At 40.6% G+C, this 71,505-nt stretch overlaps 6 protein-coding genes across 8 annotated transcripts in view; 2 read left to right on the top strand and 4 right to left on the bottom strand.

Moving 5' to 3' along the window:
- nhsl1b (NHS-like 1b) overlaps nt 1-31,625 on the bottom strand; it is a 103,664-nt gene extending 72,039 nt beyond the window's left edge. For both annotated transcript variants that reach the window (XM_051410019.1, XM_051410022.1), the window contains exon 1: nt 31,087-31,625. In XM_051410019.1, the coding sequence (XP_051265979.1) occupies nt 31,087-31,408 (322 nt within the window). In that variant the 5' untranslated portion in view covers nt 31,409-31,625. The remainder of the gene's footprint in view (nt 1-31,086) is intronic.
- Nucleotides 31,626-33,741: 2,116 nt separating this feature from the next.
- On the bottom strand, nt 33,742-43,097 carry acbd3 (acyl-Coenzyme A binding domain containing 3). 2 transcript variants are annotated; one of them, XM_051408540.1, is made up of 8 exons: nt 42,794-43,097; nt 41,064-41,205; nt 40,605-40,745; nt 40,241-40,399; nt 39,790-39,964; nt 39,024-39,273; nt 38,072-38,356; nt 33,742-36,260 (listed from the first exon to the last, which is right to left on the bottom strand). In XM_051408540.1, exons 1-8 carry the CDS (start codon nt 43,059-43,061, stop codon nt 36,046-36,048), a joined length of 1,635 nt encoding a protein of 544 aa, XP_051264500.1. In that variant the 5' UTR covers nt 43,062-43,097; the 3' UTR covers nt 33,742-36,045. The 2 variants fall into 2 exon arrangements, with proteins under 2 accessions (XP_051264500.1, XP_051264499.1); XM_051408539.1 differs by having other exon boundaries at nt 38,072-38,359; nt 42,794-43,096.
- A 3,047-nt stretch (nt 43,098-46,144) lies between these two features.
- On the top strand, nt 46,145-48,187 carry mixl1 (Mix paired-like homeobox). The gene is made up of 4 exons (XM_051408541.1): nt 46,145-46,679; nt 46,791-47,011; nt 47,125-47,251; nt 47,526-48,187. The coding sequence occupies exons 1-4, from the start codon at nt 46,583-46,585 to the stop codon at nt 48,101-48,103; spliced, it is 1,023 nt and encodes a 340-aa protein (XP_051264501.1). The 5' UTR covers nt 46,145-46,582; the 3' UTR covers nt 48,104-48,187.
- Nucleotides 48,188-48,294: 107 nt separating this feature from the next.
- lin9 (lin-9 DREAM MuvB core complex component) lies at nt 48,295-58,357 on the bottom strand. Its single transcript, XM_051408538.1, has 15 exons — nt 58,280-58,357; nt 57,246-57,278; nt 56,616-56,707; nt 55,007-55,120; nt 53,043-53,173; nt 52,660-52,785; nt 52,326-52,483; nt 51,753-51,886; nt 51,419-51,547; nt 50,858-50,959; nt 50,464-50,544; nt 50,238-50,363; nt 49,861-50,043; nt 49,503-49,600; nt 48,295-49,314 (listed from the first exon to the last, which is right to left on the bottom strand). Exons 1-15 carry the CDS (start codon nt 58,308-58,310, stop codon nt 49,209-49,211), a joined length of 1,644 nt encoding a protein of 547 aa, XP_051264498.1. The 5' UTR covers nt 58,311-58,357; the 3' UTR covers nt 48,295-49,208.
- A 727-nt stretch (nt 58,358-59,084) lies between these two features.
- Nucleotides 59,085-70,776, bottom strand: parp1 (poly (ADP-ribose) polymerase 1). Its single transcript, XM_051408295.1, has 23 exons — nt 70,528-70,776; nt 69,062-69,224; nt 68,576-68,691; nt 68,260-68,474; nt 66,261-66,351; nt 66,039-66,155; nt 65,595-65,771; nt 65,207-65,369; nt 64,963-65,103; nt 64,585-64,824; nt 64,356-64,421; nt 64,128-64,260; nt 63,158-63,353; nt 62,934-63,062; nt 62,592-62,675; nt 62,230-62,352; nt 62,014-62,142; nt 61,787-61,885; nt 61,487-61,639; nt 61,215-61,342; nt 61,064-61,125; nt 60,455-60,569; nt 59,085-59,918 (listed from the first exon to the last, which is right to left on the bottom strand). Exons 1-23 carry the CDS (start codon nt 70,648-70,650, stop codon nt 59,837-59,839), a joined length of 3,045 nt encoding a protein of 1,014 aa, XP_051264255.1. The 5' UTR covers nt 70,651-70,776; the 3' UTR covers nt 59,085-59,836.
- On the top strand, nt 66,866-68,265 carry LOC127367973 (adenosine receptor A1-like). Its single transcript, XM_051408299.1, has 2 exons — nt 66,866-66,964; nt 67,054-68,265. Exon 2 carries the CDS (start codon nt 67,061-67,063, stop codon nt 68,165-68,167), a length of 1,107 nt encoding a protein of 368 aa, XP_051264259.1. The 5' UTR covers nt 66,866-66,964; nt 67,054-67,060; the 3' UTR covers nt 68,168-68,265.
- Nucleotides 70,777-71,505: the final 729 nt, after the last annotated feature.

The raw sequence follows: 71,505 nt of genomic DNA, 5'->3' as shown, positions 1-71,505 counted from the left end.
TCCTTGTGCTTGTTTGTTGATCTCAAATCTCACTGAAACATGCCAGAAATCACTGTTTCAACATTTCCCCGTTTTTTCCCCCCTTTTTCTGGACCTCTCTCCTCCTCGTCTAATCTGTCTTTTCTCAAACACAGCCCGTCTTTGTGTCTCTGCATTGAGGGGGTGAAACACAAACTTTCAGCCCACCTCGGACTCTAAGCCAAAGGCCACTGGTCGTGGCCACCCACCCACGGCGCACCAACACAGTAGGGACTTTCCTGCAATGTGTGTGTGTGTGTGTGTGTGTGTGTGTGTGTGTGTGTGTGTGTGTGTTTTTTATATATATCCGGTCTTCATGCCTGTCTGTCTGCATGCATATGTCTGTGAGGCTGCTCACAGGTGTGTGTCTATGTCTGTGAACAGGCGTCCATGTGTCTGGGTGTGCATGTCATTCTGGGATTTCTGTTTGAATTTACTTGTCCTTGGTTGTATGTACTTATTCTAGCCTGTGTGTCCCTCTGTGCACACTTTAAATCCAGTCAAGTGACCGACTCCTGTAGCTGGAAGACAACGAAGGACTACCAGACGATCTGATCTGTGAACTCACCCTCTGGTGCTCGATCTGCACATCTGACACCCATCATAACATCACACATGTATTCAGTTACTAGCCAAGAAGCATATTGTTTTTTTCAACAAAGAAAAATGAAAACATGAAATGCTGCCGCAACCGACACAGGTATTGTGTATTTTTCATTGTATCTCAAGTTTCACTAGTACCTTCTCCTCCTCCAGGGCCTCTAACTGTGTTCAAAACAGCTTAGATTTCTGAGGTACTTGGGAAGAAAACCTCCAATATAGCTGGACTCGAAGGCTACGCACAAACAACTTAAATCACAGTATTTTACACAATTCTTTCTCAGTCTGTTGTCTGCAGGACATTAGCATTAGCATTTTAACAACTGGAGGTTATGCTGAAGTTACTGTGCTGATCATACAGCAAATGCTAGCATAATTATAAAGGCTGATGTACACACTCACTGTCGGTTCACTGTTTATGCATTTAATGTTCTCTTTCTAGATGCTGAACACACTATCATATATTTTCTTATTTAAGTGGCAGATATTTAGATTTAGCAGAGTTAAATCGAATTTTTTTTTCAGGATTTTTTGTCCCTAATATAGGTCAAGCCCCAGAAACACTGGGCACTAAACCTATAATGCAACTCAGTGGTGCCTTTGTTCCAACTTCTCTGCCTGGTAAATACCCCCTGTTTCAAACCCCACCAGAGCTATAAGACATTATAAAAATTACAAACAAATTAAAACAATATACAAAGCAGTTACCAATATGTTGGAGAACAGAGACAAAACAACAGGAGATATGTAACTGTCCAAACAGCTATGAACTGTACTGTAAACGCATTACGGATTAAGCAATTAAGCGGTTTTGAGACTTCACTAGCCTAATCTCGTGAAAAATCCACCACCCCAAGGTTATAGTTCAGGCTCTCTGAAAGCCAGGGAAAACCCTTCAGTATTAAGTCCTGGCTACATGTGACACACTGGTGACTGCCAAAAACAACTTGGAGAGGAGAGGATGAACCACGGGTCCAATCTGGGAAGCACAGAGAAATGAATGTATCTACTGCCAACACGTGGAAACAACAGCAGACAAACCAAAATCCCTCAAAGCTGCTGATAAAAAGATTTCTAGAGCTGCAACAATTAGTCAGTAGGGGATTAATAAAGTATATCTTCTTCTTCTAATCGATTAGTTCACTTGTTGTTCACTTGTAGATCAAAATTCTCTGATTTCAGCATCTCAAATCCAAATATTTTCTGCTTTCTTTAGTCCTTTATGAAGAATATTAACTTCCTAATAGGGAAATTCTTTTCTCACTCAATTCTTTACACACACATAGGTCTGAAATACAACCACATGCAGGGCATATAGACATTCAAATGTACAGAGACGGGAGTGATGGACTGCCACTAGCGGCGCCCCAGGAGCAGTTGGTGGTTCAGGGCCTTGCTCAAGGGCACAGCTACCAGTAAACACTCCATACTGTGGTCCATGCTGGACTTAAACCAGTGACCTTCCGGTTCCCAAGCGGACTGAGCTACTGCTGCCCCTGTGACAGTAAACTAAATATCTTTGGGTTGTGGACAAAACAAGACATTTGAGGACGTAAGCTTGGGCTTTAGAAAACATTGATCAACATTTTTCAGTATTTTCTGACATTTTATGGACAGAACAACTGATCAATTAATCGAGAAATTGATCGACAGATTAATTAATTACATTTGATGCTTGTAAATGTTTTACTGCTGTTTGATTCGATTATTTAGTCACTTCTGTTTCTTTCTTATGTTCTTGTTTGTCCCCTCCACTCCCCTTTGTACAAGGGTCATTGTAAACAAGAACCATTCTTAATGTCTTATAAAATAAAAGGGAAAATAAAAAATAAAACTTGATAATGAAAATAATCGTTAGTTGCAGCTCTAGTTATAACAAGAAATGGATAAGAAGAAGGTATTATTTGGCAAGTTGTTCAGTATTTTTTTCAAGCAAGACTGTGAGACAACTGATGTTTTAACATCTCCTGTGTATTACAGCACCCAGTAGCCTCCACAGTCTCCAGACCCTTAATAAAAGTCCAGTCATAAAGTCAGTAGACCATACTCTAACACTGACTCACCACCAAGTGAAGGGTACGGCCTCCGTTCAGCCAAAACTGTAAATATAGTTATTTGTGGGTGACATGCTCTCTGTCACTATGTTTCTAGGAGCAATATGTCCACCTCCCACTCGTCTAGACAACAGTCACTCCATCATTAAAGCACCAGCCCATAGCTGCAGATTTCCACAGATGAAAGACTGTTGTATTACAACTGGCTTAGCTTCACTGTCAAATAATTGTATGGATTAATTAATTCAGTGCCATACTGTATCACTGGCCCTTTGATAATACTGACTCTTAGACAGTCAGGTTGACTTTGATGCATAAGCGGTTTAGAGGTAACAAAACAGTGTCAAAAGCCCTGAAAACCTATATGAACACACAACTTTATGCTAAAGGTAGAACAATTTGTATGTTTTCGGTGTATGCCCTCCTCACTAGTTTAAAGTGGGCATTTAAAAAAAGGGGTGTCACATGCTTCCAACCACCAATCAGGAGTGAGCACAATTTGAAATTAAAAACTCATGACAGATGGTTGTTTCTTGTCAGGGCATTGTCAATCACAATATGATCAAACCAAACTAATCCAGTCCTAAACTATAGATAAACACTTAGGGCAGGGGTATCACTTCAACGTTAAAGTACTACAAGAAGATGCAATATTCTGAAAATATTTCCATTACTAACATCATACTTATATCATCATTTCATCATCACTTTTTTAAACAGAATTGTGTTTGAAGGGGTACTTTAAATTTATATGAAACAACCAGAAAAAATAGGATCTTGCTGGCTGAATTTTAATATATTTATGACATAATGTTGCGGGTCAGAGGGAGGGTGATGGAGGGCAAGAAACTCCCCCGGAGCAGCAGTTTGAGGCCCCTGATTTAGGGACTTCTGGAATAATTGGTTTCCATTGTGTGGTGTGATGATAACTAAAGATACAACAAGGTATTCTTGTGTTCCACAGTCAAACACTTTATATTCCAACAAGAAAGGAAAGAACGAAGGAGAGAGATCAAATTCTTGCCCAAAGGCTCACATAATGAGTTGAGAATAGGAGAGTTAATAACCTGTAGAGACACAGATGAGTCTGAATGTAGCCTACAGCACTACAGTACACACACATGAACACACAGGCGTACACACACACACACACACACACACACACACACACACTTAACCTCATTTCAGAGGAAAAAAGCCCAGGAGAGCCTGTACAGTCCTTCACAGAGACACACACCTGAATACACACATCCCAATATGCACACACAGATATACAACAGATATAAATTTACGATGATATCCGCCTTCTCCATTGGAAAAAAAGGGGAGAAATATTTGTCACCCGGGCGGGTTTTTAACTGTTTTCTTTCCCATTAGTCATTCAAAATGATTGCTTATTGATCAAGCCAAGCAAACTGAACTGAAATGGAGTGAACAATTTTAAATTGAGCAGAACAGAACAGTGGTGACTTGTCAAACACTTGAAACAGTACGCAATTTCTCTTCCCTCGATTGAAAACTAATCTTACCCCATTGCCAACAGTTTTAACAGCAACCACACAAAAATACAAGTCCTACTTTACTTTTCTGGGTTTCTAAAAAACATTTACACTGATCTTTAAAACCAATTTTCCAATGTGATACAGTATATGATACTTTCTGGCTAACCCCATCCATACTATTACGTGGCTAAAGTTGTTGTTTTAATGGCTAATTCAACATCTGGCCAAGGAACACTTAATCATGTGTCTTTTGGCTAACAATGGCACATTTACAGTGATGTTGCTCAATGGGCATTGTCCCTGTAAACCATAAACTGCATTAAAATAGACTGCGTAAAAACATTTTAGCAGGCATTTTATAAAGTGGAGGTTATGCTGAAACTACTGTGCTACAGCAAATGGTGGCACAATTATGAAGGCTGACGTGATGACATTTATTGTTGGTTTATTGTTCATGCATTTAATGTTTCTTTCTAGATTCTGGAGACACTATTTTACGTTTTCTTATTAGGGCAGATAAATAGATTTGGCATTGGACTTTCATTAAGTCAAAATCAAAGCAGAGGCAGAAAAATCATGACTTTTAGTCCCTAACATAGGTCAAGCTCCAAAAACACCTTTCTGACCTTCTGTGCACTTCCCAGACCCTTGAAAGTCCCAGAAGTGGAGGTTCCCCTTCCTTACAAAAACATTTTTTTTCCTGTTCAAATAATAAAAACGGCCCTGTAAATCTTGGGACCTAAGTGGTCGGTTAGACTGGTTGGACAGTTCAGCTGTAGCTGCAGGGCGCTGGCAAGAGAGAAAGAGTACCAGTGTGAAGAGAGGTGATATGGGTCATAGGGGTGTGAGAGCGGGTCAGCGCACTACAGTGAAAAAACACTTTATGGCTGAGCTGAAGGAACTGGAGTCTCTGTGGGTGGGTACCAAAGGTGAGTGCGTATGACTGTAGAGAGAGAGTGTGTATGTGTGTGTGTGTGTGTGTGTGTGTGTGTGTGTGTGTTAGTTATACAAAGACAGAGGGAGGAAAACAGAATGGCGCCTGTGGGCTCTGCATGATATAGCATTGACAAAACACTGAGGTTAATGATCTCACACGTACACCAGGCACTATTTCACAGGAGGACAACCCTTGGGCCATTTCCACTACCTGAGAAACACACTTTTGCACACCCAATGTACCTACTCCAAACACACAACACAGTTGTTTTAGCCACGTTCCTTAAGATAAGATACATCCTCCAGCATCATAGGAATCATCATCAAACAAATCTATGTATCACATACTGTAACAGCCTATGGGGAGTGTAAATTGTATACACTAGGTAGTCAAAGATAAAGGTGATTAAGAAAAAAGTAGAGAGCAGGTGTATGACTATATTACAATAACATCTGAACCCTGGGAGAAAACTGTGCTCTTGATCAGTGGGAAAAAAGTTTGTCAAACGCTGAGTGTGACAAATAAAAGCACTTACCTGTTGAGTTGTGCAGGCACAGTCATAAAGGGGTCAGATTGAAGTCAGGTAGAGGTGAGGACAACATGGAGAGGAGAGAAGAGAAACATGACATTAGTTTCATTTGGCAGACGAGAGACTTATAATGAATGCCCTCAAACTTGAAACAAATCAAACAAACAATTAAAAGCGTGTTCAGTGCTACAGTATACAGTAGGTGCTGTCAGATATAAGTGCTAGCATAGGGGTTTGACGTATAGTCTGAAAAAGGAGGTTTTCAGACTGTAGTGGAAGACTGTGACTGTGCTTTCCTGACATCAGTGGTCACTTAGTTCCACCACTGCTTGGTCAGAGTACAGAAGAGTGCCCACAAGGTCCTCAATGGTATGGCTCCCAGAGTTTCTGTTATCTGGTACTTTTTCTGTTTTTTTATCGGGAAAATCTGCTGAAGTCAGACATATCTCTTCTGTCTTAAAGTCCGGTGAAAAGACACGCTATCACTGCGATGACGTCACTACGCTGGTCGAAAAGCTCCACAGCACAACACCAACCACATCAGCGATTTTGGTGAAAATGTTTTCTGGTTTTCCCTCAGATATCAACACCAATTCTTGAATACTGTTACTTAAAGCTCAGTAAACACATAATATTTGACCAGAATTTTTTCCATTCACACCAAACTGATGGCTGCACCGGAGAGACAATATCTTCAATATATTAAATTTATAATCTTCAGCCTCTCTTTACACTGGAATCAAACTGAAATTTGTCATTTTTCAATGAGAAACAGATTTTAGATTTTACAAAATAGCGACACTCCCTTCAATTATATAAGCTGACTGCAGATATGTCAGTATCGGCTGTAATAAATTGCAGTACAAACATGCCAGAATATGTTTGGAGGTAATTCAGAAACCATTATATAGTTTGTCCACCAAGCCTAGATATCATCTGAAGACATCATCATGATCTATATATCTTGTCACCCCACTTACAAGATAATTTTGTGGACACATACCTAAAAGTACCTCAAAGATATTTAAAATATTTGTATTTATTAGGAATTGACTGATCACAGTGACATAGCAGTAATAGTTATTTGCTCTGATCAGGAGACAAGCAGCTCTGATGTTTGTATCACATGTTGTGCAATAATTAAATCCTCTGAGAGAACATTAAGATCAAGACCATAATAAGCAATATTACCCCTGGGAGAGTTTTGTTTGTGTGCCATGTTACAATATGTCTGCTTATCCTACTGTTTAATAACAACCTTGTATGAATCAGTCATCAGATGTATGACACAAGCTTATCAAGAACTGTCAAGAGATTGTGAAATAAAGAAGTGACAGCAATTAAATATCCTGTGAATAATGTCTGTGGAGAAAGAGGAAATGTTCGTTTACTGGCAGTAAGACTCAAGATGTCTCTTTGCCACAGTAGATGCTCTGTGTGTGTGTTGCTGCTCATGTTTAAACACTCGAATGTGGTCTTTAAAATGTGTAATGATACAGACTCTTCTCAAAAAGCAACATCCAAAATGTTTAATTTTGAGGATGAAGGAAATGAAGGCAAATTCAACACCTCACCTTTACTCAAGCAAAAAATATAAAGAACAAGAGAGAAAAGGAAGAAGTATTGTGCATTTCTGACAAAAAAAACACCCTTCACGACTGCAGTATATGAGTCAGTGCTCAGCAAGGCCATTAAGACTGAGGAGGAGGAACAGAGAGAGGCTGAGGGAGACATTCAGACATAAGATGACTGATAAGGATGTATAACAGACACTATGTTACTAAACACAAATTAATTTGACTCTAATTTAAAAAAAAGGCATTAATTTTCTTTTCTGAATTCAGAACGAGGTAAGAGATCCAACTTCTTTTGAGGGAAACCAAACAAATATTCAATGCAGTAACAATGGAGAGTTAAAGAGTACTTAATAATGATAATTTTCACATTATTCATAGAAACAATCAGGTCAATCAATCAAACTTACACCTGCAGACACAGACTCATACCAGTTTTTAGGTTCATATTTTTCAACAGGCTACTAAGAAGCAGAGGATAATCTAGAACAAAGAGCAAGAAAGAGAGAACTGACCAAATGAGATAATGGAAGGTAGTTAAAAGGAACTGCATATAAAAAAGGTTAAAAAAGGGATTCTGAAACATCATGCAGGGATACAATAAAATCACTCTGTGGGAAAGGGTAAAAGTAATACATGCATAGCAACTGAAATGTGGGTTAAAATAGTGGGGAGCGTGATGTGGGAGAGAAATGTGTTGATGAATACTACTGCAGCACTGCTAATAAGCAAAGTCACGCCTTGGATTTTGTGGGTAGAAGAGTGGTGTGGAATCAGTGTTTGGTGTGTGTCTGTGTGTGTGTGTTTATTAGGCACACTTTGTTAAATCTAATCCAATACAAAAGCCCTGAAATAAGAAATTCTTTTAGTCTTATCACTCTGTTTAAGTTGTAGGTAGACAAATGATTAGAAACCTTTCAATATAAAGCGATACATTTCAACAGCATCCCAAATTACACGTGTTTATTGCTGTAATGAATGGCTTTAGGTTTAGCAAGATGTACTTAAACTGCTGTTTAGTCAAAATCCATCCAGATCAACACAAGTTGTGTGCTTCCACTTTTTACTGTTGCAGGAAGGTGTAGTGTGTCATGTGTTTCCAAATATGAAACCCCTAATTAATAATACAATAATACAGGCTTAATTATTTAAATGGTGCATGGTAGACAGTCACAGTGTGTTACTGTAATAATAATAATAATAATAATAATCATAATAATATCATCCTGCGGTACTACTCCTCTCCAGACTGGACTAAATGCGACACCGACTGTGAAAGTGGAACAAGAAACAACACACCAGCTGGTTGTTGCATCCCTCAATAAACAGAAGAGTCTATGAACATTCTAGCTCCAATTATCAACACCGCTTATAAAACAATGCATACTCATCTTACAATTCAAAAATTACAAACAGCCAGCTAGACCAGTTTTTAATAATTAAGTAGTCAGCTATAAATAATAGTTTAGCTGAGAAGGAGAAATGCCATTGTACCTGTTACCACAAACACTCCATTACCTACCAACACAGGTACAATATAATCAGAGAGAGAGAAAAAAAAGTCACCTGCAGTGACAAGTCCGTCAATCTCTCCATTAATTTCCATTTACTCTTCTTTCCAACATTCAACTAAGTCCCAGAATCCAGGCTCCTGCTGCTCTTTAGCAGATCATCCCAGTAAACCAACAGCCTGAACAAAGCAAGCTCACAGTCTACACACTGCACTATCTGATGATTAACACAAGCTTTATATCTCTAGCTCTCCCTCCTCTTCTTTTCCAATTCACACTGTTCACACATTTCGATTTCTATTTTAACTCGTCTCACCCTCAGCTGTTTTATTCTTCCAGTGAATTAACACTAACATGTGAGGGTGTACGAATAATTTTCCTAGACACATGTTCCCATTAAGAAAACTGACTCAGACAAGGAAACACACGGACAAACACAAACATGCCTACCTGTGTAGGGGTTCCTCCTTTGCTTCCGGCTCCAAATCCAAATCCCTTTAACAGGCATGATGGTATGTGAGCATTACACTGTTAAAATCATAGTGCAAAGTTTGGCCCCCAAAAGTACCATGGCACTCCTAACAACACTTTAAAGACTATACACACTGACGCACACACACCCACTCACAATCACACTGGGCAACCTCTGTACCGCCTGGCTGCACGCGTGCAGAGCCCACACACATGTTGGCCAATCACAAACCTGTCACAAAGAAAGAGGGGTGTGTGTGAAGAGGGAGTGGTGCATTCAAGGGGGCCCCTAACCAGTAACCTCCCAACCCCGAGGTTGCTACGGTGATGTGGATGCTATCTGCCAATGGCAGTTGTTGCCGGGCGATGCAGCATGGCCCGTAGTCTCTTCTAACGGGTCCTCAGGCCCCTTTCAGTTATCAAGTTGGGGGTCACCGGCACATACACAGGCAAGCACACACTCACACACACTTCTGAAATAGGTCCTTTGTAGGGCTTAGCTGCTGAGCAATCAAGCCTAAAGAATGGTCAGGTTTAATTTGATTCGAGTCAGTTGGTCAAGGAAAATGTTGCCAGCACAGGGCTTTAGTTGCAAGCACAAAAATGAAATTTTGTCTTCAGGTGGATTCATGTGTGGCTCTAACAGTCCTGTGCTTGGAGCCCTGAAACTCCACCTCAACACTTCAAATGCAAATGTCTTCACCTCCTCAACATATTGTCTTTACATCTACTCTTGTGTCTCTGCACCATCCTTTCATCATCTTCTTTCTGTGTCTTGGCTTTTTTCCAGCCCTCTTTAGCTTTCCTCCATATCCTTGGTCACCAGTTTTTTCTTCTCTCCACTCCTCAAGCAGACAAAGAGCTTTCCTCATCTGATGTGATTATGGAGGGCTTTCACAAATATTACACTCATAAAGCAACTCAACCAGAGAAGATTGGAGAAACAGACTTTATCAGTAAGATGGACTAAAATCACACATGTCTTCTGCACGTCATTTAAAGTTAGGCTGAATAAAATCAACTCTGACCTACAGTATGTTTAAAGGCAGTGAAAAAGGTAATTATGTGTGTGAACAACTCAAAGAACTGTGCTTACATTGTTTGCCTTAATCATAACTTGCAAAGCATCCGGAAACCTTTTTGACTACCCCTTTCCGCAGGCCAATTCATCACTGCCGTTCTACTTTTCCAATTCAGCAGGAAACAGCGGTGAGAGACGTGTCACATCCTGTGCCTGCTGACGCTACCCTGGACAAGGGAACAATCAGAGGGAACAATCTGAGGGAGCTGACTGGATGAGACAGCTGTCCGATTAAGAGCATTTTTCCTCTGAGGTTTTAGTGTATGGTCAAGGGTCTGTGGTGTAGGGACGATGGCGACAGGAAATGGAACAGGATATAGTTGACAGCACCATCTCCCACAGGATGCTGGGAAATGCATCTCTGACAAAGGGTTAGTTTATGGTTAAATGTGGACAGGGAGAGAAGGTTAACTTGAATACCAAGACAAGGTACCAGTGAGAGAGGAAGGGAAATAAAGTGAACTGGATGGCCTTAAAAAGAACAGAGTACAGTAACGATTTACATCAACATGCTCCCTTTCTAACTAACTATTTTAGCCTTTTCTGCATAATAGGTCAAACCTAAGTGTTTTAAAAATTTTTGGCACCACTACCACGTTGACACCTGGGAAAATCCCAGTACAAGCTCCATTCATCTTTGAATGTCTCATACTCCCTTTCTCACATCGTTGAGACTTTTTTCTGTCTGCCAGAGTGTACATGTCAAAAGTCTGTTACGTGCAAAAAATCACAGAGCGGTAGCCACAACTGTGGCACCAGCATTCAGAATTCACACACCCACAGAGACACACCGAAAGGCACATACACAAATTTCCACAAAGTAAAGATTTCCTAATTTTTCATTCTTTGCGCAGTTCCTCTCCTCCTTCCTCACTTTGTTTCCCATGTCTCGTCATTTACCCCTACCTAAAAAACCCTGGTAAAAAACAACAATAGTATTGAGACACAAAAACACCAAAAGAGAAAACACACACAACAAAAATGAAAAAGAATAGAGTCAAAGAGTAAACAACACAAAAACCCCAAAACCCCTCTAACAATGCTGAAAAAGCCAACTACCATTAAGGATGTGTTTTGAATATGAACAAGTACACGCTAACATGCCAACACATACACACATACACAGAGTGAAGCTGTGCTGCTGTGGCTGAATGGGTTTGGTCTGAACTGACACGCCGGAGTGAAAACACTGCCACATGGGCTGCTTTGCATTTTAACTTTGCCTTCACACTGAGAGTGTATGAGACCAAACCTTTTCTCACACTCGTCAGCATTTGATGCCAAATTCACACTCATTAGCAGCATGAGAAAAGTCGAAAAGGCCTTCAATCAGGCACACATAAACACTATTAGGGATACAGAGGTGCCCACACAGATCTGCATAGAGCAACAAACACACACACACACACACACACACACACACACACACACACACACACACACACACACACACACACACACACACACACACACTTAAAAAGAGGACATGCTTGGCTGTCTGGCACCAGTGAGACCACAGAATGAAGCAATGAACATTTTTTTGATTGAGCTTAGAGAGATTTGATCATGCATGTAAACTTCCTGAAGGAAACAAAGGGATTAACAAAGGAATGGACACAGACAGAAAAATGAAGACATGCAATGAAAACAACCCATTTGTGTAATATCAGGGCTGCAACAGAGAGAAGACAGCAAGAGAGTGCTATCAGTAAATGTCACCACCAAACAGTAGCAGGGCACGCTGACCACACATATAAAAACAGCAGTAAGTGTGTCTGTGTCGTCTCACTGGGGTTCAGCTCTTGTCCAATGCTACATGCAAGTCTTGGAAACACAACAAGCATGGGGAAAGACAGTGTATGTGTGTATGTGTCCATGAGGGAATTCATTACATTTCTTTTAGAATGCTGTTGATAATAGAGATGTCCCGGAGCCGATCCTGAGGTTCCGTATCGTGGCCAATCCAGACATAATTTGGCAGATTCATATCAGCTAAAGTTGATCAAAATTCGATCCTTTCTTTACCGTACTCTATTGTGATTTGTTCACTTCATCCTGCTGGTATTGCTGTGTCAGCTCTACAGTGCGAGCATTTAGCCACATAGCAAAGCAAAAATATGTGTGAGTAATCAGACAAGATCAGAATCGTGTTTATTGCCAAGAACGTAACAATAAACAAAGTGTGTGAAGGCGAAAAAATAATTTGGGCGCAGCTTGAGTGACCCTGAGATTGGCAAAATACATGGATTTGTTAAATTCCAACGCGAATTACTGTTTGCAAAGAGCAGTGTACAAAACATAACTTGACGACAATTTCAATTTGTCTGATGTCTGGTTAAAGTGCTCTCTGCAGCCGGTGTCTGTACTCAGCCAAAGATCTTTTTTTAAGGGAAGAAGCTCCACTGAGAGTGGACTGAGTGTCTCTGTCGCTCCAATGAATCCAAGAAAGTTATACGCCTATATCAATAGACTTGGTCTAACTCAAAACGCCCACAATGCATTTTGTTGAGTAACACTGAATGTAAACATAACTTTTGTTTGTTCACAAGAAAACTCCACAGGCCACTTTTGATTGTAGTGTTTACTTATGAAGAAAATGTGGTGAAAAGGAGTGATTGCATCACAGCAAGGGTATTGTCAAAGAGTTTCTCAAAACAAAGACTATGTTTCTTGTAAGCTGCATCAGTTTTGTGAAAAGGGGGGATATTGCTCCATCAACTCCCACGAGTCAAGGTTAGTTCCTGGTTTTTCCTTTCACTTTGCTCAAGATGACAAAAAGTTTAGGAGTCATTATTCCAGCAGGCTTTAATTTACTTGCCATGCCATCATTCTTTGCGAGAAACTTTACGTAAGCTGTGCTAGAGGAACAATACTTTTCCTGTTTGGTGCCATAAAGCAATCGATCACACAGAATACATAATTACTGCAAGCATAACTAATATAAAACACTGCCAGTCTCCTCAGTGATTTATTGTTACTAATCACCTCCATACAGTGCCTTTACAATGTTCACACAACATGCAAACAATGCAATGAAATAATTAAATGGGCTACCCATAAAACTTGGACTAATGAGAGTTTCTTAATGTTGACCACAATATCGAGCTCTTCTCTGTCATTATGAGGGTCATCTTTGCCATAACTATCAACAAGAGACCAAACAAATTAAAGAGGAGGGACTGAAGGAAGTGAACAAACTCATAAACTGAAGAGAGAAGCCTTATTTGCTGGAGGGTGACACAAGATATAGAGAGAAAAAGCACATACACACACACCCGAGGGAAATATTATCCTTGTGCAGAAACTAGATATGAAATTCATATCAAGGTAAATGTGTTTTTGTGCAAAGGAGGAATGCAACGTTTGGACATCTGACACTATGTCTGCTACACTGATACTAAACTCTACATTCATCTTTCTACATGGGTACATGAAAATATGACCTGATTCCATTTTCAATGTCCCAGTGACCCACAAGGAACAACCAGCCACAGAGAGCAAACTGGTGTGTGTGTGTGTGTGTGTGTGTGTGTGTGTGTGTGTGTGTGTGTGTGTGTGTGTGTGTGTGTGTGTGTGTGTGTGTGTGTGTGTGTGTGAATGTACGTGTGACTTATGGTGCTACTACGTTTCATGCTGTCTGGGGCCATGCTACGAGTGGCTGGTAGACGTGAGCTCATACAATGGGCTTCTGTGTGAGACTCGGTGATGGGGAGGAGAGATTAAACGAGAAAAGAGAGAGACTGAAAAGGGAAGGGCAGCAACACACATCAATGTAAAAGTGGACTTTGTAGTTCAACATGTGATTCTGTAAATGAGTCAGTCTTTGTAAAGACTTTTTTTTGACTATGATTACTTTATAGATGTATTTATAACATAAGTTCAATTCCAATATTAGTCCTAATTAATTCCTATCAAATTGTATTACATCAGTGTTTTGGGTGAGTGGGCAAAAAAGCCTTTCACAAAGTATCGGATGCAACCTTTAATTGCTTAAGCGCACATGTGGCAAAACTTATTCAACTACACCCAAAGCACTACGCCCAAACTCTGGCAGAGAACGGGAAAACTATTGGGGTTGAACCCAAACCACAAACCACTCTATTGCTTCAAATCCCTGAAAAAATATGCACCCCAACTTATGCAAGCCTTGAGCAGAAACAAAGGGATGAGACGAGGAGGAGTGGAAGAGCAGAACTGTTTAGGCCTCGTGTGTCACCTCCCTGCTCCTGAAATTGCCTCCCCTCCCATCCCTACCCAAGCCCACAACCACATAAAAGACCTACTGGGTTGGGTTCCCATGTGGTGAGGAGACGAGTGTGTGTGTGTGTGTGTGTGTGTGTGTGTGTGTGTCTGTGTTTAGATGTCTTAGCTTGTTAAGAGGGCTCCCTCCGACCTAGTGCCCCCAGACTTAAGAAGCCACGCAGACAGCTGTTTTCCTGGAGAGCCTCTCACTCCCTGACACGCATACACACACACACACACACACGCACGCACACACAAACACGCACACGCACACGCACACACACACACCCTGCCCAATTAGGACACCCAGTTATGTTGTTAGTGGATGTTTACCATAAACTCCCATCTCCTTTCTTCCCTGTCTCCCTTTATCCTGCCCCCTCCTGACCTTTCCTCTTTCCTACTCTGAATTTCCACTTTCCCCCTCCCACTGAGTTGTAATGCCATATTTCCTGGAATAGAAAAATATTAATATTTGCATTATGTGCAACAGAAGAGGGGCAATAAATGAATATGAATGCAACATTGGGACACATTTGGGTTTTTCCAAAGACTGTAAATCACAAACTTGACCTGAAAACTATCCCTGTTATATTTGGGGATATTCATATTCACAGTTTAAATGCACAGTTTTGATGCAGAATCAGCCAGAGCATCCACTGCTCAACTCTTAATTTGGCCTTATACAGTGCAATAAAAAGTTGAGGTAAATAAATAAAGAGAACTACACACAGTGAGAATACCCTAATGCTGAAATGCTGATGGTCAGTTATAAAAGGTCTATAGGTTTTGTAATAAGTTCAGTCCAAAAGTAGTCTTTATTCCAGCTGTCTCCAACTCCTTCTATTGGTACTTTTTTTATCCTCGCTGACCTTCTCAACTCCTCCACCTTATCCTCTCCTTTCCGCTCGCTCCCTTTCTCAGCTGGCTCTCTTTCTATTAAGCCACTGAGTTGTGACTGTTGCAGAATGGTCAGCTTGCTGGGAGGGCTCAACACTGGCCAAGAACCCGTGTGTGTATATGGGTGAGTCTGATTTTAATTGTGTAACTGCGCCGGTCTGCCAAAGCGAATTAGCCTCTATTTTCCTCACTCTGTTGTGTATAGCCCAGTCTGACTTGACAGCCTGAACGGCACACAGATCAGTCCAAAAAACACTTTCAGAACAGATGCATGAAAAGAGAGAAAATGGGGGAGGGGGAGGAAATGTAGTGAGCTAAAAACGTGTGGAAGTTAAGTCAAATGAAAGTGATGAAAAGGCAAAGAGAACATTTCAGTGAACTGCGTCTCTCTCGCTCTCTATACGTATATACACACACACGCGTGTATTTTATAGTCTTTAAGGTTGTGTTTAGCCGTAAGCTTTCTTATGAACCTGTCACCCGGGTATCAAGGTATCAGTGTAACAGGATGACAGATTTGTTCCATGTTTTGGTAGGTTGGAGATTTGAGTTTTCCATGGAATTTGATTAAATCTGAATATCGAGTAGTAGTAGTATCAAATCCACTTATTGAATCTCAATCCTTTCAAATATCTTCAAATAATAACGTTTAGCTTTTAGCATTTAAAAGTTACCTAAGTTATAAATAACAAAACCTGTACCTGACCATTTGCTGGCTGTTAAAGCACAAAACAATACAGTTTTGAGTTGTGGGCCAATGTCCCAAACCTGTAGCGACAACCTGAAAATGAAACGAGTAGCAGAAGAAATGTTGGAATTATTGGAACTGTATACATTTACAGTTTCCATTTGTCAAAGTCCCCTGAACTTTCCATAACCACTACAGTACTCATACGTTTTGTTCCACAGATGTGTCTATGAATTGAAATGGTCTATGGAGGAAGGTGAAAGGAGGTCACAGTGCAGCGTTTCCTTGTTTTTATGTTATTTATATGAGAAGCCGTTGATGAGAAAGAGGGAAAAACAAAGACCAAACGAGTGGGAGAGGGGATAACATAAAATACAAAATGGCAAATCTGGTGGAAAGATAGCAGGACACAGCACAAAGACCAGACTTATTCATAAATGATTGATAAAAGAGAAAGATTGATGGATTTCTCTTTTCCTCACAGCCCTAGGGGATCTGACATTTCCATCCAGACCACTCATCACTGCCTCAGTCTTTGCACAACAAAGACCCTCAGTCTCATCTCCAGACCTCCAGGGTATCAGGGGCCCAGAGGACCTTTGCTCCCCATGGCCAAGAAATCTTACTGGGCTGATTAACCTGCTTTCCCCGATTTTCTTCCAGGACCTTTGAGCCTCTAGATCAAGTTTTTCCAGCAGTCCCGAGAGATTGGGGGTGGAGTGGAGGTGAGGCCCTGACAGTAGGAGATGCGGCTGGTGAATTCAGCTTGATTCTAGCAGACAGTAGGGGCACATTGTTGGGGCTGAGGGCGCTTCAGGGGGGTTCTTTTATGTGGTGCCACATTGCTAGATGCTGTGGGCCTCCTTGAGCTTAACGGATCAAATGAAGGAGTTATGTTTGAGTGTGTGTGTGTGTGTGTGAGTGTGAGAGAGAGTGAGAGAGAGAGAGAGAGAGAGAGAGCAAGACAGTTAAGGATGGTTTGGTACATTCAGGAGGAGGAGACGGATGGGAAGAATCAGTGTTTAAAACAGTGATAGGACTTAAGTGTTTTTAGTTTAGATCATCTGTCCAGTCTGATATTCAGGATTAAGCACAATATATACCCACTAATACCCAAACATGTACATATCCACAGTATCTGATGGAAAAGCACAACAACTTGAATAAAGCAAAACGAATCGAGAAGTTGGACTAGGACCATGACTCAATACACTTACAATGGAAAACAGTGCAACTTGAAACACACAAACCCTGAATGCAGACAAAATGGCTCTGAGGTAGGAACCTGATCCTTCACAAACAGCAGCAGCTCCAACAGGAGTGAAACTGCCCTACAACGACTTCAGCCCAGATGACACCACTGACAGGTGCACAATAATAGTTACCTGATAGGACTGAGGAGTAAGACTGTACATATCCCTACAGCTGGAACCGAAGCTCTCAGATCCTTTCCGGATGATATTCATTGACCTGAACAAGAGTGTTTTCTTTTTTTTTTTTTCACAACTGATACATAACTACATCATGTGGATTCTCTTAAGAAAGACCATTTTCTTTTTCTCATATTGTACTTTTTGCTCAATGCAAATGTATGGATCACTGGACACGAATCAACAACATGATTAATATGTTGTCCATTTGAAATTATACAATAATTGATCAGTTGATTGGCAGAAAATGAATCAGCAAACTAATTTTGATAAAAGATTACGTCATTTTTAACGCAAAATATTTTTGCCTTATGTGACAATTTTGAGTGTAGGACTGTTAATTGGACAAAAGACAATCTATATTTTAGGAAATTATTATAGGTGATTAATCTAGAAGATAATCGGCAGATGAATCAATAATAAAATTAATCATTAGTTGCAGCCGTAATTAATATTGTTATTGTATTTTACAGCTCAGTTTTACCACATTTGACTTAATCTTTTGCTATTTTGGGATTTGATAATCATATAAGTCTCAACACGTTCCCACAAATTCTCTATTAGCAGACAATAAAGCTTAAGGGATGGCGTACCACACCTGCAGAAGGTGCAGTGGTTAAAGCCCCAGCTATACAGATATGGGCAAGGACTGAACTATCTATGTCAAGACGGTAACAGGAATGGTAACAGGAATTACATTTCCGCTCTTATTGAAAACATGAATACATTGGTGAATAGTGCCCACACATTAGAGGCTTTGTTGAACAAACATCACTGGGCATCTGAACCCTTTTGTGAAAAAACACCTGGGGGTAGGGAACACACCTAATCAAACAGCTATAATGGTCATAGCTTGCTTCACTCACTCAAGCACACACACAAACATACACCCTCAGTCTCCTTCCACACTCACACACGCAGCACGAGAAGGTCAAAAACACAGCTGAGTCAATATACCCAGACACAAGCTGGCAGTAGCCTCGAAAATAGACATGCAGTTTTGTGACCAAAAGGTCTGACCGTTCATATACCAGCACTTCCACTCCCTAAACAACGGTTGCTGAAATACCTTGAGCAAGGCACTTTTTGAGCAGGATAGTCACATTTGTCTTGGGAGGATTTTTGGGGCAGGAAAGAGAAAAGAAAATCTGCAGACCAGCACAAACCTCAATGTCTGGGACAGAGGAAAACTCAAGCCAACAACAGCAGCAGCTAAATGGCAGTGTGGCCATAATATGTGAGCAGCACTCCTTCACAGCACTACACTGGGACTTGGATTAAAACGACTCATTTTGATATTATAAAACAGGTACAAATGTCAACATTCTCATAACAGGCAAATTACAAGTAATTACAGAGATCCATAATTACATGTCCCCGCACGCATCTTACTTAAACCAACAGGTAAGATACATGTACAGACAGACGCACACACACTCACACTCGGTTGTTTCCCATCGTGCATTGTCTGTTCAGCTACATATCCTCCTGTTGCCTCCATTACTGGGCAGTAACAGGAATGGGTGTGCAGACTCCAGCAGGGCTAAAGGAGATTAACCATTCTGTAAGGGTATGAAATAATATTCCTCATAATCCTCATCACTGACTCCGAAAATCCCCACTCACTGTGTGGCATGGGAGGGCCTCTCTAAATGTGCTCTCTTGTTCTTTTGAACACACTCATACCCCCACCACCCACCCCCACACACACACACACACACACACACACACACACACACACACACACACACACACACACACACACACACACACACACACACACACACACACACACACACACACACACACTTATGCGTACACATACATCCACATAAAACAGCTGGACGTTCAGGAGAACACTCTAAAATACAGATGTGTAGGATTACTGAGTGATGTGTGTAAGGTTTTAGGAGAACATTTACTTTACCTTATTCAACAGCTGATCCACACAAATAACAGTGTCAATCGATTAATTGTAACACACCCTCTTACAATATGTTATTAATACACCAATGTTGCAACATGTCCGTCTGCTTACTGAGGCACAGTGTCTCATTTTCTTCAGTTCTTCTTATTTTTTTTTATGTCAATTCTACTTAACAGCTGTTCTGAATTGTGGAGGTTGAGTTTATGGCTCCTACATTTCAATGACAGCACATCTGTACATGCTGCTATATGTGTTTTAACACGCTATGGCTGTATGTAGTTTCATCACTTTAATCACTTCTAAACATATTGTGACAGTATTTCAAAGGAGGCTAATATCTGCCAGTAGGCAAAAATGGTTGACATGATTTCCCTTACTTTGCCACCTTTGTGATCACAATGAATAACCATGACTACATCTTAAATTTATTTTATCTATAACTGGCTTTCCTTGAAATTAATCCTGTAATCTGTGTTTAATGCCAACCAAATTTCCTTGGTTTGAAAACAGACTGGAGTTCCCATGGGACTATTAATAGTTATGTAGAACCTAAAATTTGAATTTAGTTCTGGTGAAACAGAACAGTCATCATTTTCACTGTAAGAACCTATTGACATGGCTGTAAAGCATGGGGTTTTACAGAAGGGTTTTGATGGATAAACTCATTCCCTGTATTTAAAAGCATAATTATGATCCCACAGTACTGCTTCAAGGCTACTGACTTGTTTGCGTGTGCGTGTTTATTCAAGTTATTGTTCTGTTTGAGCATTGATGTGTGCGTGCACATGCTGCAACCAGTCCTTGAACCTATTTTTTCCTTCAGGCAACTTTCATGTTTAATAGACTGGATCACAAGCATTAAAGCACTCCTATTACCTTTGCAGCACTGTGCGCATTTGTGTCACTGTACCAGTGGGTTCAGCATGGTGTGGAGTAGATAGAGATTACGCAACAAGTGCTCTGCTTTCTGCAAACATCCCCACAGAGCAGGGGGAAAGAATAAAGAGTGAGACAGAAGTATTTAAAAAGTCATCAGTGATTCAGTGGGTTGTTGAGGATAAATTACATTGTGCAGCATATGGGGATGGAGAAATAGAGGACAGAGTGGGAAAGAAAACATAACATTAGATGGAGGACATATGAAAAAGTGAGGAAAAAGAGGGAAAATATGAGAGAAATGCAACATGGGAGACAAACAAAGAGAAGAAGCAGGACAGAGAAACATCTTGTTGTTGTTTTTCTTGTATACAACTCCTGAGGCTTAATGTGGGCTGACCAACATAACAGCAGGTCCTGGTCCAGAGATATGCAGACGTCACACAACACTACAGTTCCGCAGACAGAAATGGGCCGTGAAAATAGTAGTAGTAGCCTCTGCATCACAGGAAATATTGATGGATGGAAGCTTTAAGGGGGACAAGTAAGTTTAAGTGCACACATGTACGTACACATACACACAAAAACACCCACACAATGAGATCTCTGTGGATGAGGCAGACAGCTAGGGCTGCTACAGAAGAAGATTCAGTAGTCAATGGGGATTCCTGTGCAGAGTATGTCATACTTCACAGTGACAGACGCATTCTCAGGCACACACACGCCATGCAGCCTTCTGGGAGACAGAGTGAGATGGATGATGAGCTAAGACACTGCTTCAGGCACGGGAGGGCAAGACAATATGGCCTATTTGTTTTGAGTAAGTAATAGACAAATTAGCAAAATAAATGAATCGACCCAAACTCTCTGTACGGGTGTGTGTGAGTGTCTGTTACACTCATAAATGTGTTTTATTTGTATGTGTGAAAGTGTCCAGCTGCAGGCTGAGATGTCCAAACCAAACACACAGCCAGAAAGAGAAGAAATAAAGAATTTACTAAGAAACTACTTGATTTATCCTAACAAAAATTAACACTGCTGCTAAAGTGCTCATCTTCTGAATTATTTTTAAAAGTTGTATTAAACTCAAATGAATCAGGAGTAACTCAATAAAAGAGAAAGAGAGAGAGTAAGACAGTGAGGGAAAGAAAAGGAGGAAACACTTACTAAAACAACACAGTTGACAGAGGCAGAGGACAATCAGTCTTATTTTTAGTCTCAGTATTAGTGATTCTACAGTAGATAGAATGACAGAGGTTAGCTGCTGGGGAATGAGTTGGTTGGTTGAAATAAAAAAGCACTGGGACATTTAGGTTGCATGTAACTGCCTTTCACCAAAAAATGTGAGCAGGAACATGTAGGTATTTTACTATTTTACTGATTTATTGCATTTAAGTTCTTTTCAGTTTAGAGGCCAAGGGCACTTCAAATGTGTCAACTCAATCAGTAGTAACCAGCACAGCACACAAGATGAAGAAATAAGATCAAGTAAATCATAATGACTGCAAACACGGCAACAATAGCAGGTAAGTGGTAGATAAATATAAAGTGGCACAGACTTGAACCTAAACAACCAAAGCCACATACTGTATACAGCATGCATGTGTATTGTATTGGAGTTATGCAGTAGGAGGGGTGGTACTCAGTATATATAATAACCTAGGTCAACATGTTGACAATGGACCCTTTGACCGTTGGGCCGAAATGAGGACAACAGATTGTGTCGCCATTCTCTGACACAAACACATAGAGGGCAGGGCTGTGACCAAGACAGGAAATAAAGTCTTTTGAAACAGAAACAAGATTGATTTATTCAACATTTGACAAAAACTTGAAAGTCAATGTAATGTCATCTCTTAATTCTCTCACACCAATTACTGGACTGATTGCCAAAGTAAAGAATCTTACAAGCCACGTTGAGATTTAAAAAACCTCATAGTGACCACTCTGGCTTAAAAAACTCCCTGGGGCAATAATAAACACAACTCTCACCAAACAGTAACATAATACCCTGGCTCACACAACCACTATCTACACTAACATTGCTGGTAGATGACACAAACGTCCAACTGGCTCAAATCTGGGACTTTTCCATCACAGAACTAGGGGAAGCTTCCTAAACCCCAGTTAAATTAACCTACTTTTTAAATTCATTATACATTAATTTGATGTTCATTTACAGAGCGACTTGGAGTCTGTTGCTAGACTGCCACAAGATGAATTGGTAGACTTTTAATTTGCACAATGCACACGATAGAAAAAACTAATTCTATGCTGTCCCTAAAACATTGTGTCTGCTTGTCAAAGACACAACCTTCATCACACTCTTGTTACTTAGCTTGTTTATTCAGCTGATTAAATTCATGTCATGTTTACAAGACTAAAAATATGCCTGGAAAGAGCAAACCAACAGCTGTTTCTAAGGAATTATCTGCCAACACAAATATAGCCGCAGCTCCATCCCAACTTCTCGTCTTCCCATGACTAGATTTTAAATGCAAATACTCAGTTTGATCCCAAGTTCAACTGTTGCTTGTTTCATTTAGCTCTCACAACAGATTGACAGAAACCCCTGGTTCGCTGTGGTCTATATTCAGCAGGTCTATGTTGATATTTCCAGTATGATTTGCCGCCTGCTGGGATGAGAAACCCAATACATTTTTACAGCTTCTAACGTGAATCCTGGGGATGACTACAGGACGTACCGCTCATTGAATTTGTGTGGGTGGGTGTGTGTCTGTGTGTTTCCATGTGCATGGTTGTTAAGTGGCACAAGTGACAGATGTGGCAGAAAATCCCTGTTTATTTTTCCTAAAGCAGTCATAGAGTCAGAGTGTATGTGTGCATATATGAGTGGGTGCAGTGTGTTTCCGGCCTTGAGTGCAGTAAAGTGTATACGGGACAACAATAGCCTTTATGTTCCTGTAAGATGAGCTCCCACCTGCTGCAGTATGTCATTATGTAATGTATGGATGAGTGTTTGCCTGTCTGTCTGTCTGTCTGTCTGTCTGTCATTCACATCATTACGCCAATGTAATATTATACAGGATGTCTTCAAACCTATATTTCGCTGCCATAAAGAGTGGTTGTTGCGTAGCTTAGCAGGAATTCTTTAGTTTATTCTGTTATCAACAGGTTTGCTATAGTATAGTTACTCTGTAGTTACTATAACAACCTACTGTGACACCCTGGTCTAAATCCCTTAATACCAACTGTTAACAACATGGGTTTTTCCCAAGATGTTGCTTTGTATGAAAGGGGTATATCAATGGCAACCCAACAGTAGCTGCCATTGTGTTGTAGGTTCAATGAATGACTGCCATGAAAAGACTAAACATACAAATAAGCAGGTGCTAAAGGAAAAGGGCTAAATCTGAAAATGCAGGTTTACAAATTTATAAGTTTTAAATAGGCGTCAAAAAAAGAAAAACAATCAGGCTCAGTGTGATTGCATCCAAAACAATCTATTGCAGAGACCAGAGCACAGAGCAGCTTGAAACAGCGGAGAAAATTTAGGTTTATAACACAATTCCTAAAAATAGAACAAAAAACAGTGACATCAAATTCTGGCATCAAAAATAACATTTGGGATTGAAAACAATACCTGAACTGAAAAAAGTTCCACATTAAAAATCATTTCATTTTATTTTGATATTTTATTATATTCTGTTTCAGATCAATCTTCAGATTTTTATCTTCATGTCTGTGTAGAGTGATATTTCTTATTAATATGCAGATATGTAAATCACACCCTTCATGCCCCTCGCCTCAAACCCCTCCTCTCCAAAACCGTGACAGAAAGCTCTAAACATTGAAAAACACATCAGAATACTAAAGATTATTGAACCAAAATCAAATAATTTTTATTGTCCGTTTTATTTTTCAGTGGAAGTTTTTTAAATGCCAATACTTGATTCAGTTCCGATAAAAGGTTCAATTTAAGTGTTTTAAAGGCCAATTCTTCTCTCCATCAACCTAATTTGATGAGCATTTTTAAGAATCGCATTATAAAAGTTTGATGGAAATTTAAATAGACGTAGGAGTAAATGAGAGATGTACACACTTTTTTTTTTAGTAAGTTCTGATATAACTCACATGACTGATTAGCTATCTCTGTGCAGACATCTCCTCATTGCTCCCATGGCTCTATAATACATCCATGATCATTCCACACAGATCTGGTGTAACCTTCTTCACTTTAATACATGGAACAAACAGAAATGTCATATTTCCATTATGTCTTCTGCATTAGGTTTGACTGGCACTCACCAGACTGTGAGTAAACAGTATAGTGATTGAGTACACATGCAAGGAGAAAAAGATTTTTTGAACTCTAACACTTTAACATATAACAAGAACTGTAAAAAAATAAGGTTGACAGGTGAAAATCCTACCTGATAATCACGAATATCAAACACATAAGAGAGAACCTGATAAAAAAAAGGCATAGGTGGAGGAAGAGTTGAAAGTAGAAAGAAAGAGATAGAAAATAGAAATGTATAGAGCAAGACAAAAACATAAGAGCGACAAAGGGAGAGAAAGATGAAGGGTGAGCAGGGGCCTTGTCTTTGTTGTGGTCAGCGTGGCAGTATGAGGGCTGACATCAAAGTGCAGAGGATGGACAGACATGAGAGAGGAAAGGTCTGGAAGCCATATGAAACAACAGGAAGAGAAAAGGGGAGAGAAATATAAGACAAAGAAAGAGAGACGGGAGAGAGGAAGAGACTTTAAAACAGAGGAAGGAGGGAGGGAAAGCTGAGGCAAAAAGGGAGAGTGACAATGGAATATGCTGAAAGATCATGTCACATCTGTGCACAGACTCACAGAAACACACACACACACACACACACACACACACACACACACACACACACACACACACACACACACACACACACAACACAAGCTGTGAAAGTGTTTTGTCAGATGTTGTATAAGAATATACAATCTCTCTAAAGGCATATCTGGTTATTTTTAATTTGCCATGTCAAAAGAAGGGGGACAAAGCTGAGCACAGTCTCATCTGTTCTCAACACATTTCATTTATGCTCTGCTGTCAGTTTACAAGAGGGCTCTCCAGAGGAAATACAATTTGACCTGAACATCTGGCTATTGCTGATATTTTTTCTCCAAAACAATTGTGTGACCTTGACTGGAACCCTACGACTGCACTCTTGGACTGCACCATTCTTCAATATGTACAGTAATTAAATCTGTTGTAATGCAGCCAATGCAAAATCCACAAGCAAATACAAACAAATGTGCATATACTGTACATTACATATTCAACGTGCCTATAGTTCTACCATACTGAAATTTAGAAAATTGCTAAATGATCATAGGATACTTCAGCTCTGTGTTTTTAAATTTATATTAATGCAAAAAGGAGTTTTGCTGGTGGTCAAGCCAGAGAGAGAGAAGAGAGGCACACCGACCGCGGTGTGTGCTTGTGAGCATATGCGTGCATCTACAAATGTATAACCACCCAGGAGTTGCAGGGGTGTCCCACTCCATCTCTGGATCCTACTCCAAGCAGAGGTCAAGGCAGTGGGAATTAAATCTTGCTCAACTCCCCGCTGACTGGTTAAACCCTGGATTACACTCCAGCACCCACCACTGCCAACTTGCCATCGTGCAAGTCCCGCATCTGGCTCCTCTGAGTGTGTGACCACAGGCACGTGTGTGTTTGTGGACAGCCACGATTAAATCTTGACAGTGTTGTCTAAACCGTGCACCATCGGTCAAGGATATTTGACCAGAGAAAGAAGTTTAGGAAGTGGAGGTAAAGATCAAGCATCTGTTCTCTCATTGGTTGCCATCCCACCACTGAAAAACCCACTCCATATTTTCAGCCCTTTACATAAATCAGACGCCTCTCATGATTTGTCTTTTGCTCCAAAAATTAAGACCTAAACCCTCCTATGTGCTACTACTATAACTATGTGCAAAACTAACTACGAACTAAACATTAAATGTGAAAAACAGATCCATGGCATGAAATTGATAAAATAAGCTAGACTATACCATAGAGTGCTTTGGTATTCACTGACTTCCTAGAAGTCAGCACAGGCTTAACACCACTGCTCATACCACGGCTTAAACACAGTCAGTCCAACACACACACACACACACACACACACACACACACACACACACACACACACAAAACTCTAAATTTAGTCATTTTCTTATTAACTTTACATACCATCAAGAGCAAATCTGTTTCTGACAGATTTATTAAGCGGAAGAACTGTGGGACAGAGCTGAATAGAGGCAGCTGGAGTCGGGACATTACACGTGATGATCAACAACTATTTTACAGTAAGAGACTGCTGAGGGAAGGGCGTGTGTGTAGACAAAGACAAATGCACAAGAGAGGTTTAAGAACAACACATGCATTCATCAGTCATGTCTCCCACTGTCTCCCTTGCATTGTCACTCCTTAACACTCCTCTGTGCTTTAGCCAGGACTGTGTCTACATCCTAGGAAGCCTGCACAGAGGCGTGAGAGAGGGCGGCTCCACGCACGCACGCACGCACGCACGCACGCACGCACGCACGCACGCACGCACGCACGCACACACACACACACACACACACACCAAGTCAGATGAAGTTCAATGGCAATATCCCTCCACTTCTTGGAATGCTACAGCCCTTTCCCACTCTTTTTCCCTATTTGTCTCCCATTTTTTGTCTTTCTCTGTCCCTTCCGACCCGTCTCTTTTGTTACTCATGGGACTAGGTTGACCTCTAGAACCAGGCCAGGCTCCTTTCGCTGGAACGAACCCTGTGGGAACGGACTTGCGCATTCTGGCTGCGTAATGACTGCTCTCTATCAATGAATGGAGGGGACCATGGCAGGCTTGAGTGAATAGTGACTGGAGGGAATTGAGGTGGGATAAACACTGGGTGCAAGTGAGGCAAACAGGAAAAGAAGTTAAAAAACTATAAACAACAATTAGTTTATCTAGGCATGGTTGCGCTTTGTTATTCTTTGTCATGTGATGCGGGGCACAACTTGGATCTCACTCAAGGAGTTTAGTTTCACTGTTATTATAGTCATTACCAAGTAGCACTGTTTATGCACAAACACTAATGGCGAGTGTGTTGCCAGCCTGAGCCAAAATATCCATCAACAGTGTCTACGTATGTGGCTATGCACGCACACACACACACACACACAGGTCCTTGAGAAGCACTTGAACACAGCAACACACACTAAACTTGATAGCATGCTACAGATGAAAGATCACTGGGCAAAGACATACATCTATAAATAACGGAGGGATGTGGAGAGGAATGCACAGGCAGTTTGCATGTGTGTCGATGAGAGGAAGATTGACTGTGGACATTAGCAGGCCAGCTGGAAACATCTGTCCAATCCAGTTTTTTTGCTCAGTGCGCGTGTGTGTGTGTGTGTGTGTGTGTGTGTGTGTGTGTGTGTGTATGTGTGTGTGTATGTGTGCGGACGTATTACAAAGCCCCACAGCAGCAGGTAGCTAGTGGGCATCACCATATCTGACAAGAAGGCCCTAAGTCTCTTCTAACTCCAATTAACCTTCACTAGTTTGACCTAGTTTCAACATTAAAATAGCACACTCCCTATTCAATGCAGTACTATATTTGGCAGAGGGGACTTAGTGTTTTAACACACTTCAGTTAAAAATCAAAGTTGTGACATGTCAGTGGATGAGGCTAATAAGTCCCCATTTAAAGGCCCTTACATTACATTACACTGTGCAAACTTGGGCTGTCCCAGTTGTAACAGAAGAGAAGTCTTAGATTGTATTGTATATCCTCTTTTTCGCATTTTGCATAGAAGTTCCAACAGTATGGCCAAAGCTTGTTAAGTTAATTAGTTACCATTTTCAAAAGCTAAGAGTGGCACTAATGGATGAGGAAAATCAGTGTTTGGTTATATTTCCATTGCAGCTCTACGATTCACCAGGAAATCATTGCTCAATCTGACGGGTCTCAAAATGTATATTGTACTGTCTGGCATAGATTGAGGCCAAGACTTTATCAGAGACAGTAATGTAAATGCTGACTACTAAGGTCACAACGGCATGGTCATCCAGAGTTTACCTGGCTATTTAACTTTAGCATGAGTTACAGTATTTTATTACATTTCTTGAGCAGACAAAATTGTTTTATTTGGAAACTATAAATCTTTTTGGCTGCAAATGTTCATCAACTCCTACTATCCTCTTCTCATATTCACACACAGCATGATGTTGCCATGGATGCACCTTGGGACTGTACACAGTGTACTTTTGTGTTTACTTCCATTGTCTGAATTAAATTGTCCTGTCATAGTCATCTGACTGTCATTAATACATCAGGGAGTGGCAGTAGCGATCTATTGGCCAGCCATAGCGGAGCTGACCCTTGCTGGCCTGCAGCAGAAATCCAAGCCAGCCAAAGTAGACTTTGTTTAAACTCTTGACTCTGGAGAGTCAGGTGTTCCCCTCAGAGGCTGGGAGAGAATGACCTCCGACCTGGTGACCATCACTTCAGCATAAATGGATTAACAGTGGCATGAGACAGTCAAAACACACATAGAGAGGATGATCCCATTTGCCTATCCAGTCCTTGTTCAAACCACTCCCGATGATTACTCTGACTGCATAGGCAGACAAACAGCAAGACGACACACACACACACACTCACTCACTCACTATACCCTTCCCTCAATGTCAGTGCCCCAGCATATAGGGGCCCCTCTTTTTGCCCCTCACCAGTAATATGATCTATCTCTGACCTAAGGTTAGAGTAGGAATCCTGACCCACGGTAGTTGAAGACAACAGATTGAGCGGTCACAGTTAAATGGCTACTTGCAAACTATAAGATGATATAATTATGTAATACATTCCTTTGTAATTGAAAGTATGTCATGAGGTTTCATCAAACTTGAGGTTAAAACTACAAGAAACAGTGAGATGTGTGTATTACTATGTTATAGTGAGTGACCAGTGAGTAAGAGGAGGCTGTAAAACACTATTACATGTCAGTGGATGCTTTGTTTCTGCATTACACATTATGTTTCATTCAAATACCCATTCAAAACAACTCCACCAGCTGTTCAGTGTTATGACATATTCAAATTCGTTACTCCCTTCCTGGAGTTATGCTGGAGGGCACTTCACAAGACATATTTTCAAGACAGGTGTTTGTGTGGAAAGAGTTAGAGTCATAAATATGAAATCGGGTGCTTCTGTACATCCAGCGCTGGCCTTGGGGCAATGTGGGAGCTGGCAACATGGCCTAAGTAACACACTGCATTCCAGTCTACTCTCTCACACTTCCACTGAATGACTGAGCGAACCTATGGCATAAATGGAACAAGCCTTTTAAAAAGAAACTCCCAGCCCCACCTAGGACTGCATCAAAACTTCAACAGGTACAGATAAGGCTCCGTCATGCCATGCAAAAACACAAGGGATTAGTTAAATGTCTGGTAAATGTCATGCAGCGGGTACCCCCTCAAACACAGCTTGGTGGAGTCCGTTTGTGTGTGTGCGTGCTCAAACTGTTGCTCATCATACATCACATTCGCTTCTGTCTGGGAACTGTCTGCTCAGCTTATCATTTCCCTGCAACCAGCTTTTGAATCTGTGTGTGTGTGTGTGTGTGTGTGTGTGTGTGTGTGAGAGAGAGAGAGTGAGTCACGGTCAGACCCAACACAGGGTGAAAACATAGGAAGAGAGACAGTAAAGAGGAAACAAAAGCTAATGACTCAGAACTTAAAATCTTCCTCCTTCAATAATGTTCAAGTACTTTGGGCTCGTCCTTCTGAATCCTACTTTGCAACATATTTCAGAGGCAAATCAGATTAACACAGAAGCCATACAGGCAATCAATGGTAAACATCACCCCTTAACTACCATGTTTATAAACAGTACCCAATTAAAAAGGAAGCAGTGGTATAAAGAAGTAGATATTTACTCACTCAAAGGCTCTACTACAGACTAAATGACAGGCCCTATCTATCAATCTTTTATGAGCTGGCAGTTGCAATAGCACCAGCCAAAGTCTGAGTTAATATATAACTGCTGTGTGTGTGAGACTACAGGGGGTAGCATTAAAATAGCACCAAAACAAATCACAAAAGTTAGCAGGCTGCAGCAAAGGAAATCGATTTCCCATTTATCTTTGAGGTGCATAAAACAACAAGAAGAAAAAAAGGTCTGTGAGGACTCCTGTGATCTCAGTGTCCTTTGAAGACCTAAACACAGATGGTGAGTGCGTTGAGAGAGATCCATCATTTCTGACAGGACTCAATGCCCCTATTAACATAAGTCCGAATAAAGACAAACAAAGCCATGTGTCCAGCAGACACCAGTCACTCTGGTCATTGATTCTTTCATTGGACAAAATGTGACAGTCACCTTGGACCTGACCACCATCTCTCCACAACAGTGGCTTTGTTGTTATGGCAGAGCAGCAAAGAGTCCCAAAAAAACCGGATTAATTCAAAGTCAGACGTGTCAAAATTAAAGTATTTGATCATATTTCTGTCTGCAATTGATTAACATCCATCTGTGGTGATAAATAATGTCCCACAAATGCCATGTATGTGCATTCATAACATACATTTACCTGTCCTATTAGTTTATAGTGACTCCTCTGGTTTTATTAACTACAATATTACTACAGAACCACTATGGGGCCAGAAATGTTAAGATCTAACCTAGCTCTCACACTTGCAGACCACCAACAAGTCACCAGCCCTGCAAACTTACGGATTTTGATTTTCTTGGGATCAAACTTGTGGATTTCACCCTGCAGACTTTGCAGGCGCCCCTGAATCCTGCAGGATCTTCTGAACACCATGCCTGCCTCCATCTCGATGGCCAGGAAGATGTCGCTGGCATGTCGAGAAAGGTCGGAAAGTTGGTGAATAATGTTGGTCAGTGTGTGACAGCTGATCTCATCCAGTGACGAGAACAACACGGGTCTTCGCAGTTTGCGTCTCCCGTTTTCCTCCGCCGGTATCCAGCAGCCATCCCTCGCCGATAACCTACTAACACGCCGCGGCTCGATGCTCCTCTGATGAAAGGGCATATTTATTTCATACCAATAACTCCAACGGGACCGAAAAGTGTTCACGCAAAAAAAAAAAAAAACCTTTTAAAGCTTTAAAATAAATCCAAGGCGCAGTGCCTTACTATCATTTGCGGGGCAGTACAAGCCTTCAATCCCGCCATATTTTTTGTTTTTCAAAGCATGGGACTTTGTGCTGCTGTACACTGGAGACGTTGCCTCCCAAAGTCTATTCAAATTCAACCAGACAGAGAGCAGAGGGCTGGAGAGGGGAGGAAAAAAACACAAGGAAAAGTAGGGAAAAAGTACAAATAAAGACCCGGAAAATACTATAAACCACCTGTGGCGACTGGACCCGGAGTCAGATACACGGAGGAGAGCTTACCTGCCTCCCTTCAGTCAGTACGGTGGTCTGATGGAAAACCCGGACCGGATCTCTTCCAGCCGGCTAAAGTCATTGTTTTAATTAAAGCTATATTAAGCACTGTGTTTAAATAACACATTTTCTATCATTTATTAAACTGACTAAGTGACATATTTTATGGATATTTCAGATTATATTCAAAACTGTACAATGAACCCAAACAATTAACTCAAATTAAGATATTTGGATGGATTTTGAGCAGATCCTGATTAGGAAACTTTTTATACTATTATTTGTCTGTAGTATGTATCTTTTTTTTTTTTTTTTTTTTAGCATTTTTAATCAAGCTCACAAACATATTAGGCTTTTTTTTTTTTTTTTTTGACCAAATGAGTTTTCTTGTCCCTGATGCTTGGCCATTGTTCTAATAGACAATTTCATTTTCTTCACAAAAGTGCACCAAATACTGAGATATAGGCCTAAATATGCCTCACCTTTTATTTTTGTGATTCTGTTTTAGATATATAATTAGAGTAACTGGTCACATTGAGTGCAATTTAAGTTAATAGTTTGGTCAAGTTGATGGATTTAATAGTTCTTTCCACATAAAATAACCTAATAATTTCACATTAAAAAGGCAGAAGGCATTAAAACTGTCTTCGGGTCTGTCAAGTCTTTTAGTGAACTTTAGGTAGCTATGTTTTGGTTGTTTTTAATAACGTTAAACTAAAATAAATGGAAAAATAAAGACATTACAATTACCTGTTGGTGTGTAAAGATGTGACACTATAGTTAACTAAACTAGTGTTAGCCAAGTTACAGTGATAGCTTGAATTATTTAATTAGCTATAAATTAGATTAAGTGTATTTACAGCTAACATAAAAACAAAACACACACACATTAAAAACTATAAGCTGGTGACTCTTGAACTTCTTGTTAAATTTATGTTATGCGACATTTTAATAATAATGACCCGCTAAACACCCAATGGCTACTAACAAGTGAAGTTAACGTTGGCTTTTTTGTTTGCTCATACCTTTTTAAAATAACCAATGGACAACACATTCTGTGAACACTTGTCTCTGATTTATGTCCTCTCTGTGTGTGTGTGTGTGTGTGTGTGTGTGTGTGTGTACAAGGTATGTTTGTGTTCAGCACACACTACCGCCTCACATTCCCACCGTTAAAATTCCTAAAGAGCAAACTGCTCATTGATAGCATACCAAGCCACAAAGCTCAGCTGCACTTTAGTGGATACTCTTCAAAGTCTAACAGTGTCCAGTTGGCAGTATGTGTCTCTGTGGCATTCAATGTGCCCCCTGGTGTCTTCAAGTGAACACAGCAACTTCAATGGTGCCTCAGTTAAGTATTTCCACTGTCAAATGTTTTCTCATCACTCGACTAACTGGAAACCTTCAAATTCCCTCTCCTGGCAGTACACTGTGGCAACAGTTTAAACAGTTACTCAGCATTAGAGACTATAAAAAAAACACTGTCCTCTTACATAAGTAACATCCACATTTGTCCTTCCCTCAGCAGAACATGTTTGACAGGAAAGCCACATGAGGATGACACATTCACCACTGGTTGGAAATAAGGATGAAGCTAATACTGGTCTGTTATGCCAAGGCTATTTTGGTGCCTCCTTGTTTCAATGTTATCTTCTGATAGTAAAATATGTCTCCCACTCAGTAGCTGGTTGAAGTCGTGGCGAGGACAGCCCTTTTTCACAGTAGACATGTTTACTTGTAATAGCAGGGAGAGCACAGGTGGATCTAATGAAACTAACGTCAGTTCCATTTAAATGTCCCAATAAGCCACTAAAGATAATTGCAGCCTTAATTAATGTTTTTATGTTTTTGGTCATGTGTGCTGAGAAAAATGTCTATTTGGAAAAGCATTAATAATTTTTTTTGTCTGGTTGAGGCAGTGAATGAATGAAGGATTGATCATATAGAATTAAAATAATGAAAATAGAAAAGCATCAAATTCAAGAGATGAACATAAGTTTAATCAAGATTAAATATATGCCCAAAAGATCTTGCAACTCATAAAAGATCCAAACAAGTCAAAACAATACAAAAAGATGAGCTTTTCTGTCTGTCGTGTCAATAGAGTCTTACAGTTTTATGCTTCCTACAAGTTTTGGACTTTCATTCTGGGTAAAATGTATACATATATCTCATTCACCATATTTTACAGTGCATTGATTTTCAAAACCATAGCCTTCTTCCACATCTAAAAACCCATACATAAACTCATTTATAGAATTATTTACATACAAGGCTTGAACAAATCAGCTCAAACCATTTGGTGAGCAATAAGAAACAAACATCACACATCAGAACATATGGGAACTTTATGGCCCGGTAGAGCCATAAGTAGTGACATTTTGTTACACAAATCACTGAATGGAAATGAGGCAGGAGTGGCTTCTAATTAAATAATATCATGAATTGACACTCAGCAAGGACATTGGAGGATTACTCAACTTGCAAGTTATTCTGCCTCTTTGTCTTTAAAGTTTGGTTGCATACACACATAAAAATGTACAAATACAGGTCAACCAGTGATAAAGTGAAACCAAATCTCTCGACACCTACTGAACACATTTGCTCATAATGCACCCAGGTGGTTGGTACACAAAGCATGCATATGCAGTGTGAAACGGAACAATGAATCTAAATTATGGCAACAAATTAACTCAAAGAAAAAAAGAAAGTAGAATACACTTAGATGTCACAGCTGAGTTAGTAAGCAACCACGTCACCCAGGACACAAAAAATAAGTCTACATAATCTCAGTTTATTCAGGATACCTTATTTGAGATGACAATTTGAGTTAATTCATACCAGGAAGAAATAAACAGAACAGCAACACTGTATTTTGTGTATGGATTTTTGATTTCTGAGAGCAAGAGTAACAGTGCATCTTGGCCTCCAATACAAATATTTTTTATTTAGGTGTGTCAGAACTGAGTACAGCATCTCCAAACACAAAGAATGATAAACACAAAAACCTCCAAAGTAATATTAATATGCATCTGTCTTAATACTAGCTCATTTTATCTTTTTTCCTTGATACTTTCATAAAGAATTCATGAGTTGATGGTTTAATCAGTCTTTCAGTTTAACCTTAGAAACCACTGTAAAGTACTGAGGCAACTACTTGAAGGTGGAACAAACTGTAAACAGCATCGCATATATAAAAACAAATATCTGTAGTAGAAAGGGAGAGCAAATATTTATTGAGTATTCTGTTTTTAAACTTCTTATTCTGTAACACAGTGAGTTTGTTAAGCCTCACAGCCACATTCTTGACATGTGCATGTTATTTCATACTCACTCCTTCATTTGGCGTTCACCCTAAACACCATGGAATGACTTCTTGCTCGTCCTTCATGAATTTTGCCAGTAAACTCAACTTAAAAATAATCAAATTCTATTAAGAATTAAAGCTGAAAAGACAGACTGTTGTGAAGGAATAAGCCAAAAGGAGCGCTGCTTCCACATCATGTCAGATCTTCATATATGCATGGTGGCTAGGCAAGAGAATAATGGACTACTGCTCTACAACAAAAAAGGATCATTACATTTGTGTGCACTGGTGTTTTTAATGTGTGTGTGTGTGTGTGTGTGAGACATGGCAGAGACCAGAAGCTCACTGCAGAACAGAGAACGTAGTGTTATGAAGTACATTTGCAATATCATTTGATTTTCAACATTGTGTTCTTGTGGGATAAACAACCACCATTACCACCAAACAGGAAACAGTTGGCTCAAAGAGTGCTGGACTCGCCGGATTTCCATTCACGGTCATTAGAGCGTCACTCAGGGCAGAAGCAGCCACAAGGCCACGTTGGACAGTGTTGGGCTGGGGTGGTGACAGAAGAGGAGCCCAGGGTGAAAAGTGGTAAAAATACAATATGAGAGCAAAGTCCTACAGCTTGGTCTATGTGAGCTCAGCAAGGACAGGTGGTGAATATATAACCAGGTATACACACTCCTCTTCCAAGGGCTCGATGACAGGCTCTAGCATGGGTGCAGCTTGGAACACGCATACACATACAGTACATACATATTAGTCTAATCTCCAAACTTGGGCTCCAGATGTGTCTCTTTGTCACCCTCTGGTGGTTTTGTCCAGAACAGATCTGGTATCACTTTCTCCCTCACACGCACACACGCACACACATACAGTCTGCCATCGCACAAATCTCCACCTACAGACACACACGCACACACATATATGAACATACACACTCCTTGGCTCCCCCTGTGTCTGTATTCAGGCTTATCTGGTGTAGTAGACTCTGTAGTAAACACTCTTGGAGCGCCAGAGTGAATAGGAGTTGTCAAACTTGAGCAGGTAGACGCCACGGCCGGGGTACTGGTGGCTGCCAGCGTATACCTCCTCATGACAGTCCCGCCGGTACACCGGCACAATCTCATCCACTTGTGGCTTCCCTGCCTCCTTCTTCGCCTTCTCCTCCTCATTGGGAGGATCACCTGTGGCCACAAGAACAATGTATCAAGTACTGGAAGAAAGCGTGAGGGAATCACCAGTGAGTCTCACACACACAGACACACACAGACACACACAGACACACACACAGACACACACACACAGACACACACACACACACACACACACACACACACACACACAGACACACACACAGACACACACACAGACACACACACAGACACACAATTATGCAAAGCTATCATTAACCTTAATCTTATCGAGCTATTTGTGCCTCAATCCTGAGCACATGGTGGGACATTTTTAGCACTGAATAAGATTTTTTGCAAGCACATAAATTACAGTTTGTAAATTATATATTGTATACAAATAATAAGCAGGAATAAGTTCATAATTCAATCGGAGCATACAAAAATCTATTGTACTCAATAGAGTTGTCCTTTTCTCAAAAATTCCCATTGCGCACACAGGATTAAGGCACAAATCTAATGCAATATAATAAAGCTTAACATTACACCATTGTAAATAGTGAGAGACAACGGATTATTTGGCATTTTGGAGATAATAATTGGCATCAGCCGATGTCTGCACTCACAAGGCTTATAAACTAAAAATGTCTGCAGACACATCTGCTGGCAGCCTTGTCAGTGTGGCTGCTGTGGAACGATGTTAGTGCTCCCTTTGTGAGTTATGGGACGGTTAGTTTTGAGCCCTCTGCTATAACTCTAAAGCATCCTGCTGTAAACGTTGTCTAATATCTCCAGTCACCATAGTCTTTTCTAAATACTAACATGTACCTCCCATTCTAAGTTACAGCAAATCTAATAAATTGTTACTGGCCAGTGTTAAATATATATTATGTTATAAATTATAGAATAATGCAAGAGAATAAGATTGCTTCTGATATACTGTACCCCACTCTCCCTTAAATACTAGTCAAGTTCTGAAATCTGCAGCATAACACAATGTATTTCATTAATTAATAAAAAACAACAAACATGCTACAGGTTAGGATAATCACGTATATTAGGTTGTAATGTGCATGGATTGGAATAATGGAATTTTACTTTACATGACTTATTTGTTTTTGATTTTTAGTTATCAGAGTCTCTTACTTACAGGTCAAATCTTTAACAAAACATTCATACTACCAAATAAATACATGAGGTTTACGACCAATGTGCCACAATCTCCTGTTTAAAACCTACGGTGTTGTTCTACTAAAATACACAACTGCAAAACAAGTATAGTTTAGAAGGACTGAAGGATCTGCCAAAGGCTAATGTGTGCAGTTAACCAATGCATGTACTAGTGCGCAATGTCTTATATCTTATCAACATATTGTGAGAATTCATTTCTCAGCAGGACTTCCTCTTCCCCGGGTAGAACTATGAAATGTTTAACTATGGTGTAGGCAAGTTCTGAACTTGAGATAAGAATAAAATATTATCGAGAAACTATTCATCTTTCCACAGGGAGATAAGTGAAGCAAAATAAATAAACAGACATTCCTATTCAAAGCAACTGTTTCTGTGAAAAAGATGGATGATTAAAATAACCATTACTTGACACATCATTAAAACAGTATGTGATGTATGGTATCCATAGCAAATGGCAGATAATGGAAATCATGACCCATCTATATCATTTCAGATTCTATTTTCAGTTCTTGGAAAAATAATCTGTTTTGCATCTCTTTTTCAACACACTGGGGTAGCACACACGCACACACACCATTACTGTAAGTAAAACCCTCGCATTGCTGCCACACCTGAAAATATAGTATCAGAAACACTGCAGTCTTATTCACACAGACTTCCCACCCACACCTCACCTTCTTCATCCTCCTCCTCATCGCTGGACTCAGACACGTGCACGCTGACCGAGGCAGAGGCAGCATCCGTCCACTCGAAGAACACCCCGAAGCCGATGTCATAATAGTCCGTGGCAAACTCCCAGAACAGGTAAGAGCCCTCCTCATGGGTGGGCACACGCACTGTCACCACCTCGCCACGCCCCACTGTGATCACACTGTCTGCGTCCTGCCTGATTTTCTCCTTGAAGTCCTTGATCTGTGGCCGTGTCCACATGGATGGAGCAGCTATGACTGGTGGGGAGTCTGCTGTGATCAAAGGACAAGAGACTTATTACAATCTGTTGTAAAAATCTAGCTAATACAATCTGTCCATGCAGGTATGCTTTTAGGAAAGAAATATTACAGTTTAATTTCCAACCAGCATACATGGACTGAATGCAAAAGTAACTCAACGTACAGGCCACCTATAATGTCAGCTAATGAGAAAAAAAAAGAGAGCGTGCATGTGTACAGGGGGCCAATGGCGGGATTGTTTTTTGCATACCCAGCAACGCATCCATCTTTCCTCAAAACATTATTTTGAGAGTGAGTGGCCGGCCACAGTGGATTAATTTGGCTCAGGATGTATGTTTTGGAATCACACCAAGGCCTTGTTCAATTCTGGTGTGAGTGCTTACTCCTCTGTAAGCAGAATGTGTGGGTGGATGTTACCTAAACCAGCAGAATATCACGTATCACTTGTTCCAGCTCTTCTCCTCCCTGCCCTCCAGGTCACATCAACAAGGACACAGCAGATAAGAATCAGGTTTCAATTTTGGTATAAAGCTTTGTTTGTTTGACAGAGAGCCCCCCCCCCCCACTCTGCCCTGTAGCCATTAGCTGCACAGAAATGTAGATTGTATCTGCATTAAGTCATCTTTCGAAGTTTTTGTTTTTTTAAATGAGACAAACACATCTACAGTCCACCAACCTAATAAAGGCCCGTTCTCCGAGACCTCCTCCGCAGGTTCGGGCTCTGGCTCCCGGTCCATGCTCTCTGAGTACGAGTCTGACTGTCCTCCATTGACCGTGGGGGCTTCCTCTCCAGCAGGCTGTGAAGCCGCACACACAAGTCCCGCTGTTGAGGCGGGGATGGGTTCACCACTGTTGAAGCTGCTAGATTCCAGAGAGCCCTGCACCATCAAATCAGACTGCTGCTGCTGCTGCTTCTGTAAGGTCGCCTGAGACAAAGGGCAGACAACACTGAGTCAAGACATTGAAAAACACATAATACGTATGTACATAAACAAAGAGGGTTAGGTTTCTACAGTGCTGTTGGAAGGATCACACACTGCTCTCATATGAATCACATTTATATGCAATGTAAGGCTGCAACATCAGGGCTAGAATTATCATCTTAATGTGTTTGCTCAACACTGTGGTTGTCACAATGCACCATGATAACTTGCAACATTTTTAACAGTCTCTGAAATCGCATTGTGGCTCAAACTATTTTTTGCATAGTACTGAAGTTTCACCAGCCCAGAGTACTGTTAATAACTGCACAGAAGTAAGCTTTTTAAACATAAACCAACTCTTATTTATTTTTCAACTGGAGTTTTAAATAGTCATGGCTATTTTCAATATTCTGTGGATGTTCACAGTAACCCAACCTTAAAACCTTTCTATTAACTGCTACATCTAAAAATAGAAATCAATCAATGACAGTCTATCCCTCTGTTAGTGTTACATATTACCTGTTGCTGGGCCAGCTGGACCTGGTAGAGCTGCTGCATGTACTGCTGGTAGTGCTGCTCCTGGAGCTGTCGGATGAGGCCGAGCTGTTGCTCTGGGCTGTTGGGGTACTGTTGAGCAGCATACTGTTGGAACTGCACTGCTGTCTGCGCGTTCAATGCTGCCATTATCTGTTGCCTGGGACACAGAGCACAGGAGCAGAGTTGGTCAGGAAGGAAATACAGGAAACAGAGAACAGACAATGATAGACAGTGTAAGGTTTAGGGTTTGAAAGAGAGAGAAGAGTTTTATTGAGTATGGAGACTGTCCTCAGTGGAACAGGTTTCAGCCAAGCACTGACCCCGGATTAAGTGCCCCGACTGTCCTGCTGTAGATATCAATGTCAGGGGAGTCAGTCGATCATAAAGAAGTCATGCTGAAGTTGATACATTGCAAACACACAGACACACATACTTCTGCTGCTCAACCCGTAGCCTCTCCTCCTCTGCCTGTCTCCTTTCCTCTTCCTCTCTTCTCAGCCTTTCTTCCTCCTCAAGCCTCCGTCTCTCCTCCTCCTGCCTCTGTCGCTCCCTCTCCTCCTCTTCCTGCCGCTGACGCTCCTCTTCTTCTTTCCTGGGGTAGAACAAAAACAATGAAAGATATCATCACCACCATCAGTTTAAACAAATCATACACCATCAGTCAATACATGTCCAATATCTCCCCTGTTGCTTCATAGTTTTGCTGACTGTATATAGGACAAACTGAAATGAGAGTCTGTATTTAGACACTGTAGCAGAGGGATCTCTCTCAGGGGAGCTGAAGTCGAGCACCTTACCTTTTCCTCTCCTGCTCCTCCCTTTCGATCTTGTGTGATGTGACGTAGGGAGCAAAGAGGTTACAGCACTTGTTCAGCAGCTTGACAAACTCCACCATAGCCTCCTCCCGCTCCATGTTACCCAGGGAGGCCCACTCTTTCCTGCACACAGAGTGCGAATGGAGGTCAAGATAAATAACAACAATAAGCAGCTGGGCAAATTCCTTTTCAGATGACAAATTTAAATCTGTACCATTGTTAACTATTGTTTCTTTAGATTAGAACAATAAACAAGGAATACTTCATTTCTACAATCAGAACCATCGTGAGTGTGTGGCAGTGAAAGGGGCTATCTTACATCAAAGGTTTTCACAAACTTCTAACACATAAAGGAAAAACAAGTGTTAAATGGACTTAATTAACACTTCAGTGAGGGTGTGTGCACTTCCTGAAGGTCATACAGATGTGTGCTGGAGTTACCTGCGGTCGTTGCCCAAGACATCAAAGAAGCCGACCTCCGGTGAAGCATCGGGATTATAAGGGCCCAGTAACACCTGTTTGTGCAGAGCCACCAGTCGAAGCTTCTCCTCATAGGTCGGGTGGAAGGCCTTGCCATCTTTATCTGAGAGCGACAATGTGGAAGCAATGAGTTTGCATTTATTTGTCTTTTATGTCCTGCTGTAAAAAAAAAGTGCTTGTGAATACTACACCTTTGTTTCTTTGTACAACATGGTAGTAGAAACAGTAGTAGTATATAGAGTATCATATTCTTGTTCCAAAAAGTATAGAATATAACAGATACTCTGTTGATTGTTACCATTCTCCTTTTTCAAAAACAATGCACACTTTAACTTTAAAATAAACCTCATGGTACATACTGAAATGTAATTAAATCTAAGGTGAGGCAAGAAGCAGATTTGTGTATACAAGTTACGCAATCAGACCTAACCGTCATCTGACTAGAAATGCACGACTAGAAATACAAAGCACAGATTACTATTCCACAGAGCGGCAACCAGGCCCAAACCGGTTTGTACAGTCATCACAAGTACTTTGCTCTAATGAGGACAATTCAAATGCCCAGTGTTCAGACGTTCTTATACATATTGAGGACGTTTTCAAAGTAAGAACTGACATTTTTAATTCATACATGTCATCTGACAAGTTAGATCTGAATACATTTTGGATACTGTGCTGTTAAATATTACTTTTAGAGATTTAAAAAACTAAAATGAGGCTTTTATCTTGAAAAGTAAATTATTACAGCCTGTTATATATTGCAATAATAAATTTTTCATGTTGTCTTTTGAGGCCAAGCTATTTAAAGTAAGAACACTGGTGTCAATGGTGTCTTAAGGGGATGCTAAAGGCAGTCCAGGTTAAACAGCCTTCCAGTTTTGATGCATGGAAAACACAAATACAGCCCTTAGCATGTTTCCTTGGAGATCCTGTTGGAGCAGTGGCAGCAGGGAGTGGTGTGGACATGAGGAGGCAGTGGGGCTGTAAAACTAGTGGTCAGACATCCCTGAAACGTGGCGTTAGGCAGCACTGTGGGCTGATTTGAACACAGACTATGGGCCAGTTTATCCTCAGAACAAACTCAATAAAATCCTTGAGCACAGCAGGAACCTGTGAGTGTCTAACAGATCCCAGAGGGATGTGTGTAAAGCAGCTGACATGCAGCCTTCAGCCGCAGCAGTGGAAGGGCAGGGCGTGTTTAAAGCTCCCAGTTCACCATGAGCCACCACTCAGTTAGGATGGGTAGCTGCTTACAGTACTACTTTGTTTATATAGCAGTCGCTTGATTCACAGACTCACGACAAGCCAGGTTATTCTGCCCGAAACCCAAAGACAGGTACACAACACCAGGCAAACAGCCGAGTGAAAAATGTCCTCAGGCCACACACACAAACACATATGGACAACTCGGATGTGTCGAGCTTGTTTTACCCTTTAACAGCCAGCTAAATAGCTTGTTAGCGGTGTCGGCTCCTCGTTAGCTTCGTGGCTAATGTAATGTAGCGGCTGACAGCAGCTCCGGCTGTGACAGCTAACGTTAGCCAAGTGCTAACCTCCGCGAGCAGCGAACGGCTGGTCTCACAGTTGAAACGGTCGGTTCGGATACCAGCCGTTACTGAGCGTTAAAGGTGAGGGATTCGAACAACAACAACAACAACAACAACAACAACAACAACAACAACGTTAAATACCTTTGAAGAATTTAAGGGCCATTCCGTACAGCTCTTGTAGAGGAAAGCCCCATTTCCTCTCTATGGCAGATTTGCCAGTCTCTCCATCTTCGCCCTCAGCGGCACCCGGCGTATCGGTGTCGGGCTCCGCGTGGTTGGGGTCCGGCTCTTCGACCGGGCCCTGCTCGCCCTCCGGGTCGGGACTGAGGGTGAGGCCATCGATGGAAACTTCGAGCCGGCTGGAAGTAGCACTGTCGAGGTCGCCGCTCTGAACCTCTGTCGCCATCATGTAGACTGTCAGCTGAAGCAGCCACGTACCTACTTCCGTTTAGACCTGGCGGAAGTTCCGGGAGTTTTTTTTTTTTTTTTTTCGATGTAAATAATGACGACGCTTTAACCGATAAGATAATTCAGAATCAGAAATACTTTAATAATCCCAGGGGGAAATTATTTTTGTTACAAACTCCAGATATACAAACCATATATTAAGAACATATATAAATATATATATATAAAAGATAAAATGTACAGTTTAATAATGTGCAATAATAATAATATATATATAAAATAATAATTATTTACATTAATCAGTTTTTTTATTCATTTATTTATTTTGTTGTATTTTGAGCTACCATAATTACAAAAAACACGCAAGAATTATTTTGTTTTTGTTAATTTTACTCAGGAAATAACATATTCACAAAGCAAAATGGCAATTTTAAAAAATGTATTTTGATTAATTTTAATGTTACATTAATATTATTGTAAAAGCAATGGCAAAAACTAACAATTACTTTATTACGATGTATTTTAAGACCCTGGCAATAATCATATAAACAGACATTTTTATTTTTATTGTTGAAGAATTGGAGTTCATTTTTGTCTGTACATGCACTGAATATGTGCATACCTATGATAAATAAACTAATACAGGTGCTGAAGAAGCCAATAATTATTTAAATGTTTGATGTGACAATAAATAAATTAATTTAGACACACAATCTTCTTAATTTCGGTACAGACACATGTTACAACACTGAAAAAATCTCACTGTTTATTGAAAACATTGCAGAATAAACCTCCTAAAACACAATAAAATACATATAAAACATATAAAATACACAAATAATCAAGGTGTGTAACTAGTCTTAACTTTATAACTTCAGATTTTTGTAGTTTTGAGTGTAGGGCACAAACACCAAAAAATATATTTTTGTTTTAAAATGTATCTTGGCTACTATTTATCCTTGCAGTGGAATGGATGGATTTCTGTTCATTTATTTTAGTAAATATATAATATAAAGCATGACAAATACTGGGGCTGAACAGTCCTTTTTTCATAAGCACAAAAAATAAGGACGCATTAAATAAGGATATTAAACATTTGTGACAGCTGAAAAATAAACTTAGGTGAGGCAAGAAGCAGATTTGTGTATACAAGTTAAAATCTCTACTGACACCAATGCCATTTTATCTGCAATAAGCTAATATATATTGTTGACGTATAGGCCCAGGTGATTTGTTGATCCAGGCTCATATGAATACACTTCACAAATCAGTCCTTAGAAGATGCATACACAACAACAACAACAACAACAACAATCACACTCTGCTACAGCTTGTGATAATATTAATGCGCTTTTACACTGAGCACACATTTCTATTAGAAAACTATAAACGTACTGTAGCTCCTTAAAACATCCCTCAAATACACAAAGACTGAACTCATAACAAAGGCACATAAGACAGTTGATGTTTTAACATATAGCTGCAAACTTGTGAGGATAATTTACCTGTCTGTCTGCATGGTAAATGTATAGTGGTCAGGTCAAACTGTGGGTTAAACAGTGGTCAGAGTTTGAAGGTGTGAATGCTTTTGTTTGTGTCTACGGAGTCAGCTGCCAACTGTAGGTAGTCAGTGAAAATCCCAAAAAGTGTTTGCACTGTTTGATGTTTGAAAGTTCAGTCAGTTAACTGCAATACATCAGGATTAATCAACTTAGTGTGACATGACGATAAATGTCTGATTTCTATCTTGTGCTGCAGAGAAAATTCTGACTAAATACAAACGTTATAAAGCAAAAGTACATTACACATTTCCTGCACTTGCAATGCTGAATTTATATTCTTCATTAGCCACAACTGAAGAGCTTTATGGCCACAGATGAATGTACGTTTACTGTTCATTTCATGGTCTGCAGATAGCTCTCAGCCATTGTCCATCACAAAAGATCAGGAACTTCAACAGCCTGATTTTTGCATAGCAATCTGGTCTGTGCACACAGGCAATACCCAATTAGGGCTCTCAGACAAAGAAACCTGTGAACTGTGAATGTCTTTACCAACAAGCACATCCTATCTGAACAATGCTGTATGTGTCAAAAAACAGAGATCAATAAGTGCTGTTGTGGATGTGACACAATAGCTGTCAAGTAATTTTCCCACAGAGATCAACAAGAAAATAATCAGAAATAGTGTTTGGGTTTTGTTTTTTAGGACCATGCTACAGGTCTTTTTCAGTGCATAATGCTAACTTCTTATTTAGCCAAAAATGTCATCTACTCCACAATGATGACTTAAACACAGTTGCAGATGTATCCCATAAATCATATAAATGGGGATGCAGTAATAACTCTGGCACTTTTTTACTTCATGTTGCAATAATCTCTTCACCTTCACCCAAAGTAATTAAATATGATTTATAAAATTGACCCTATAATTGACAAAATAACAGTCAAGGATGTATAAAAAAATGACTGATGTAAAAAAAAAAAAAAAACAACAACCTTTGTCTGTTTTTAAAAGTACATGTAACCATAAAAGCGCATTCCTGCAAACCTTGTCTAAACATGTGTGAACAAATTAGTTTGTCTGTGGTGCTACCTGACCTCCTGACTTGTTCCCCCCCTCTGAATCAGATGAAGGTGAGCCATTCAATGACAAGTGCCCATTGCTGGGTACTTTTGAACTGAGGTTTGTGTATTGAGATTAACTTTGTTGCTACTGAAGAGGGCCAGGCTGCATAATTTCCTACATAGATCAGTATTGAGGAGCAGAACTTGGAAGACCTGCATCTATATAAGACATAACTTATATTATTTAACATTTAAGATTAAATGAAATACAAAATCACCAAAGAAAACCATTACAACCCCATGATAACATACAGTATGTCTAGTTACAGAATCACAGTCGGGAGGACAAACATTCAATTTGAATTACATATCTTGTAGGTTAATATAATATATAATGCGCTGTAGCACATATATTTAACTGTCCACAAACGCAGCATGCATATACAGCATTGGAAACTGGCCATATAGAAATATTTTATATATATATTTTAAATAATGTAAAATAATATGCAATTTGACTGGAGATTATTAAATACAGAAGAACATTTATACATTTGTGTTATCAGGCCACAAACTGCTGCCCCTGAGGCTCTAACCCGTTGAGGAAATGGCAGTTTCCGACCGTCTCTCTTTGAAGGCTACAGGTCCATTATTGCTTCATCCATTCCAAAGCGGATAAATGTTTTCACTACCGATGTGTATTGAGCATGCAGATTCCATTAAAAACCCTTTAAAGAGACATGCGGCCGCTCCACCGTCCCAGGTGTGATGCCTTCACACCTCCACCGGCCTGCAGACGTCTGAAGTTGCTCCACGGCCGCTGCAGCGCCAGCCGGCACTGATGGTCGCCCCATTCACACATACAGGCAGCACCACCTTTGATCGCAGGAGGATTTAACCCCAGCGAGCGCACAGGTCTCAAACTCAGTCAGTTTGAAGTGAGACGTTGAGGAACATGTCTTCTGTTCATGGGAATATGCGCGTCGGGGATCTGAATCATTTCCAGATGTATCACGAAGGAGCTCTGCAGATGAACAGCATGGTGAACTCAGGTTGGTGGCTGGCAGCGCTGTGCGTAATTTACGCACAAGACCAGTGTCACGTTTCTATGACTCCTGCTTATCTAACGTTAGAATCTAACAATCTGTGCGTTTACTTTTCAGATTACGGAGCGTCAGATGTTACAAACTACTACAACTCTGCAAACTCTGTACCGAGGGCGGATAAATGCGTGGCAATACTAACCCACAGGCGGAAGAGGACCAACTTTACCCAGCAGCAAATTGAGGTGCTGGAGAAAGTTTACTCAGACACTAAATATCCTGACATCTACCTACGGGAGAGACTGGAGGCTCTGACCGGGCTACCGGAGTCCAGAATTCAGGTACTTTAGTGGTTTAAAATCCCAGCTCCCTCAGATATTTATTGTTCTATTGTGTTTGTTTATCTATAGGTTCAACTGTGCTCACGTTTGTTTTGTTTCCCTCCAAATTTCAGGTGTGGTTTCAGAACAGAAGGGCCAAGTCTCGTCGCCAAGTTGGCTCATCAGTGTCAATGAAGGTCGCCAACCCGCCAGCAGCTGGCCCCTTCAGCCAACTCCAGAGCAGGATGGGACCAGAGAAAGGTAATTATTAGTCATACATGTTTGTGTTCTGGTTCAGTTGCACTTTTTTCACTCGAGCATTAAGTGGCCTGCTCAGCCATAGTGGTTCCTCACAAAAAATAACTTCTAGTCCTTCCATTTAAGTTATGAATAAGGGTTTTTGCTACTGAAAACACTTCATTTAAAGTCACTTAAGTTTATTTAATAAGTAACTACAAAACTCTCCAGTGTAGGGACTAGAGTAAAAGAGCAAAATACAAGTTTTCTTACATTTCAGAACCGTTTTCTCTTTCAGTTTATGACAACAATCATGGAACTGAGGCACACAGGATAGGAGGTTTCCGCCTGGAGGACAGTTTCAGACCTACAATGCACCAAAACACAGAGGACGCTCACAGAACCAGCATACCCACCAAACCCGGCAGCTATGAACACACATCCATCTCCTGCATCTACGACAAGGAGGGAACCAGAGTGAAACCTGAGCAGATGCAGCGACACGAGCTGAGCGTTAACGTGCCATGCTGCAACGTCCATCTATATCCCAAGGAGAATGAGCATCACCCCAAGATTGAAGACAGCATGACTGGCAACCAGGGTCCAAAGGTTCTGGTGGAATACGACAATTTCCCACCTAACAAGACCATTGGACCAGAGATGAAAGTTGTGATTCCTCCTATCCCGACCCAGAATAACTTCAGCAGGTCATCACCTAAGGAAAATGGATGCCAAATCCAGTATCCACGAATGAGGGCCACAGGGGACAGGTTCAGTCACTTCTCCCCGATCCATGCCACTGAGGCACAGGACTTTACGGACTCAGACTCGGACTGGGAAAACGAGGCCATGGCTGGCTTTGGTGGCTTTATGTGACGCATCATAAGAGCTGATGTAAAGAAAGCTACATGTATCATAAGAGGCAGTATACGGTTCTTTGTTTGTTTGCATAAAAAGAAAATGTGTATTTATTGTAAAATAGTAATAAAACCATTGATTGTAAAAGAAGAAAACTGTTGATTTGTTTCATCTGTTAATAAAAGACTAAAAACCAGAAGAGTAGATACTGCTTTGCAATATTACGTTTAATATAAAAAGACGGAAACATTTATATACAATTGCCCTGAGGCACTCTCATATACAACTTTACAAAACTGAAAAAGGAGATTCTCTAGGAAAAAACGTCTGACTTGAATTTTTAGAGGTTACATCAGTGATGCAGGCTTAGTGTGGGGGTTGCAGCAACAGCCATGCCAAATATGGAAATGCTAAGATAATCTTAGGGAGTAAAAGGCATCAAATCCCCAGAGTTCTCCTTTATAAAAATACCAAAAATCTCTTTTCAGTGCACACAAAATTATAAAAGCCATTTCTGAATACACAGCAGAAATGTTGACAATAGTCCTAATAATCAGAGATATTGTACAATTATCTACAATAAACAATTTTATAAAACATTCTTTAGCCTCCCTGTGCTTAACATCAGTGGAGCAACAGAACACAACACTTACAGGGGGGAAACTTCAGAGATAGCAAAATATTGTTTCATAACCATACACACCTACTCAAAAATAAATAAATATGGACTATAAAAACTGTAAGAATCAATGTTTGGCACATGAAACCAATAAATAACCATTGAGTTTGTTGTGGATGTGGATTTGCGGCAATAGTTTAAGACTATTTCAGGTGTGTGTTCAATTGGGTGCACCAACATTTTCATACAATAAAAAGGGTAAAATACTTATGACATCCTCCCTCCCATCAGCACAAAGCTCCAGGGGTTGGGGCAGAACTCTGAGTCATTTCACGGGGACATCCAAATTCAGATTGTATGGTGGTGGTCCACAACATTCATGTGAGCTTTTTGTTTGCAGTCTTTTAACAGTTCAGGTGAAAGCACCATCTCAAAAGACAATATTAAATGCCCCACATCTCTGTGTGTGCATGCACCTGTGTGTTGTGTAAATGATTCAGGTACTCAGACTGCGTTGGTGTTGTTGGCAGCAAATGCATGCAGGTTGCCCAGCTGACTAAGGCCACTCTGGATGTGTGCCACGTGGATTTCAACATTATTCTGGAAGCAACTGGAAATACAGAAAAGACAATAGCTTAAGAAATGTTCAGTACTTTGAGGGTGACTGAACGGTTATTGGTAGTCACACCGACACGAACAATAACAGAAATTAACATATTTCATTACTCATGTATGTCATTGACACAGGTAGATCGATAGATCAGGAAGTGTAGTAGAAACACTGCATGGTCTTCTTACCTGAGGTTGGAGGGATCAATAGATGCCTTGATGTCATTAAGGGAGTCTGTTAGAGATTTAAACTCAAATGAATTCAGGTCTCCTCCATCTGCCAGACACTGTAAGAAATCAGGCAAACTCGAATCATGAACAGGTTATCAAAGTAGTAGTCTCATTTAAATATTGTGCAGTCTACATAGAAATAGTGTGAAAGAAAGTTCACTACAGACTTATGAACACATTGATGTTGCTGCCAAATGTGTGCCGAGCTAAAACAATATGTTCCAACATGAACTCATGTTGTCAGAATTACATATTTTAGAAAATCTGTGAGCAGGAATGAAAGCAGACAGCAGCACAGCGTTTATAAAGCCTCTACCTTGATCTGTAGCAGCAGAGCTGTGAGGCGGGAGATGAGGTGTGTGAGGCTGGGGTTTGTCACACTCTGCTGTCCGTCCTTCGTTGAGTTGCTCAGCTGCACCATCTGCTGGGCTTCTTCTTCACAACGCCGCCGCAACTCTGTGGGATGGTCGGCTGGAACCATGCCCTGATCTGGAGCAAGCTGGATGGACACATGGTCATTCACATCTTTAACAAGGCTCTGTTCTTTTTTTTTTTCCAGATAAAGACTGACGAGGAAATGAGAGACTAGAAATATCAAAACAGGGTGTGACTATCGCAGATGTGCACACTTTCCTGTACTTTGCTTCATAGGCAATAATTAGTCATAGTACTGAAGTGTAACTATTGACTTACCTCACAACAGAACTGCTGAACTTCATGAAGCACCTTGTTGAGATCTTTATTGAGCTGTTCAAGCTCAAGCACTGTGGTAGCATATCGCTTCTGGAAGTCAAGGTCAATAGGCATAGAGTACGACTTCTAAACACAAAAACAAAATCAGTTTTAGTTAGGCTTGAAGTAGACATCTCAAACGTTTCATAGGTTCTGAAGTAATTATTTTGTTAAATGATGATTGTACCAGTTTCTCTGCCTCTGTGTTCATTTCTTTCAAGTGCTTGATGTGCTCTTTCTTGATCATGAGGATCTTGGACAGCCTTGTCTAGTAATGGAAAAAATAAGATGAAGAATTTGAAAACAAAGTGTTACAGAGTTTTAGGAAGTCTGATTTTAGTTTTTTTTGGTTTTTTTAAGTATTTTTTTTGGCTTTTATTGCCTTTATTTGATAGGACAGCTGAAGACAGACAGGAAAGGGGGGCAAAGAGAGGGGGGATGACACGCAGCAAAGGGCTGCAGGTCGGATTCGAACCCTTGGCCGCTGCAGCAAGGACTCAGCTTTGGTACATTGGTCGCCAGCTCTACCCACTGAGCTAACTGGGCAACCCAGATTTTAGTATTTGACAGGAATAATTTACCACTTGGACAAGGAACTTGACAGGAAATCCTCCCAGAGTATCTCCCTCAGCACCAGGCAGTTTGCTCCTCCATGGTGACTGGTTGATCAGAGGGTCATTGTCCTGTTATTACAAAAGAATGACAATGAAGTAATTAATCTTCATAAGCAGGAAGAGGTTTGCAAATATTTTAAAGACTTGTCCCAAATAGTGCCCACTGTTTAAACACTGATGTGCTGTCAATTTATTATCATTTATCATTTATTATCATTCAAACAGATTCATGACAAAGTGAATAGTAGATTATTTTGACACACTGCCTGAACTGTACTTATACAGTAAATCCACTTATCTATTGTAAGCAAATCTGAAAATACTTTTGCATGCATGCATTTACAGCCTGCTTGTACTAGATTTGTTCAACAAACCATCTCAGAATTACTGGCTGCCTGACCAAGTACCAGTTGCAGTTGAGGAAAAAATCTACTCACAGCCAAAGCAGGTTTAAAACCCTATCATATATCATATAACCACTGTGTGACGCAGTACATCTATCTATCATTAGATGCAGTTTTACAGTACCATGAGGACAGGAGTGGTAGCGGACGGGTAATGGCCTCTAGGCGGAGTCATGAGGTTCTGCATGTAGCGTGTTGTCCGATGTTTCTGGGCAAAGGCTGAAATGGGCATGGTCTCGTTGGGCTCATTGCTCTGGAAAACACAATCACTGGATGTTATTATTAAACTCCTTTAGTACAGCTATTGCACATCTTACCATTTTGACAATTTTACTACATTATAATCTGCATTTAAGTACAAGTGGTAAAAGCCTGACAAACTAAAGATGTTACATGTCTAACCTCAAACACACTTACAGTGGAGCCTTTATCTTAGCCAGGCAACAGGCAAATCTTACCAGGACTTCGTAGTCAGGCACAGTGTGTGTTCCCAGGCCACTGCGGTCAAAGGTGACACGATAGGTGGCAGCGCTGGTGTCCACTGCATCGATCTGACCTGTAAACAACCCATCATGGACGCCTCGGAGTCGAGCTGTGGAACAAAAAGAAAACAAAATCAGAATTCGTACTGGTAATATCGTACAGATCTGTGTGACATCCTAACATGCACTATTGGGTTTGAATTTCCACGTCAGCTAGTTTACACATAACAATGCAGTCACTGTATTTATGGTTCAGGCCATTCACTCTTAAACATTCTCTTATTTCATCTCAACACACAGTTTAATGTGTTTCTTACTGTCCTTTCTGCAGTCCTTACTATTCCTTGCTACTTTATGATCAGTTCAGGGAGAAAATTATCCTTCTGTTGGATTTTCCTTTTTGTGATAAGATATCAGGCAAATGTAACCTGGGTTGCTTTGCAGGTCATTTTACTGCAATGAGACTAGCAACCTAACATTAAACCAGTACAGGGCTGTCTGGCTGCTATAAGTGCCGACAGTGGTATGTTTTCATCTCAGTCATCTCACCAGTGACTTTGGTTCCTATGATGAGTGGCAGGGGGATTTCATCTGGAAGGTCTTTGCAGTTTGACACATCAGACAGTTTTCTTTGCTGCAGTAGGCGCATCTTCTGCCTCTTCTGTCTCAGCGCTGTCCGCTCCTCAGCAAAGAATGCTGACGAACACCTGGATGGGACAACAACGCATAATGCTTCTTTCAAGACTTTGAAGAAACAGAGTTATAAGAAATACAGGGAGAAAACAATTACATACTTGTCTAATGTGTGTCGGACAAAAATAAGGACAAACATGATGAATGAAAATGGTAGGTAGAGGCACAGAGCTTAAAGAATGCAGCATACCGCCGAGGTTTCCCCATCAGTCTCCTGATTGTTCCCCACTCAACCCTTGTTAACTTTCTTGTTTTTAGGTTGGGGAAAGACTCCTTGAGACACAGGCAGAATTCATTGTCACCCTCAAAGAGAGGTCTGGAAAAGAAAATAAGAAAGAAATATTTTTTTGGGGAGAGAAATACACATACAACACAACAAAACACAACACAACATAACACAATATTGTCCTACAAACATTTCTTCTACTTGATTCTGAAAATCAAATTGCAGCTGAACTCTCAAACCCTGTTCAATGTAAGTACTGAATTGCTCAATCACTGTTGAAGCATCTCTGAACTGAGTGCAATTTATCAAAATTAAATGTTGTCTTCTGAAGGTGAAAGTGACTTTACCTGTCAATATTGGAATAGAACCATTCATAGATGCACCATTTGTGAGCTTTGGGTAGCTTAAGAAGGTTTCTTAATCTCAGCCCTATTTTCTGCGATGCCTTTTTATCTGGTGTCACCACATTAGAAAATTTCTGTCGAGAAAAACATTAAAACAATTCAGTCATTCCACATACAGGTAAATTTGTATTCTAAAAAATAAAACATAAAATAAATTCAACAAATGCTGGAAGTAAGGTTATCTTAGACAAATTCCCTTTTATTCTTCCTCTATGCAAGGCAGCTTTAAACATGTAATTTCCCATAAATTATTCACTCATCAGCACACCAGTAACTTCTTGTTCCCACAACCAAGCTATATAATTATCATTGTAATTTTAGAGGCTCAATAGTGGAGAAGCAGGAGAATAGTGAGAAAGCACAATTTTTAAAACGCTTGTTGACGTCACTGACTTTGTTGGTCTTGTTTAACAAAGGCAGCGGCATGGAGTTGAGTCTTACTCCATGGTCTGTTACTTTCATCTAACAAATAAGGAGCCTCAATGTTTTCAGAAACTCTATGTGCTGTTATTGCTCTTTTACGACAACTACTGCTAATGGAAACAAAACACAGAACACAGGAAGCTACAGGTTGCCTCCAATTCATTCTCGCTAACAAGCAGCATATCTCTTGCCAGGACTGGCACCCTCAATGTGCTCATTGTATTTTTCACCCTTGCTCTAAATCAGCTACTAGAAATGGCGACAAAGACACCGAGGCTATCCATTGAATATCCACTTTGAGTCAATAAAAAACACACAACTTGTCAACATCATTAGTTGGGCTTTTTTGTAAGTGAATTGATTCTAAATTTAGCAAGGAATGGTAAAGCGGATTTACTATAATACTATACTCTATATGGCAGATACTACAACTCTGTGATATACCACAGTATTCAATTCAAGGAAACTGTGGTGACACTTTCTGTAAAGTAATAAACAACATAACGATAATGCGCTCTTCTTTTGCTAGTGTAGGCTAACTGGACCCAACCGGCACAAGGATGCTAACCTAGAACCGGGTTCTGCCCCTTAAAAGAAAGTTTTTCCCTGCCACTGTCACCAAGTGTTAGCTCACGGCAGGAATTGTTGAGTCTAGGCTAAACCTGCTCTACATGAAAAGTGTCCTGAGATAACTTGTTATGTTTTGGTGCTATACAGATAAAATGGAATGGAATTGAAATAAGCCACTACATATGCAATAGTAAATCTAACACTGCAGCACAAGTAGGCTCAGTGGCAAGTTCAATTCCGGTGTTGAATGCTTAGCACCCACACCTTCACACATCACAGGCGCAATCACAAACAAGCTCCATAAAGTAATGCGTTAGTGCGTCTGCCAAACACTTTCTTCACACTTTCTAGACCAGCCTCAATAGCAATGGGAGAGTAGGAAGCACCAAATTAATTGCTCTTTCGACTTTGAATCACTTTCATGGTGTGTGTGTGTATAGGGACACACCAACTGCAAAACTATAGGCCAATACAATGTTTAAAATAACTATTTGGCCAATATTCTATGTAAACATTGATGTTTTTTGTTGTTATCTAGTCACCCTTTTGTGCCAGGGAAACAAATAAATACACAAAGATAAGCAATTCTGCCTCGTTGCAGCTCAGTAGGTTTCTCTTCTCATCCAAGGTGTGAGCTGCAGAGCTGAACAGCAGCTCACTGTCGGGGGTGCTGCATAGAGCACATTGGTGTTTGTGTGCAATTTGTGCTGGTGCTAGAAAACGGAGGTGATCATTTCTCCAATACCCAAGTTGGAAATAGCTAACACAACATTTAGCCAGTGCAAAATTGATGACACACAACAGATAAACATCGGGCACTGATACTGATGAATGCCATCTTATTTACTGATAGGCTGATGTCAATCAACGAGGCAAACATGGAATTGGTGCATCCCTAGGTGTGTAATCTTTACCTGTGGTGTGGTGGTGACCCTTTGGCTCCTCCGAGGGGATCTGGAAGGGAGACGCTGCTGGGGCTGCTCATCCTCCTCCCGAAACAAACGACTCCTCTTTGAGCTCCGTGTGGGCTAGAAGGACAAATGTCAGACAGGAGTTTATGAATAGTGCCAATAATGTTCCAGGCACAAATATTTTTGTGCATTATTATCATCATGTAAAAAAAAGAAAATCTTTAGCAGGAGAGCAAAAGAACCACATCTGTGACTTGGATATGCAAAAAAAACTTAGTTTAATCAATGCAATCCTTCAGATACACACTAGATTCAGACAATATGAATCAAGCATAATCAGTATGTATTCAGGCAATCATTTTCTATTAGGGAGCAACAGCCCAGAGAGAGCATAACATGCCATTAGGACGGAGAGAATTTTCTGGGGAGATGAAAATATCCCCCTTCAGCACACTGCCACATGTTGCTTTGCATTGGGTGGCAGTATTTTCTACATCACGTCCTGAAGTGTGGGACAAGCCACTACTGCCCATTTCAGTGCAAAAAAAATTCAAAAGCATTGATGTACAGTAGACCACATACAGACAAGTTGCATGTGGAAGACAAATTCCTTCCGAATCTGCATTCCCACATCACACTGGTGTAAATAAAAACTTAATGAAGTTAGATTTAACTATTCAGCTAGAAAAAACTGCTGCAAACTGTGGCTAATAAGATCACAACACTTCCACATTAAACAAGAATCCCTTCAAAAGGTCCAATGTTTAACATTTAGGAAGATCTATTAGAAGAAATGGAATATAATATTCATAGTGTTATCATTAGTGTATAATCACCTGAAAATAATTGTTCTGTTTTTGTCATCTTAGAATGAGCCGTTGTTATCTACAGAGGGAGGAGCTCATCTTCCACAGAGGCTGCCATGTTGAACTGCCATGTTTCTACAGTAGCCCAGAATGGACAGACCAAACACTGGCTACAGATAGAGCCTTACACATTTTTCAGTTTCACAGCCTAAGTAGTTTCACCTAGACACTTGGAAGGCTGAGCTGTATTCAAATTGTAAATAGAAATCTGCAACTTCAACGCTAGCTGCCACTGAATCCTACATACTCTTCCTTTAATAACGGGGTAACAGACTACATTATTCAATTATTCATATATATGAAGAATATACCTGTTTCAAGTAGTCACATAAAACACATAAATCCTGTCTTGAAAGAGCCTACTGCCATTTGCAGATTAGACCAATAACACTAAGGTTCGGGAAAATACCAGACTGATTCATTACATGCCTTCAAACCAGTTAAGATTTCTGGAAATGTTTTCATCCTCAAGGAGAGCAGAAGGAGTTAAAACATGTGTATACAAGGGAAGAGGCTCAAAAATAATCTGCACATGTTTAAAAAAAAAAAACATAATGTCCTGATCAGACATGAAGAGGGACTACATTTCTAACACATGTACAATAAAATGCAATCCAATAAATAAGCTCTGAAAATACTACTATATGTAAATTAAAACAGCAGGAGAACATTACTAACTTCACAGTGTCTGAGTTTATGTTTGACTTTATTGCCTCATATTAACTAACCAACATCACGTTGCTTACCGTGTCCATTGTGAGGGAGGAATGTCGTCCCCTGGTGTTGTGGGCTCTTGGGAAGCTGTTCTTTTCATTCAGAGTGTTGGACAAACTCCCTTCTGTATAAAACAAACAAAAAAAGATGCATTTATTATATATAACAGTGTAAGGAAATCAGATACAAGACTCCAGGGAGACCTATTCATCATTAAATGTCACATAAATCATAGAAGATGTAAATTATTTTTTAACTTACAAGTAAGTCTGGAACAGATCATTTTCTTATATGTCCTAACACAATACTTTTATCTTTGCCAATATGGGGACACAACTGCACTGGAAGCAATTATAGGATAATTAGTTAGTGTCCCAGACTTCATCAGCCACAAATGTATGTAGTGTTGGTTGTCACTGTAAGCTTGTAGCGATATCATATAGAAGTCTAAGCCAATAAAAGATTTGAGATTTCTGAACCCTAATCAAGGAACTTGTGGCATATATGTCACCTAACACACATACAGACAAGATCAAATCAGCATCAGAATAATCTCCATTGACCAAGTATGTTGTGGCACACAAGGAATTTGACTCCAGTTACACACAGTGCCAAGCACAAATGTACAGAAAGATGGACAGCTAAAAATACTGCCCACATACCTTTTAGACTGACAAGTGCCTCTGCTGAGGAGCCTGAGGAAGTGAACAAATTGGGCTAGATCAATAAGCAGTAAGACATTAGGAAAAACACATATGTCACACATAACCAACTACAACATGCTGTACATATTTAACTAAACATGTCACTGTGACAAAAAGGCAATTAGCTCATGCCCTTTAGTTTTAAGATAATATGATTAGGTTTATTTTAGCTATCAAAGGAAATGTCTGCAAATTACAGACGTCTATAGGACTGTCCTTTAAACACTGACTAACGCTAGGTGAAGTGAAGTTAGATTATGGCTAGCGCAGTCAGTTAGGCCTTAACCCCCAGTTTGAGCTGTCAGGCACGGGCACAACATCAGCTGGACAGAATCAACATCAACGAAATGAGCTAAACGAGCTAACGTTACACCACGATACGACCCGGAGATAACACGTAGTAACGTTAACTACGTTCACGTCAACTGAAATGAGTATTTCAGCCGGTAATAGCCAAATAACTTTCTTAGTTTCCAAGCTAGATTCCCCTTCAGCAGCTTGTCAGACGCGTTACCACGCAACGTTAACCAGCGCTAACGTACGTTAAACAGAAGGAAGCTGTCACTGAAGACTAAAAAACAAAACAAAAAAACTAACGTTGTTTTCTAAACAGATAGCTCGCAGCCAGCGCCGGTACTTTGCCACATACTAGAGGTTAAAGCCTTCCTTTTGTTATTGGTGCTCACGCTGTATGGCTAGCAGACGTTAGCTCGTGGCTAAGCTAACGTTATTTGTTTACCCAGTTGGGCTAAAGTAACTTGCTCAACTCCAACATTAGCCATGGTTAGCCCCTGGTGCTAACCAGCGTTAGCTGACTTGGGACACACCGGCATCTCTTTGCGTCTAACATTGACTTTATGAACTCTGCCCAAAACTTACGATATTCATTACACGGACAACGATAGTAGTTTATCGCCAAATGTTTATTTTACCACTACGGGACCGCTGCGTGTTTACAAGGCAAAACTCCTTGAATTTGTGTTGTTACTCACTCTCGTCTAACAGCTGGTCCATCTCCGCCATCTTGAATTAGCCGCGCCGCTTTTTCAAAGACCTTGTCAAAATGCATTCTGGGTCGGGACACTATCTGGAGGGCAATTTGAGAAATAAAAAACCTCTAATTTACCAATAATCACTTTATATTATGTATGCGCACACACAAGTATGTTAACCTAATATAAATACAACTTCTCCCAACAAAATGTGACAGGAAATGTTTGGAATAACCGTTTCAAATGCAAAACTGGAAGTCAGAATAGGCACCCAGCATCCCTCCATTGTTTCATACTGCACTTCACTTACTGTCACTGACTTTGTTTTACTTACATTTTATTAATTGTTGAGAAGTGGATGTCAATGCTTTATTAAAGTTCAAATATTTTTGCTCCAGCAAGTTGTTTTTACCTGCGTATACATCAGCACCAGACAACCATGTGCAGTGTATAAATAAGAAATTGGTTTATTAAATACTCCTTTTTAAGAATAGGCTGGAGGATTAAATGTCCTACAATATGAAACTTCATCTTGCTGAAGAAGTCCTTCTAGCTTCTCAAGTACTTATCTGTAGTTGACCCTAACCTGTGACCTGCCCTAAAGTAAATCAAGTATACTTGATCTACAAACTGTAATGATTAATGATAAGTAATCAGACACATCTTGCTACTTTGAAACACTTGTAAGGGAAATTTCCATTTATATTCACACTTAAAAAAAAAATTAGCATTTACTCTAGCATGCAGTACAATAATATAAAATTATATATATATATATATAAAAAAAAAAAAAACAGGCATGACATTTTGAGAACTGAATGTTTTATTTAGTTTGAGGTTAGCGAGAAAAAACACTAAGAAAAAGTGTACCACAAACCATGGCAGTCGTTTCTTTTACAGAACTCTTTGCGTAAACACTAATCATATTGTTTATTTTTTTCCACTTTCGGCAAGGAAGACATCTTGAGAGACAAACAACAAAACAAATATATACATGTCAAACCTTTTACAGTATCTTCGAATTCAACAGTCAACAAAATGGCCATTTTACTGGGGGGAAACCCTCGCAAAATATAAACATTGCTTTGTGTATGTCTGCTGAATGGTTGTTTTCAACTCAAAAGTCCCTCTAAATTTGCAGTACTATGCCTTATTAACTACAGGTTTATTAAAGAACGAAGAAATAAGACCCTCCTGAAATTCAAGATTACCACGTGAGACAGAAAACTACATTTTCTGATGTTTATTTCTATTAACCTTTCTATCCAAAATGCACCATGCTTCAATCACTGTACTGAAATGTGATCTGTGTCCGTCTTATGAGCAACTCTGAAGTAGGTATTTAGGTACCTAATGCATTACTAAGGAAGGCAGCCAGCTATTAAACCTGATGAAAAAGCAATAAAGTGACTAGAGATTTCCATTGACCATTGTAAAGTGTGGTATAGCATCGCTCCTTTGCCAAACATCTTCTGTTGCAGAGAATGAAGCCCAGGCGTTTGGAGGCAACAGTGGTCTTTTTTTTTCCCACTGAAGAGGGTTAGGAAACAGCCCCTCTCACCACAGGGATGTCTGGTAGTTAAACTTGATCTTCAGGAGATACTTCATGTTAACCTGCGCTACATCATACACAATGTATCTGGAGGAGTAATGGTTAAGGAAAACAAAGATAGTACAGATAACAAATAACAATTACAGACATTAGAGGTGAGAAATGGATGAGATCATGAATTAATGTCCCTGTAGATGAAATCTTATATTTTGTGAAAGAATTTGGTTAGGACACCATCAAACTCCTGTTTTTATCTTTACCCTGTCTTAAGACTCCTTATTTATGTGTCAGTTTATGTGAGAATACATATTTTCATCCAGATATCAAACACTGTTGGTGCCTTAGAGTCATCTTCATCATGATCAGGAGGTTAGAAAAGAACCCTTTTCACATGAAAAGATAAGCTGTTTTACATATTACCACAGACCTCCCACACATGTGAAACAGCCCTCCAAGACTGGCAACAGTGGTTAAAAACAATATACTGACCTTTAAGTCTTTGAATCTGCACTTTTCTACAAACTATTAAATAATCAATTAAAAAACAAAGCAGGAAAAATGTGGGGTCACTTGGCAAAAAGATGATCAAATTCATAAACCACGTGGTCAGTGTTAAAGGATACTCGTTGTACAGTAGACTTGTGTCATCAATGTTAGTGTGGGCTCCTTTTCCCAGAGGCACTTGTACCCCGTCTAAAGTGACTGAAGCACTTGGATCAGGAGCAGTTCTACCCAAACCTGCAAGAAAAAAAAAGTGAATGAACAAAAGTTTAAAGCAGAACGCAAACTTTTATGTATTATTAACAAGAAGCACTTGAGTTACCAAATGTCAGAATGTCAGAGTATTCAGCTAACAGGTTATGCAAATCAACTAAATTACATATTAAGAATATATTTATATGTCAAACATTCTTCTAATAGCACATGAGTGGAGTTTGTATTCTGCATTGTATTACATGTAATTTGGCAGTAATAGTAGTTTCAACATAATTTACTCATTAAATTAAATTTGTTGTTTAGAAATATGGGAACTTGTTGTGTAGGGACACATTTTGTATCATTTGAATTATAAAATCATCATAATTAATAATATCACTTGAGATAGAATTTGTGTTCTTTACTCAATATATGAACAAAAATGCCACCAGTTTTCCCACACAGTAGTGAAACGCAAATGTCTGTCCCATATATATTTTTATAAAACAATAAAATAAAATATAAATGTTTCTCACCTTTAACACTGTGCTTGCCCTTGGGTAATTTTGTAATGTGGGAGGCCTTCTTCAATTCATGCCTGCATTAAAAAGACACATTCATTTACATTATTATCACATATTTTTAAAGCTCAATAAAAGCTGGATTCAGGCAGTTGAGGCCACTTACATGTTGCCAAGGGCAACCTCAGCCAGCAGGAGGAGGCCTACAGGGTCTGACTGGGAGGTGTGACAGTAGTTTGCACTCTTGGACACCATGTCGGCAAAGTACACACCTTTGCCAAACATGTAACCAGTCTAGAGAAAATGAAGCAAATACGCAATGTGATACAGGACTGAACAGGAGAAACCCAAGAAAAAACTTTACAAAATAAGGACAACTACTACATTGTTGCATGAGAACAGACAGAGGTTTTGGTCCCCCTGCAAACAAAAACTCACCACTGGGGCCTCTGGAGGGGCAATGCGAAGACCCTGCGACAAGATACCAGCGTAGTTAGTGGCGCGAGAACCGTGCCACAGTAGCTGGCGATTGTGTAGCTCCTCGAAGGGACGGTACCGTTGGCGCTCTCCCTCTCGAACAACTTTGAAGATCTAAAAGATGGAAAAAATCAGGAAACCGTGAGATAGTTATTCATGCTAAATAACGCACAAAGTTTGTGATAGAACCAGTAATTTATACAATCTGAGAATTTGCAACATAATCAAAAGTTAAAACTGCTTTTCCGAAAAACGACTTACTTCTTGCACTTCCAGTGTGTAAGTGTTGTGTGTAGCAGCGTGGGTGTTCTTAACATATTGCATAATGATCTCAGCCTCACGTGTAGTCTTGTCAACAACCTGTGAAATAACAAATACATAACATAGTATGATCTTTCCATGCATAATTGCTTATAAAATGATCACACTGAACATTATTCTAGATATTATGGGGGAAAAAATGCATAATCTTGTTCAGGATTCCTCACCTCAATCTTGGTTTTGAGTTTCTCATAATTAATGTCAATGGGATCACTCTCATTGTCCTGGGCCCCTCCTCTCAGCAGGCTGTATGCCACTTCAATGTCCAACAGGTTGTCCAGCATCTGAACTTTAGCCTGAACAGTGATATATGTGGATGTTATGAGATCCATTGATAAAACAGGAGCATATTGTTCAGTAGGATACAGTATTTGTGTCCTTACTTGAATGTAGTCCAGGTTGTTGAGCAGTGGAGGTTTCTTCATACCAAAGTCATGAGGGATCAGGGTGTAGAAGCGATTGGAGAGATCCAGTATCTGGGACTCAGGCAGACAATCTGACACAGCCTATTATCAAAAAAGATTAATATAGTCATAGTTATTAATAAAAGGGCTTTATTTGCTACAGGTATCTAACCACTCGCACAGAAGCACTACTTATAGTAATGTCACACATTCATTACTAATTCTACTGAATTAATAAGGATGAAGTGTGTTAAAGTGAACTGCAATGCACCACAGTTCTACAAAGAGGAATCCCAATAGAGAGGTGAATAGAGACGACCCAGAAGCAGTTGGTTACTGACCTGCTGTACTTCAGTGAGGAGAGCGTAGGCACTCTGGATCTGCCTCTTGCTCAGCTTTCCGAGAGGCATCTTCTGGAGGTCGATCTGAAGACAGGAAAGAACGGGTAAGATATACATACTTCCTTATGATGACATATGATGTTCTATTAAGATGGAAATATTCTTTTACATTGTCGACACAACAAGACACAACAGGACTGATGGCGCTGGCTATAAATTAACTTATAACTTCTCAACAAAAGCTCCCAACACTGCCAAAATATGCGATATGATGCAGGCTTTAACAGGCTAGACCAGTCTAATCTGGTTTTTGTTTCACATGTATACAGCTACACGTCATACCTCAAACTCCACCATGGCCTTCTTCATGCTCTCTACGTCGAAGATCGTCTTGATCAGCTCCTGGACGGGTTTGGCCAGCTTGGACTTGGTGCCGGTGGTTGCCGTCAGCCTCTTCACTGCTTCCTCATCCTGTCAAGAACCATGAGATATACACATCAGATACAGAAAATATGCTGTAGGATGTCTACTGTATGGTTTCGTGTGTGTGTGTGTGTTGTGTATACCTGTCCATAGTCAATCTCCAGGGGGTAGAACTTATTGGGATATTTGGTGAAGTTGGAGGAGCCCCAGCTGTTGCCCGTCTTCTCTTTGTAGACACCCAGGAAGTTGTCCAGGGCAGAATTCTTGTCATGAAAATTATCCAGCTTGTTGCCTCCAATGGTGGTACCCACTCTGCCCCATGACCTGAACACCCAGTACCTGCACAGACATAACAGATGGCATAAAGCCTGATTTATACTTCTGCATCAAATCAACGGCGTAGCATTGTACACCTTATAGCGAAGCCCGACGTGCACCTCCCTAGAACTGTAACTATACGTTGCAGTGAGGGAGAAAGCAACAACTGTCATGGGTCCACTTGGTGTGCGTGTGTGTGTGTGTGCATTGTATCAGAATCAGAAATACTTTATTGATCCCTGGGGGGAAATTTGTTTGTTACAGTTGGTCACACAATGTGACAAAGAACAGAAATAATTGGAAGTATGGGAAGCGACTCGTGGAAAACCCAGATGAGTTAATTATGCTGTTTAAGAATGCCTCTTCAAAACATACATGTGTCCTCACACACAGACAAACAGGCACACATGGGACACTGCCTCGCTGCATTACACGCTCTTGTCTATTCCTTCCTCCTCATCCTTTCGTTTCACGAGTAGCGTGGAGTGGGGAAATGAAACAAGGAAGACACAAGACGGAATGAGGAGAGAGACGAGGGAGAGTTTCAGTTTCAGTCAAAACTCAACACACGTTGTACAACTATAACTCAGCCTTAAGAGATAGTGGAGAATGACTATTCTATCAACAGTTATTATTTAAGGAAACAAACAAGGTACCACTGCACTACAGCTAGCAAGCTTAGACTATCTAATTCCTTATTAATTGACCTGAATGCACTTTTTAATGAACTGCAAAAAAAGATTGTTTTTAACAGGAAAAAAAAGAAGTGAAATGATTTTCTGCAGGAACACTGACCGCTTCTGAACATCATCCTCCAGCAGCTGCAGTTTATAGTACGAGTTAGTTCCTCTCACAATGTCCACAAGACCAAGTGTAGCACTGTACATCTTCCCACTCTGCTCCAGGACATGAGCGCTGTTCTCCAGACCTAAGAAAATCGAAATCATCAGTCAAGGCTAAAAAAAAAAAAAAAAAAAAGGGACAGAAAAACAAAAAAAATCAATAAAGGGTACTCATGACTACCTGAATCTGGATCCACAGCAGCTCCTCCTTTCACTGTGAGCTTCATCTTCTTTGTTTTGCTACTACCTGTAATAATGTATTGCAATTATTTATAAATACACACCAAAAATCGCAACTGTCCAAAAAAATAACACAAGTCAAGATGAATCATCTCTATAAAAGACGACCTAACATTCACACAAACTGTCTTTAAGCACATGCATCAATAACAGCCACACATATATTTTACCTTCCTCCTCCTTCACCCTGCCTGTGCTCTTGGTAGCCAGCGTTCCAGACTTGGAGGCCACAGACGGGGCTTGAGTCTCGACTTTGACCTCCGCACCCCAGGGAGAGATGGCATGCAGGGACACCAGTTCCTGGAGGGCTTTACCGGACGACTTGATGTCTGTGAGGAAATCCTCAGAGACCACGCGCACGCCAGCGTCCCTCACTTCCTCCATTTTCTTACTCATCTTCTCCACCTCCTCTGAAAATGCCACATTACATGTCATGAATAAGAAATGTTATTCCTAAATCTGATTCAACACGTTTTTTAAAAAAGGAACTGAAGCCATTGACTGGCCCCAATATTAGCAATTCTTCATTTTTTTGATTGGTTACGTACTCTTGGTGCTGAGGCAGACCGAGGCCTTATTGGCTGTGCTGGTTATCTTTCCGCCCATCTCCTCCACAGCAGCCTTTAGATCATCCTTGTTCTTGGACAGCTTGCCCACAGCCAACAGTTTCATACCAGTAAGGGGTTTGTCTGTGGTACAAAAACACATATTGATCACAAGTTCAGCATACAGAGGGAATACAATAATATATTTGCGAGATATTGACAAACATCTTCAGGTTTCTTCACTAACCTGCAGGTGCTCCCTCTGGCAGTCGCTCAGTCGGGGCACTGGATGCACTCGCCAAGGGTTGTGCTTTGGCTGCGGTAAGGGTTTGGGTGGGGGCCACCTTCGGGTAAACCCTATCCTGTCGCTTGAACTTGAATTTTTTCAGGAAGGGAATTTCATGGAATTCCTAAAATGATAACGCCAGAATACTCATAAGTAGTGAAATATAACAAAAATCCTTTTGATCTTTGGATGTTTATTCTATTTTTATCCAGCACCTCCCACTATATGCAACCATTTTATATTTCATTACAATGACAAGAATAATGCGCACAGACTACAGGTAGTGATTCCGCATGGAAGTATATACTATATAAAGAACCAAAAGGAGTCCTGAAACGAGGTGACCTACCTTGGGGATGACCCAGTCTTTGCGTGCGGGTGTTGCGGTTTTGAACACACACTTTGTCCAGGCTGAGATGTCTCCTGTGCAGTAATAAGCATCACCCTTGAACACCAGCTGGCCCATGCACTCCTTGCAGGCATCAATAGCACCAAAAGCCATGCCGTCGGCTAGGCAGTCAACCACCTGTCAATTACACAACATACACATACATGCTGTATCATGGAACGGTAACTTTAAAATAATCGGGCATTACAGGGGCTGTAGTTACAGCTGTTAATATGTTATATGTACAGTAAAAGATTAAAAAATATATTAATATGACAAATTGTGGCTAATGACAGGTGTAATTATACAATAAATTCAACTTCAATGTGTAAATAGTAATGGATAGATTTTTTGAAATGGCAATTTTGAATGAAGTAGGGGTGAAATAAGATGAGGCTCTCTTACATTGGATTCTCCAGAGGGAACCTCCTGGCCATTTGCAATCAGCAGCTCCTTCATATCGTTGGTTGAACAAAACTTCTTCAGCTTGTCCTTGATTCCCCAAATCAGCTGGCTTTGGTTCTGTAGACGTACCAAAAACAACATCAAACACAAACAGAGTAACTTATGGCCGGCAAACACAATGCGATGTTTACTGCAAAACAGGAACTAAAGTGGAAAAGGTACCTTCAACTGCTCCTCCAGCTTCTTGTCCTCGACCTCTGCCTCCTTCTTCAGTTTCTTTGATACTCCGTCGACCTCATCAGCTTTACGCTTCCTGTAAGTGCAAACAGAAGTTCAAAATAGTTTTCTTCCAAACTTTTGTTGCTTTGTTTTCTTAATCAGCATGTATAAAAAAAAAAAAAAAAAAAAGGAGGATGGAAAAACATCCAAACTAACTTCTTAAATGAGGCCAAAAGGGATACTGGAAATAGAAAAGATGTGGAACAAACAAGCCCAGAGTCTGACACCTTTATTCATTAGACAAAATCATTAGGGCCCCATCAGTTAATGGACACACGCACACAAGCAAGTACATGTCTCCACAATCCCAGGTGTCAATGCTGATATCATCCATCCTGCCCTGACAAGAAACATTTATTAGCCTCCCCATGAGACCACACACACATCAGTTAATGACCGTGCAGTAGCAGTAAGATCCTTTGGAGTGAAAGAACAAACAAGAAAAACATCCCTTATCAGACAACAACTGACATCAAGAGGGGAAAAGGGAATTCTATAAAACAGCATCCTTCAGAGCAGAAGCGCGCTTGTGATCTTTAATGTCAAGACAGGCGTCCAGTATCAAGATGGACGCTGGCAGAATAATAACAAACCACTTAGTTTCTCGAGTAATGACACTTTAAAAAGAACCCTTCTGCTGTGGATTGGTGAGTATTTTTACTGCTTTTTTGCATTTCATCACCCTGCTGAGAAGTTAAGGTACGACTTCTAACCTGACTCTTATTTCTCGCTACAGGACGACCATGGAGAACAACTCTGTGTTGTTGAACCTTTACACTTTCCGCCAAACTAGAAACTCATCCCATCCGTCTTCCCCTTTCCTGCAGCCTTTCCAGAACTCTTCCCTACCTCCTTCACCACCACCTGCTGACCTGCTCATTTCCCCTAATGTGGCGTACATGGTGGCTGAGCTCGTCATCGCCTTTTTCTCCACGGTCGGCAATTTGCTGGTCTGTGCTGCCGTGTGCCTCAACCGCAAGTTACGCACGGTCACCAACTACTTCCTGGTCTCGCTTGCGGTTGCTGACATCTGCGTGGGCACGATCGCCATTCCCTGTGCCATCCTGACTGATATCGGTTTGCCGCGTCACAATCTCTACTTGTGTCTGCTCATGCTGAGTGTTTTAATCATGTTCACCCAGAGCTCCATCTTCAGCCTGCTGGCGGTGGCTGTGGAGCGCTACGTGGCCATCTTCATGCCTTTCCGCTACCAGGTCCTGATGACGCCTCGCAACGCCGTGTTGGTGATCCTGACCACGTGGCTGCTGGCCTTCCTCATTGGGCTTGTGCCTCTCATGGGCTGGCACAAGACACCGCCTGATACAGGCTACTGCTTCTTTGTCTTGGTGGTGGACATGACCTACATGGTCTATTTCAACTTCTTTGCTTGTGTGCTGGCCCCCTTGGTGATCATGTTTCTCATCTATGCCCAGATTTTTGTCACGGTCAAGCGGCAGGTGAGGCGCATCACATCTGAGCAAGGTGGCAGAGCGGAGGGTCAAATGAAGGCCGCCGCCAGCATGCGCCGGGAGATGAAGACCGCTACTTCACTTTTTCTGGTTCTTTTCCTTTTCACAATCTGCTGGATCCCGCTACACATAATCAACTGCTTCCTGTTGCTCTGCCCTATCTGCCCCGTGCCGCTAGAGCTGCTACTCACTGCCATCATCCTGTCACATGCAAACTCTGCTGTCAACCCCTTCCTCTATGCATACACAATGACAGCTTTCAGGGACACCTTCAAGGCAATTTTCTTGTGCTGCAGGACGGTGGGAGACAGAGAGGCTTCAAATGCGGCTAGTGGTGATGACAGAGAGGGGGCGGCTGTCCGAAACGCACACCGGACCTGACCAGGCTTATAATCACAAACACCGACTGTCAAAATGCTAACATCAGTCACAATCTGCACAAAAGAATAATATCCCTTCTCCTTCTTCCTCACCCTTCAGTTTTGACAACAGGGAGCCTCTTCTTAAGTTCCTCCTTGTCTTCTGCCCGTAGCGCGTTGAAACCCTTCAGCTGAGCGGCGTTGTATTCAGGCTTGAAGACCAGTTCCTCCCTGCGGCTCACGAAACACGCTGTGTGGTACCAGCGGTCAATCAGACCCAGCTGGGGCTTCTCCGGGTCCACAGTTTTCTTGGATACGCGGATCTGATCCTGGAGGAGAGGCCAGAGGAGGAGATATTGAATGTTACAATATTATAATAATAATAATAATAATAACAACAAGAACTAATACAAACAAATTGACTACTAACCTTTTCTATTTTCTGCTCACAGCCTTTGCACGTGCTGCGGTTTGATTTGGCATATTCAACTGCAAAGTCATTTAGTGTCTTCTCTCCTTTAGCTCCACTCTTCTGGTCCCCTTTTCCTACAAGAAGGAAGTCAAAAAATGTTCATTCCGGTTAACAAAGAGTAATCAAATAATAAAAAACAATATATATATGTATGAGGATAATATTTACCTGAGCAAATTCTACAACAGATTATTTATTTTAACACATGACAGGCAGTAAGTGTATTGATATACAAACATGTGTGGTCACCAGAAGGCAAATACTGTATATGTCAAACATCTGAGATACTACAGTATACAGACATATCTCTATGTACAAATATAAAATGTTATGTTTACTGTTATGATGAACTATTTGCTCTCTCGTTTCCTTGAAAGGACACTGGGGCTGTACATGTTGTGTGCGCTAAAGACATGAGTCAAATGCTAAAAGTCATGTACTGACCTCCTGCAGCTCCACCGCTTTCAATGGCCTTCTTGACCTTCTCCTGGTCTTCCCAGCGGAGGTCAGAATACCCGGCAATATCAGTAGTGGACTGAGCTGCTGCTCGCTGCCAGAAGCAAGAGAAGTGGTGCCAGTGGGGGACCTTCCCATCAAACATGGGGGACTGCAGAAGAAACAGGGGAGATTTAATGTATAAAGTATGTTTACAGTGAACCAATGTTGACATGGGACGAGACAAATGTGAGACGATCTTGTGGTGGAACAGACCCATGAATGGTGTGAGGTAAAATCTCTATTTTGTATGATTCATTTACTTTTTTATGATATAAAACAGATATTTGTGAACAGATTATTCCTTATGCATGAGGAATGATGCTCCTAAATTACATATTGTCTCATAAAAAACAAATATAGTGTAGAACTTTATGGGAAAGAGTCAGTTACACTATGAACCTCCATATAAGGGTCAAACTAATGAAAAAAGTCAGTTTCCTGTTATATTGCTCATTATGATGCTGATTGAACAGCTATTCTTTAAAGTATAATGTCCTACATGTCAAATGATTTCTTCTAGAGAATAGATGTGTAATGTTATTATGTAAGAAGATATTAATACTTGTGTGACAATTGTTGGCTACAGCAATGCTATTTCAGGGCTCTTTAAGTCCACGTGGGCTGGGCACTTGTATGAGCATGACACAATAAATAAATAAATAAATAAATAAATATACTACTTCTACTATGAGGAAGAATGGAAATACTCTCCAAACAAACAACAAATATCCTGTATATAGCTGTTTTATATAGAAAACAAACACAGATTCTCTATAAATGACCACAAAAAAAAAAAACTTAATAATACTTAAAATGTCATAAGCATGCTGAATTATGTTGAACATATTGATCCAGTTTGGCCTTTAAAGTTAAAAGTCAAGTGACTGACAATGTGGAGCTGCTCCACAGGCCGTGAGGAGGAGGCTGACTCCGTGCAGCCACATAAGGAGGTTTCTTATTAGCCTCTTAGTTAATTAATTCTCAGTGGGGCAGCAGACAGACTTTACATCGTGGTCAGGAAGCTGTCGTGAGCTTTGGCTCCTGAAGGGTTGACGCAGGTTATTGTTTTTTAAAATATAACCTGGAGATGCATTAAAATGTGAGCGAGCCTCAGTGTCCACGAACAGCAGCATCACAGACACAATCCGACATCAAGAACAAAAAAAAAAAGCTCATCGGCTCTTTGTGAACAAGACACAATGTCAGCCATTTAAATGCTAACGAGGGCCTAACCTCACACAACTGCACCCACACTGTCAACTACACACTAGCATCCTCTAATGGGGTGATTATTCGCCACTATATCGGCGGAATAAACCACCCTAATGTAGAAAAAGATGGCAGTGTGGTGGTAAGCCAGCTAACAGAGCGGGTTTCTTCGGATGGGCTGCCTGCAGACGTCGCTACGTTACCTGCACCATGATGGCCATCCTCAGCGAGTCTTTCGCTATGTTTTCTTTGCATTTCTTGCACGACGCTCGGCCGCTTTTGGCATATTCCGCTTTGTAAAGCTTGTCCTCCTGAGAGTCGGCCATGCTTCTACAATATTGCTGCTGGATAAAAGACGGACTTGTGTGAGGGCGGCGAACTTTCTCCGGATGACGAAGAGCCACAACAATCAATGCACAAGCAGAGGAGCCGAGCCCGCGTGCTTTGCACGACAACACGGGCCACGTGCGAAGATGTCTCACTCTGTCGCTGTTTCCTGAAAACCTAAACTTCACCACAAAGCAGCAGCAGGGGCTGGTCTATAGAGATATTCACGGGGTGGCAAGAGGGGAGACTTTAAAGCTGCAGTAGGTTAAGTTTTTATAAAGATTCTTGTGTTCTGAACATTGACAGTGTATAGATTGGACAGAGCTTCTGGGTCTGTGAAGTGATGCCAAGGTGGCAGTGTCTTAAAACCTGCATTATATGTAAAGGCCAGCAGGGGGAGCTCCATTGGCTGCAATAACACACCAATACCATTCACTCCAATGGAGAAATGACCCGACTTCTTTTTGGATTTATGAGCTCAGTAAACAGTTTCCTAACAAGTTTATGGTCTCAATCTCTAGTTTAACATCTTCTTTCATACGCATGATGTTCATTTAGTAAATTGTGGTCCAATTTAGAGTAAAATAGACAATGAAGTTGCATATGCCTTTGGCCATGGCTACCTTACGATTGACAGGTCACTCTCAGTGAGTCCGTCTAGCTCAGCGCACAGAACTTAGATCAAACTGTCAACCTAAGCAGTGCTGATCAAATCTTAATCAAGATTCTGTAACTACATTGCCTATTTCTCAATTACAATAAAATGCCGAATTCAAGGCTTCAAAACGGTTCTCCACAAACCACTGGGTGACTTCATGATAGGTTCACACTTAGTTTGAACAGTAGTACACAAG

This window comes from Dicentrarchus labrax, unplaced genomic scaffold (genome assembly GCF_905237075.1).
Source record: "Dicentrarchus labrax unplaced genomic scaffold, dlabrax2021, whole genome shotgun sequence".
NCBI lineage: Eukaryota > Metazoa > Chordata > Actinopteri > Moronidae > Dicentrarchus > Dicentrarchus labrax.
The sequence above is the reverse complement of the archived record's forward strand: the minus strand, read 5'-3'. Positions and strand labels throughout refer to the sequence as shown.

Coding starts and splice junctions, on each gene's coding strand:
- acbd3 (XM_051408539.1), bottom strand. CDS start 43,061: ATGATGGCGACAGAGGTTCAGAGCGGCGACCTCGACAGTGCTACTTCC. Junction 40,746..41,063: donor GTCTTGGGCAACGACCGCAG/GTAACTCCAGCA, acceptor CTCTGTGTGCAG/GAAAGAGTGGGCCTCCCTGG. Junction 40,400..40,604: donor GAGGAGCAGGAGAGGAAAAG/GTAAGGTGCTCG, acceptor GTTCTACCCCAG/GAAAGAAGAAGAGGAGCGTC.
- parp1 (XM_051408295.1), bottom strand. CDS start 70,650: ATGGCCGACTCTCAGGAGGACAAGCTTTACAAAGCGGAATATGCCAAA. Junction 66,352..68,259: donor CCTGTTGTCAAAACTGAAGG/GTGAGGAAGAAG, acceptor TTGCACTTACAG/GAAGCGTAAAGCTGATGAGG. Junction 59,919..60,454: donor ACAAGTCTACTGTACAACGA/GTATCCTTTAAC, acceptor TTACTCCTCCAG/ATACATTGTGTATGATGTAG.
- mixl1 (XM_051408541.1), top strand. CDS start 46,583: ATGTCTTCTGTTCATGGGAATATGCGCGTCGGGGATCTGAATCATTTC. Junction 47,012..47,124: donor TACCGGAGTCCAGAATTCAG/GTACTTTAGTGG, acceptor TCCAAATTTCAG/GTGTGGTTTCAGAACAGAAG. Junction 47,252..47,525: donor CAGGATGGGACCAGAGAAAG/GTAATTATTAGT, acceptor TTTCTCTTTCAG/TTTATGACAACAATCATGGA.
- LOC127367973 (XM_051408299.1), top strand. CDS start 67,061: ATGGAGAACAACTCTGTGTTGTTGAACCTTTACACTTTCCGCCAAACT.
- lin9 (XM_051408538.1), bottom strand. CDS start 58,310: ATGGCGGAGATGGACCAGCTGTTAGACGAGA. Junction 53,174..55,006: donor GGGTCACCACCACACCACAG/GTAAAGATTACA, acceptor TTTTCTCGACAG/AAATTTTCTAATGTGGTGAC. Junction 49,601..49,860: donor CTCTGCTGCTACAGATCAAG/GTAGAGGCTTTA, acceptor GATTTCTTACAG/TGTCTGGCAGATGGAGGAGA.